This window comes from Lissotriton helveticus, chromosome 3_1 (assembly GCF_964261635.1).
Source record: "Lissotriton helveticus chromosome 3_1, aLisHel1.1, whole genome shotgun sequence".
NCBI classification, from domain to species: Eukaryota; Metazoa; Chordata; class Amphibia; order Caudata; family Salamandridae; genus Lissotriton; species Lissotriton helveticus.
In genome coordinates, this window is record NC_136061.1 from 1,272,873,961 (window position 1) to 1,272,946,049 (window position 72,089).

A 72,089-nucleotide genomic window follows, 5' to 3' on the forward strand; every position below is an offset into this window, starting at 1 on the left:
GCTTCAGAAAGGTGAAAAATTGTCCGCTTTCAAATGTTTTATTTTTGAACGTCAGTTCACATTTGTAGGTAGATCATCAGTTTTAGAGCTAAAATTAGCATGTTTAAAGTGATTTTCATGCTCCCAGGGGCCCTAAACACAACATTTGTGTAATGGTTAAAAGTGTATGAAATGGCCAATTTACTCACTCTGAGGTCTCAAAAAGTGTTTCTTCACACCGGGAAGTGAATTAAATACCATTTGGAGGCATTTAATGTTCAAGCAAAAAGGGCTGATTTTTGACAAAAGAGATAACACCCCCCCATTACGTCTTGCTTCAGAAAGGTGAAAAATGGTCCATTTTTAAATGTTTTATTTTTGAATGTCAGTTCACATTTGTAGGTAGATCATCAGTTTTAGAGCTAAAATTAGCATGTTTAAAGTGATTTTCATGCTTCCAGGGGCCCGTGAAGTGAATTAAAAACGATTTGGAGGCATTTAATGTTCAAGCAAAAACAGCAGGTTTTTGACAAAAGAGATAACACCCCCCCATTACGTCATGCTTCAGAAAGGTGCAATATGGTCCGTTTTCAAATGTTTTATTTTTGAACGTCAGTTCACATTTGTAGGTGGATCATCAGTTTTAGAGCTAAAATTAGCATGTTTAAAGTGATTTTCATGCTTCCAGGGGCCCTAAACACATTTGTTGAATGGTTAAAAGAGTATGAAAATCGCCAATTTACTCACTCTGAGGTCTCAAAAAGTGTTTCTTCACCCCGGGAAGTAAATTAAATACCATTTGGAGGCATTTAATGTTCAAGCAAAAACGGCTGATTTTTGACAAAAGAGATAACACCCCCCCATTACATCATGCTTCAGAAAGGTAAAAAATGGTCCGCTTTCAAATGTTTTATTTTTCAACTTCAGTTCACATTTGTAGGTAGATCATCAGTTTTAGAGCTAAAATTAGCATGTTTAAAGTGATTTTCATGCTTCCAACGGCCCGTGAAGTGAATTAAAAACCATTTGGAGGCATTTAATGTTCAAGCAAAAACAGCAGATTTTTGACAAAAGAGATAACAACCCCCCCCCCCATTACGTCATGCTTCAGCAAGGTGCAAAATGGTCCAGTTTCAAATGTTTTATTTTTGAACGTCAGTTCACATTTGTAGGTGGATCATCAGTTTTGAGCTAAAATTAGCATGTTTAAAGTGATTTTGATGCTTTCAGGGGCCCGGAAAGTGAATTAAAAACCATTTGGAGGCATTTAATGTTCAAGCAAACACAGCTGATTTTTGTTAAAAGAGATAACACCCCCCATTACGTCTTGCTTCAGAAAGGTGAAAAATGGTCCGTTTTCAAATGTTTTATTTTTGAACCTCAGTTCACATTTGTAGGTGGATCATCAGTTTTAGAGCTAAAATTACATTTTTAAAGTGAATTTCATGCTTCTAGGGGCCCTAAACACTACATTTGTGGAACGGTTAAAAGTGCATGAAAATGGCCAATTTACTCACTCTGGGGTCTCAAAAAGTGTTTCTTCACTCCGGGAAGTATATTAAATACCATTTGGAGGCATTTAATGTTCAAGCAAAAACTGCAGATTTTTGACAAAAGAGATAACACCCCCCCATTACGTCATGCTTCAGAAAGGTGAAAAATTGACCGCTTTCAAATGTTTTATTTTTGAACGTCAGTTCACATTTGTAGGTAGATCATCAGTTTTAGAGCTAAAATTAGCATGTTTAAAGTGATTTTCATGCTTCCAGGGGCCCTAAACACAACATTTGTGTAATGGTTAAAAGTGCATGAAAATGGCCAATTTACTCACTCTGAGGTCTCAAAAAGTGTTTCTTCCCACCGGGAAGTGGATTAAATACCATTTGGAGGCATTTAATGTTCAAGCAAAAACAGCAGATTTTTGACAAAAGAGATAACACCCCCCCCCCTTACGTCATGCTTCAGAAAGGTGAAAAATGGTCCGCTTTCAAATGTTTTATTTTTGAACGTCAGTTCACATTTGTAGGTGGATCATCAGTTTTAGAGCTAAAATTAGCATGTTTAAAGTGAATTTCATGCTTCTAGGGGCCCTAAACACAACATTTGTGGAATGGTTAAAAGTGCATGAAAATGGCCAATTTACTCACTCTGAGGTCTCAAAAAGTGTTTCTTCACCCCGGGAAGTATATTAAATACCATTTGGAGGCATTTAATGTTCAAGCAAAAACGGCTGATTTTTGACAAAAGAGATAACACCCCCCCATTACGTCATGCTTCAGAAAGGTGAAAAATTGTCCGCTTTCAAATGTTTTATTTTTGAACGTCAGTTCACATTTGTAGGTAGATCATCAGTTTTAGAGCTAAAATTAGCATGTTTAAAGTGATTTTCATGCTCCCAGGGGCCCTAAACACAACATTTGTGGAATGGTTAAAAGTGCATGAAAATGGCCAATTTACTCACTCTGAGGTCTCAAAAAGTGTTTCTTCACCCCGGGAAGTAAATTAAATACCATTTGAAAGCATTTAATGTTCAAGCAAAAACGGCTGATTTTTGACAAAAGAGATAACACCCCCCATTACGTCATGCTTCAGAAAGGTGAAAAATTGTCCGCTTTCAAATGTTTTATTTTTGAACGTCAGTTCACATTTGTATGTAGATCATCAGTTTTAGAGCTAAAATTAGCATGTTTAAAGTGATTTTCATGCTTCCAGGGGCCCATGAAGTGAATTAAAAACCATTTGGAGGCATTTAATGTTCAAGCAAAAACAGCAGATTTTTGACAAAAGAGATAACACCCCCCCATTACGTCATGCTTCAGAAAGGTTCAAAATGGTCCAGTTTCAAATGTTTTATTTTTGAACGTCAGTTCACATTTGTAGGTGGATCGTCAGTTTTGAGCTAAAATTAGCATGTTTAAAGTGATTTTCATGCTTCCAGGGGCCCGTGAAATGAATTAAAAACCATTTGGAGGCATTTAATGTTCAAGCAAAAACAGCAGATTTTTGACAAAAGAGATAACACCCCCCCATTACGTCATGCTTCAGAAAGGTGCAATATGGTCCGTTTTCAAATGTTTTATTTTTGAACGTCAGTTCACATTTGTAGGTGGATCATCAGTTTTAGAGCTAAAATTAGCATGTTTAAAGTGATTTTCATGCTTCCAGGGGCCCTAAACACAACATTTGTTGAATGGTTAAAAGTGCATGAAAATGGCCAATTTACTCACTCTGATGTCTCAAAAAGTGTTTCTTCACCCCGGGAAGTAAATTAAATACCATTTGGAGGCATTTAATGTTCAAGCAAAAACGGCTGATTTTTGACAAAAGAGATAACACCCCCCCATTACGTCATGCTTCAGAAAGGTGAAAAATTGTCCGCTTTCAAATGTTTTATTTTTGAACGTCAGTTCACATTTGTAGGTAGATCATCAGTTTTAGAGCTAAAATTAGCATGTTTAAAGTGATTTTCATGCTTCCAGGGATACTAAACACAACATTTGTGTAATGGTTAAAAGTGCATGAAAATGGCCAATTTACTCACTCTGAGGTCTCAAAAAGTGTTTCTTCACCCCGGGAAGTGAATTAAATACCATTTGGAGGCATTTAATGTTCAAGCAAAAACGGCTGATTTTTGACAAAAGAGATAACACCCCCCCATTACATCATGCTTCAGAAAGGTGAAAAATGGTCCGCTATCAAATGTTTTATTTTTGAACGTCAGTTCACATTTGTAGGTAGATCATCAGTTTTAGAGCTAAAATTAGCATGTTTAAAGTGATTTTCATGCTTCCAACGGCCCGTGAAGTGAATTAAAAACCATTTGGAGGCATTTAATGTTCAAGCAAAAACGGCTGATTTTTGACAAAAGAGATAACACCCCCCCATTACATCATGCTTCAGAAAGGTGAAAAATGGTCCGCTATCAAATGTTTTATTTTTGAACGTCAGTTCACATTTGTAGGTAGATCATCAGTTTTAGAGCTAAAATTAGCATGTTTAAAGTGATTTTCATGCTTCCAACGGCCCGTGAAGTGAATTAAAAACCATTTGGAGGCATTTAATGTTCAAGCAAAAACAGCAGATTTTTGACAAAAGAGATAACACCCCCCCCCATTACGTCATGCTTCAGAAAGGTGCAAAATGGTCCGTTTTCAAATGTTTTATTTTTGAACGTCAGTTCACATTTGTAGGTGGATCATCAGTTTTAGAGCTAAAATTAGCATGTTTAAAGTGAATTTCATGCTTCTAGGGGCCCTAAACACAACATTTGTGGAATAGTTAAAAGTGCATGAAAATGGCCAATTTACTCACTCTGAGGTCTCAAAAAGTGTTTCTTCACCCCGGGAAGTATATTAAATACAATTTGGAGGCATTTAATGTTCAAGCAAAAACGGCTGATTTTTGACAAAAGAGATAACACCCCCCCATTACGTCATGCTTCAGAAAGGTGAAAAATTGTCCGCTTTCAAATGTTTTATTTTTGAACGTCAGTTCACATTTGTAGGTAGATCATCAGTTTTAGAGCTAAAATTAGCATGTTTAAAGTGATTTTCATGCTCCCAGGGGCCCTAAACACAACATTTGTGTAATGGTTAAAAGTGCATGAAAATGGCCAATTTACTCACTCAGAGGTCTCAAAAAGTGTTTCTTCACACCTTGAAGTGAATTGAATACCATTTGGAGGCATTTAATGTTCAAGCAAAAACGGCTGATTTTTGACAAAAGAGATAACACCCCCCCATTACGTCTTGCTTCAGAAAGGTGAAAAAAGGTCCATTTTTAAATGTTTTATTTTTGATTGTCAGTTCACATTTGTAGGTAGATCATCAGTTTTATAGCTAAAATTAGCATGTTTAAAGTGATTTTCATGCTTCCAGAGGCCCGTGAAGTGAATTAAAAACCATTTGGAGGCATTTAATGTTCAAGCAAAAACAGCAGATTTTTGACAAAAGAGATAACACCCCCCCATTACGTCATGCTTCAGAAAGGTGCAAAATGGTCCAGTTTCAAATGTTTTATTTTTGAACGTCAGTTCACATTTGTAGGTGGATCATCAGTTTTGAGCTAAAATTAGCATGTGTAAAGTAATTGTCATGCTTTCAGGGGCCCGGAAAGTGAATTAAAAACCATATGGAGGCATTTAATGTTCAAGCAAAACCAGCTGATTTTTGTTAAAAGAGATAACACCCCCCCATTACGTCATGCTTCAGAAAGGTGCAATATGGTCCGTTTTCAAATGTTTTATTTTTGAACGTCAGTTCACATTTGTAGGTGGATCATCAGTTTTAGAGCTAAAATTAGCATGTTTAAAGTGATTTTCATGCTTCCAGGGGCCCTAAACACAACATTTGTTGAATTGTTAAAAGTGCATGAAAATGGCAAATTTACTCACTCTGAGGTCTCAAAAAGTGTTTCTTCACCCCGGGAAGTAAATTAAATACCATTTGGAGGCATTTAATGTTCAAGCAAAAACGGCTGATTTTTGACAAAAGAGATAACACCCCCCCATTACGTCATGCTTCAGAAAGGTGAAAAATGGTCCGTTTTCAAATGTTTTATTTTTGAACCTCAGTTCACATTTGTAGGTGGATCATCAGTTTTAGAGCTAAAATTAGCATGTTTAAAGTGAATTTCATGCTTCTAGGGGCCCTAAACACAACATTCGTGGAATGGTAAAAAGTGCATGAAAATGGCCAATTTACTCACTCTGAGGTCTCAAAAAGTGTTTCTTCACCCCGGGAAGTAAATTAAATACCATTTGGAGGCATTTAATGTTCAAGCAAAAACGGCTGATTTTTGACAAAAGAGATAACATCCCCCCATTACGTCATGCTTCAGAAAGGTGAAAAATTGTCCGCTTTCAAATGTTTTATTTTTGAACGTCAGTTCACATTTGTAGGTAGATCATCAGTTTTAGAGCTAAAATTAGCATGTTTAAAGTGATTTTCATGCTTCCAGGGGCCCTAAACACAACATTTGTGTAATGGTTAAAAGTGCATGAAAATGGCCAATTTACTCACTCTGAGGTCTCAAAAAGTGTTTCTTCCCACCGGGAAGTGGATTAAATATCATTTGGAGGCATTTAATGTTCAAGCAAAAACGGCTGATTTTTGACAAAAGAGATAACACCCCCCCATTACGTCTTGCTTCAGAAAGATGAAAAATGGTCCATTTTTAAATGTTTTAAATTTGAATGTCAGTTCACATTTGTAGGTAGATCATCAGTTTTAGAGCTAAAATTAGCATGTTTAAAGTGATTTTCATGCTTCCAGGGGCCCTAAACACAACATTTGTGTAATGGTTAAAAGTGCATGAAAATGGCCAATTTACTCACTCTGAGGTCTCAAAAAGTGTTTCTTCCCACCGGGAAGTGGATTAAATACCATTTGGAGGCATTTAATGTTCAAGCAAAAACAGCAGATTTTTGACAAAAGAGATAACACCCCCCCCCTTACGTCATGCTTCAGAAAGGTGAAAAATGGTCCGCTTTCAAATGTTTTATTTTTGAACGTCAGTTCACATTTGTAGGTGGATCATCAGTTTTAGAGCTAAAATTAGCATGTTTAAAGTGAATTTCATGCTTCTAGGGGCCCTAAACACAACATTTGTGGAATGGTTAAAAGTGCATGAAAATGGCCAATTTACTCACTCTGAGGTCTCAAAAAGTGTTTCTTCACCCCGGGAAGTATATTAAATACCATTTGGAGGCATTTAATGTTCAAGCAAAAACGGCTGATTTTTGACAAAAGAGATAACACCCCCCCATTACGTCATGCTTCAGAAAGGTGAAAAATTGTCCGCTTTCAAATGTTTTATTTTTGAACGTCAGTTCACATTTGTAGGTAGATCATCAGTTTTAGAGCTAAAATTAGCATGTTTAAAGTGATTTTCATGCTCCCAGGGGCCCTAAACACAACATTTGTGTAATGGTTAAAAGTGTATGAAATGGCCAATTTACTCACTCTGAGGTCTCAAAAAGTGTTTCTTCACACCGGGAAGTGAATTAAATACCATTTGGAGGCATTTAATGTTCAAGCAAAAAGGGCTGATTTTTGACAAAAGAGATAACACCCCCCCATTACGTCTTGCTTCAGAAAGGTGAAAAATGGTCCATTTTTAAATGTTTTATTTTTGAATGTCAGTTCACATTTGTAGGTAGATCATCAGTTTTAGAGCTAAAATTAGCATGTTTAAAGTGATTTTCATGCTTCCAGGGGCCCGTGAAGTGAATTAAAAACGATTTGGAGGCATTTAATGTTCAAGCAAAAACAGCAGGTTTTTGACAAAAGAGATAACACCCCCCCATTACGTCATGCTTCAGAAAGGTGCAATATGGTCCGTTTTCAAATGTTTTATTTTTGAACGTCAGTTCACATTTGTAGGTGGATCATCAGTTTTAGAGCTAAAATTAGCATGTTTAAAGTGATTTTCATGCTTCCAGGGGCCCTAAACACATTTGTTGAATGGTTAAAAGAGTATGAAAATGGCCAATTTACTCCCTCTGAGGTCTCAAAAAGTGTTTCTTCACCCCGGGAAGTAAATTAAATACCATTTGGAGGCATTTAATGTTCAAGCAAAAACGGCTGATTTTTGACAAAAGAGATAACACCCCCCCATTACATCATGCTTCAGAAAGGTAAAAAATGGTCCGCTTTCAAATGTTTTATTTTTGAACGTCAGTTCACATTTGTAGGTAGATCATCAGTTTTAGAGCTAAAATTAGCATGTTTAAAGTGATTTTCATGCTTCCAACGGCCCGTGAAGTGAATTAAAAACCATTTGGAGGCATTTAATGTTCAAGCAAAAACAGCAGATTTTTGACAAAAGAGATAACAACCCCCCCCCATTACGTCATGCTTCAGCAAGGTGCAAAATGGTCCAGTTTCAAATGTTTTATTTTTGAACGTCAGTTCACATTTGTAGGTGGATCATCAGTTTTGAGCTAAAATTAGCATGTTTAAAGTGATTTTGATGCTTTCAGGGGCCCGGAAAGTGAATTAAAAACCATTTGGAGGCATTTAATGTTCAAGCAAACACAGCTGATTTTTGTTAAAAGAGATAACACCCCCCATTACGTCTTGCTTCAGAAAGGTGAAAAATGGTCCGTTTTCAAATGTTTTATTTTTGAACCTCAGTTCACATTTGTAGGTGGATCATCAGTTTTAGAGCTAAAATTACATTTTTAAAGTGAATTTCATGCTTCTAGGGGCCCTAAACACAACATTTGTGGAACGGTTAAAAGTGCATGAAAATGGCCAATTTACTCACTCTGGGGTCTCAAAAAGTGTTTCTTCACTCCGGGAAGTATATTAAATACCATTTGGAGGCATTTAATGTTCAAGCAAAAACTGCAGATTTTTGACAAAAGAGATAACACCCCCCATTACGTCATGCTTCAGAAAGGTGAAAAATTGACCGCTTTCAAATGTTTTATTTTTGAACGTCAGTTCACATTTGTAGGTAGATCATCAGTTTTAGAGCTAAAATTAGCATGTTTAAAGTGATTTTCATGCTTCCAGGGGCCCTAAACACAACATTTGTGTAATGGTTAAAAGTGCATGAAAATGGCCAATTTACTCACTCTGAGGTCTCAAAAAGTGTTTCTTCCCACCGGGAAGTGGATTAAATACCATTTGGAGGCATTTAATGTTCAAGCAAAAACAGCAGATTTTTGACAAAAGAGATAACACCCCCCCCCCTTACGTCATGCTTCAGAAAGGTGAAAAATGGTCCGCTTTCAAATGTTTTATTTTTGAACGTCAGTTCACATTTGTAGGTGGATCATCAGTTTTAGAGCTAAAATTAGCATGTTTAAAGTGAATTTCATGCTTCTAGGGGCCCTAAACACAACATTTGTGGAATGGTTAAAAGTGCATGAAAATGGCCAATTTACTCACTCTGAGGTCTCAAAAAGTGTTTCTTCACCCCGGGAAGTATATTAAATACCATTTGGAGGCATTTAATGTTCAAGCAAAAACGGCTGATTTTTGACAAAAGAGATAACACCCCCCCATTACGTCATGCTTCAGAAAGGTGAAAAATTGTCCGCTTTCAAATGTTTTATTTTTGAACGTCAGTTCACATTTGTAGGTAGATCATCAGTTTTAGAGCTAAAATTAGCATGTTTAAAGTGATTTTCATGCTCCCAGGGGCCCTAAACACAACATTTGTGTAATGGTTAAAAGTGTATGAAAATGGCCAATTTACTCACTCTGAGGTCTCAAAAAGTGTTTCTTCACACCGGGAAGTGAATTAAATACCATTTGGAGGCATTTAATGTTCAAGCAAAAACGGCTGATTTTTGACAAAAGAGATAACACCCCCCCATTACGTCTTGCTTCAGAAAGGTGAAAAATGGTCCATTTTTAAATGTTTTATTTTTGAATGTCAGTTCACATTTGTAGGTAGATCATCAGTTTTAGAGCTAAAATTAGCATGTTTAAAGTGATTTTCATGCTTCCAGGGGCCCGTGAAGTGAATTAAAAACGATTTGGAGGCATTTAATGTTCAAGCAAAAACAGCAGGTTTTTGACAAAAGAGATAACACCCCCCCATTACGTCATGCTTCAGAAAGGTGCAATATGGTCCGTTTTCAAATGTTTTATTTTTGAACGTCAGTTCACATTTGTAGGTGGATCATCAGTTTTAGAGCTAAAATTAGCATGTTTAAAGTGATTTTCATGCTTCCAGGGGCCCTAAACACATTTGTTGAATGGTTAAAAGAGTATGAAAATGGCCAATTTACTCCCTCTGAGGTCTCAAAAAGTTTTTCTTCACCCCGGGAAGTAAATTAAATACCATTTGGAGGCATTTAATGTTCAAGCAAAAACGGCTGATTTTTGACAAAAGAGATAACACCCCCCCATTACATCATGCTTCAGAAAGGTAAAAAATGGTCCGCTTTCAAATGTTTTATTTTTGAACGTCAGTTCACATTTGTAGGTAGATCATCAGTTTTAGAGCTAAAATTAGCATGTTTAAAGTGATTTTCATGCTTCCAACGGCCCGTGAAGTGAATTAAAAACCATTTGGAGGCATTTAATGTTCAAGCAAAAACAGCAGATTTTTGACAAAAGAGATAACAACCCCCCCCCCATTACGTCATGCTTCAGCAAGGTGCAAAATGGTCCAGTTTCAAATGTTTTATTTTTGAACGTCAGTTCACATTTGTAGGTGGATCATCAGTTTTGAGCTAAAATTAGCATGTTTAAAGTGATTTTGATGCTTTCAGGGGCCCGGAAAGTGAATTAAAAACCATTTGGAGGCATTTAATGTTCAAGCAAAAACAGCTGATTTTTGTTAAAAGAGATAACACCCCCCATTACGTCTTGCTTCAGAAAGGTGAAAAATGGTCCGTTTTCAAATGTTTTATTTTTGAACCTCAGTTCACATTTGTAGGTGGATCATCAGTTTTAGAGCTAAAATTACATGTTTAAAGTGAATTTCATGCTTCTAGGGGCCCTAAACACAACATTTGTGGAACGGTTAAAAGTGCATGAAAATGGCCAATTTACTCACTCTGGGGTCTCAAAAAGTGTTTCTTCACTCCGGGAAGTATATTAAATACCATTTGGAGGCATTTAATGTTCAAGCAAAAACGGCAGATTTTTGACAAAAGAGATAACACCCCCCCATTACGTCATGCTTCAGAAAGGTGAAAAATTGACCGCTTTCAAATGTTTTATTTTTGAACGTCAGTTCACATTTGTAGGTAGATCATCAGTTTTAGAGCTAAAATTAGCATGTTTAAAGTGATTTTCATGCTTCCAGGGGCCCTAAACACAACATTTGTGTAATGGTTAAAAGTGCATGAAAATGGCCAATTTACTCACTCTGAGGTCTCAAAAAGTGTTTCTTCCCACCGGGAAGTGGATTAAATACCATTTGGAGGCATTTAATGTTCAAGCAAAAACGGCTGATTTTTGACAAAAGAGATAACACCCCCCCATTACGTCATGCTTCAGAAAGGTGAAAAATTGTCCGCTTTCAAATGTTTTATTTTTGAACGTCAGTTCACATTTGTAGGTAGATCATCAGTTTTAGAGCTAAAATTAGCATGTTTAAAGTGATTTTCATGCTCCCAGGGGCCCTAAACACAACAATTGTGTAATGGTTAAAAGTGTATGAAAATGGCCAATTTACTCACTCTGAGGTCTCAAAAAGTGTTTCTTCACACCGGGAAGTGAATTAAATACCATTTGGAGGCATTTAATGTTCAAGCAAAAACGGCTGATTTTTGACAAAAGAGATAACACCCCCCCATTACGTCTTGCTTCAGAAAGGTGAAAAATGGTCCATTTTTAAATGTTTTATTTTTGAATGTCAGTTCACATTTGTAGGTAGATCATCAGTTTTAGAGCTAAAATTAGCATGTTTAAAGTGATTTTCATGCTTCCAGGGGCCCGTGAAGTGAATTAAAAACCATTTGGAGGCATTTAATGTTCAAGCAAAAACAGCAGGTTTTTGACAAAAGAGATAACACCCCCCCATTACGTCATGCTTCAGAAAGGTGCAATATGGTCCGTTTTCAAATGTTTTATTTTTGAACGTCAGTTCACATTTGTAGGTGGATCATCAGTTTTAGAGCTAAAATTAGCATGTTTAAAGTGATTTTCATGCTTCCAGGGGCCCTAAACACAACATTTGTGTAATGGTTAAAAGTGCATGAAAATGGCCAATTTACTCACTCTGAGGTCTCAAAAAGTGTTTCTTCACACCGGGAAGTGAATTAAATACCATTTGGAGGCATTTAATGTTCAAGCAAAAACGGCTGATTTTTGACAAAAGAGATAACACCCCCACATTACGTCTTGCTTCAGAAAGGTGAAAAATGGTCCATTTTTAAAAGTTTTATTTTTGAATGTCAGTTCTCATTTGTAGGTAGATCATCAGTTTTAGAGTTAAAATTAGCATGTTTAAAGTGATTTTCATGCTTCTAGGGGCCCTAAACACAACATTTGTGGAATGGTAAAAAGTGCATGAAAATGGCCAATTTACTCACTCTGAGGTCTCAAAAAGTGTTTCTTCACCCCGGGAAGTAAATTAAATACCATTTGGAGGCATTTAATGTTCAAGCAAAAACGGCTGATTTTTGACAAAAGAGATAACATCCCCCTATTACGTCATGCTTCAGAAAGGTGAAAAATTGTCCGCTTTCAAATGTTTTATTTTTGAACGTCAGTTCACATTTGAAGGTAGATCATCAGTTTTAGAGCTAAAATTAGCATGTTTAAAGTGATTTTCATGCTTCCAGGGGCCCTAAACACAACATTTGTGGAATGGTTAAAAGTGCATGAAAATGGCCAATTTACTCACTCTGAGGTCTCAAAAAGTGTTTCTTCACCCTGGGAAGTGAATTAAATACCATTTGGAGGCATTTAATGTTCAAGCAAAAACGGCAGATTTTTGACAAAAGAGATAACACCCCCCCATTACGTCATGCTTCAGAAAGGTGAAAAATGGTCCGCTTTCAAATGTTTGATTTTTGAACGTCAGTTCACATTTGTAGGTAGATCATCAGTTTTAGAGCTAAAATTAGCATGTTTAAAGTGATTTTCATGCTTCCAACGGCCCGTGAAGTGAATTAAAAACCATTTGGAGGCATTTAATGTTCAAGCAAAAACAGCAGATTTTTGACAAAAGCGATAACACCCCCCCATTACGTTTTGCTTCAGAAAGGTGAAAAATGGTCCATTTTTAAATGTTTTATTTTTGAATGTCAGTTCACATTTGTAGGTAGATCATCAGTTTTGAGCTAAAATTAGCATGTTTAAAGTGATTGTCATGCTTTCAGGGGCCCGGAAAGTGAATTAAAAACCATATGGAGGCATTTAATGTTCAAGCAAAAACAGCTGATTTTTGTTAAAAAAGATAACACCCCCCTATTACGTCATGCTTCAGAAAGGTGAAAAATGGTCCGTTTTCAAATGTTTTATTTTTGAACCTCAGTTCACATTTGTAGGTGGATCATCAGTTTTAGAGCTAAAATTAGCATGTTTAAAGTGAATTTCATGCTTCTAGGGGCCCCAAACACAACATTTGTGGAATGGTTAAAAGTGCATGAAAATGGCCAATTTACTCACTCTGAGGTCTCAAAAAGTGTTTCTTCACCCCGGGAAGTGAATTAAATACCATTTGGAGGCATTTAATGTTCAAGCAAAAACGGCTGATTTTTGACAAAAGAGATAACACCCCCCCATTACGTCATGCTTCAGAAAGGTGAAAAATGGTCCGCTTTCAAATGTTTTATTTTTGAACATCAGTTCACATTTGTAGGTAGATCATAAGTTTTGAGCTAAAATTAGCATGTTTAAAGAGATTGTCATGCTTTCAGGGGCCCGGAAAGTGAATTAAAAACCATTTGGAGGCATTTAATGTTCAAGCAAAAACAGCAGATTTTTGTTAAAAGAGATAACACCCCCCCATTACGTCATGCTTCAGAAAGGTGCAAAATGGTCCGTTTTCAAATGTTTTATTTTTTAACCTCAGTTCACATTTGTAGGTAGATCATCAGTTTTAGAGCTAAAATTAGCATGTTTAAAGTGATTTTCATGCTCCCAGGGGCCCTAAACACAACATTTGTGTAATGGTTAAAAGTGCATGAAAATGGCCAATTTACTCCCTCTGAGGTCTCAAAAAGTGTTTCTTCACACCGGAAAGTGAATTAAATACCATTTGGAGGCATTTAATGTTCAAGCAAAAACGGCTGATTTTTGACAAAAGAGATAACACCCCCCATTACGTCATGCTTCAGAAAGGTGAAAAATTGTCCGCTTTCAAATGTTTTATTTTTGAACGTCAGTTCACATTTGTATGTAGATCATCAGTTTTAGAGCTAAAATTAGCATGTTTAAAGTGATTTTCATGCTTCCAGGGGCCCATGAAGTGAATTAAAAACCATTTGGAGGCATTTAATGTTCAAGCAAAAACAGCAGATTTTTGACAAAAGAGATAACACCCCCCCATTACGTCATGCTTCAGAAAGGTTCAAAATAGTCCAGTTTCAAATGTTTTATTTTTGAACGTCAGTTCACATTTGTAGGTGGATCATCAGTTTTGAGCTAAAATTAGCATGTTTAAAGTGATTTTAATGCTTCCAGGGGCCCGTGAAATGAATTAAAAACCATTTGGAGGCAATTAATGTTCAAGCAAAAACAGCAGATTTTTGACAAAAGAGATAACACCCCCCCATTACGTCATGCTTCAGAAAGGTGCAATATGGTCCGTTTTCAAATGTTTTATTTTTGAACGTCAGTTCACATTTGTAGGTGGATCATCAGTTTTAGAGCTAAAATTAGCATGTTTAAAGTGATTTTCATGCTTCCAGGGGTACTAAACACAACATTTGTGTAATGGTTAAAAGTGCATGAAAATGGCCAATTTACTCACTCTGAGGTCTCAAAAAGTGTTTCTTCACCCCGGGAAGTGAATTAAATACCATTTGGAGGCATTTAATGTTCAAGCAAAAACGGCTGATTTTTGACAAAAGAGATAACACCCCCCATTACATCATGCTTCAGAAAGGTGAAAAATGGTCCGCTATCAAATGTTTTATTTTTGAACGTCAGTTCACATTTGTAGGTAGATCATCAGTTTTAGAGCTAAAATTAGCATGTTTAAAGTGATTTTCATGCTTCCAACGGCCCGTGAAGTGAATTAAAAACCATTTGGAGGCATTTAATGTTCAAGCAAAAACAGCAGATTTTTGACAAAAGAGATAACACCCCCCCATTACGTCATGCTTCAGAAAGGTGCAAAATGGTCCGTTTTCAAATGTTTTATTTTTGAACGTCAGTTCACATTTGTAGGTGGATCATCAGTTTTAGAGCTAAAATTAGCATGTTTAAAGTGAATTTCATGCTTCTAGGGGCCCTAAACACAACATTTGTGGAATAGTTAAAAGTGCATGAAAATGGCCAATTTACTCACTCTGAGGTCTCAAAAAGTGTTTCTTCACCCCGGGAAGTATATTAAATACAATTTGGAGGCATTTAATGTTCAAGCAAAAACGGCTGATTTTTGACAAAAGAGATAACACCCCCCCATTACGTCATGCTTCAGAAAGGTGAAACATTGTCCGCTTTCAAATGTTTTATTTTTGAACGTCAGTTCACATTTGTAGGTAGATCATCAGTTTTAGAGCTAAAATTAGCATGTTTAAAGTGATTTTCATGCTCCCAGGGGCCCTAAACACAACATTTGTGTAATGGTTAAAAGTGCATGAAAATGGCCAATTTACTCACTCTGAGGTCTCAAAAAGTGTTTCTTCACACCGGGAAGTGAATTCAATACCATTTGGAGGCATTTAATGTTCAAGCAAAAACGGCTGATTTTTAACAAAAGAGATAACACCCCCCCCATTACGTCTTGCTTCAGAAAGGTGAAAAATGGTCCATTTTTAAATGTTTTATTTTTGATTGTTAGTTCACATTTGTAGGTAGATCATCAGTTTTAGAGCTAAAATTAGCATGTTTAAAGTGATTTTCATGCTTCCAGAGGCCCGTGAAGTGAATTAAAAACCATTTGGAGGCATTTAATGTTCAAGCAAAAACAGCAGATTGTTGACAAAAGAGATAACACCCCCCCATTACGTCATGCTTCAGAAAGGTGCAAAATGGTCCAGTTTCAAATGTTTTATTTTTGAACGTCAGTTCACATTTGTAGGTGGATCATCAGTTTTGAGCTAAAATTAGCATGTGTAAAGTGATTGTCATGCTTTCAGGGGCCCGGAAAGTGAATTAAAAACCATATGGAGGCATTTAATGTTCAAGCAAAAACAGCTGATTTTTGTTAAAAGAGATAACACCCCCCCATTACGTCATGCTTCAGAAAGGTGCAAAATGGTCCAGTTTCAAATGTTTTATTTTTGAACGTCAGTTCACATTTTTAGGTGGATCATAAGTTTTTAGCTAAAATTAGCATGTTTAAAGTGATTTTCATGCTTTCAGGGGCCCGGAAAGTGAATTAAAAACCATTTGGAGGCATTTAATGTTCAAGCAAAAACAGCAGATTTTTGACAAAAGAGATAACCCCCCCCCATTACGTCATGCTTCATAAAGGTGCAAAATGGTCCCTTTTGAAATGTTTTATTTTTGAACGTCAGTTCACATTTGTAGGTGGATCATCAGTTTTAGAGCTAAAATTAGCATGTTTAAAGTGATTTTCATGCTTCCAGGGGCCCTAAACACAACATTTGTTGAATTGTTAAAAGTGCATGAAAATGGCAAATTTACTCACTCTGAGGTCTCAAAAAGTGTTTCTTCACCCCGGGAAGTAAATTAAATACCATTTGGAGGCATTTAATGTTCAAGCAAAAACGGCTGATTTTTGACAAAAGAGATAACACCCCCCCATTACGTCATGCTTCAGAAAGGTGAAAAATTGTCCGCTTTCAAATGTTTTATTTTTGAACGTCAGTTCACATTTGTAGTTTTAGAGCTAAATTTAGCATGTTTAAAGTGATTTTCATGCTCCCAGGGGCCCTAAACACAACATTTGTGTAATGGTTAAAAGTGCATGAAAATGGCCAATTTACTCACTCAGAGGTCTCAAAAAGTGTTTCTTCACACCGGGAAGTGAATTGAATACCATTTGGAGGCATTTAATGTTCAAGCAAAAACGGCTGATTTTTGTTAAAAGAGATAACACCCCCCCATTACGTCATGCTTCAGAAAGGTGCAAAATGGTCCAGTTTCAAATGTTTTATTTTTGAACGTCAGTTCACATTTTTAGGTGGATCATAAGTTTTTAGCTAAAATTAGCATGTTTAAAGTGATTTTCATGCTTTCAGGGCCTGGAAAGTGAATTAAAAACCATTTGGAGGCATTTAATGTTCAAGCAAAAACAGCAGATTTTTGACAAAAGAGATAACCCCCCCCCCATTACGTCATGCTTCATAAAGGTGCAAAATGGTCCCTTTTGAAATGTTTTATTTTTGAACGTCAGTTCACATTTGTAGGTGGATCATCAGTTTTAGAGCTAAAATTAGCATGTTTAAAGTGATTTTCATGCTTCCAGGGGCCCTAAACACAACATTTGTTGAATTGTTAAAAGTGCATGAAAATGGCAAATTTACTCACTCTGAGGTCTCAAAAAGTGTTTCTTCACCCCGGGAAGTAAATTAAATACCATTTGGAGGCATTTAATGTTCAAGCAAAAACGGCTGATTTTTGACAAAAGAGATAACACCCCCCCATTACGTCATGCTTCAGAAAGGTGAAAAATTGTCCGCTTTCAAATGTTTTATTTTTGAACGTCAGTTCACATTTGTAGTTTTAGAGCTAAATTTAGCATGTTTAAAGTGATTTTCATGCTCCCAGGGGCCCTAAACACAACATTTGTGTAATGGTTAAAAGTGCATGAAAATGGCCAATTTACTCACTCAGAGGTCTCAAAAAGTGTTTCTTCACACCGGGAAGTGAATTGAATACCATTTGGAGGCATTTAATGTTCAAGCAAAAACGGCTGATTTTTGTTAAAAGAGATAACACCCCCCCCATTACGTCATGCTTCAGAAAGGTGCAAAATGGTCCAGTTTCAAATGTTTTATTTTTGAACGTCAGTTCACATTTTTAGGTGGATCATAAGTTTTTAGCTAAAATTAGCATGTTTAAAGTGATTTTCATGCTTTCAGGGCCTGGAAAGTGAATTAAAAACCATTTGGAGGCATTTAATGTTCAAGCAAAAACAGCAGATTTTTTACAAAAGAGATAACACCCCCCCATTACGTCATGCTTCATAAAGGTGCAAAATGGTCCGTTTTGAAATGTTTTATTTTTGAACGTCAGTTCACATTTGTAGGTGGATCATCAGTTTTAGAGCTAAAATTAGCATGTTTAAAGTGATTTTCATGCTTCCAGGGGCCCTAAACACAACATTTGTTGAATTGTTAAAAGTGCATGAAAATGGCAAATTTACTCACTCTGAGGTCTCAAAAAGTGTTTCTTCACCCAGGGAAGTAAATTAAATACCATTTGGAGGCATTTAATGTTCAAGCAAAAACGGCTGATTTTTGACAAAAGAGATAACACCCCCCCATTACGTCATGCTTCAGAAAGGTGAAAAATTGTCCGCTTTCAAATGTTTTATTTTTGAACGTCAGTTCACATTTGTAGTTTTAGAGCTAAATTTAGCATGTTTAAAGTGATTTTCATGCTCCCAGGGGCCCTAAACACAACATTTGTGTAATGGTTAAAAGTGCATGAAAATGGCCAATTTACTCACTCAGAGGTCTCAAAAAGTGTTTCTTCACACCGGGAAGTGAATTGAATACCATTTGGAGGCATTTAATGTTCAAGCAAAAACGGCTGATTTTTGACAAAAGAGATAACACCCCCCCATTACGTCTTGCTTCAGAAAGGTGAAAAAAGGTCCATTTTTAAATGTTTTATTTTTGATTGTCAGTTCACATTTGTAGGTAGATCATCAGTTTTATAGCTAAAATTAGCATGTTTAAAGTGATTTTCATGCTTCCAGAGGCCCGTGAAGTGAATTAAAAACCATTTGGAGGCATTTAATGTTCAAGCAAAAACAGCAGATTTTTGACAAAAGAGATAACACCCCCCCCATTACGTCATGCTTCAGAAAGGTGCAAAATGGTCCAGTTTCAAATGTTTTATTTTTGAACATCAGTTCACATTTGTAGGTGGATCATCAGTTTTGAGCTAAAATTAGCATGTGTAAAGTAATTGTCATGCTTTCAGGGGCCCGGAAAGTGAATTAAAAACCATATGGAGGCATTTAATGTTCAAGCAAAAACAGCTGATTTTTGTTAAAAGAGATAACACCCCCCCATTACGTCATGCTTCAGAAAGGTGCAATAGGGTCCGTTTTCAAATGTTTTATTTTTGAACGTCAGTTCACATTTGTAGGTGGATCATCAGTTTTAGAGCTAAAATTAGCATGTTTAAAGTGATTTTCATGCTTCCAGGGGCCCTAAACACAACATTTGTTGAATTGTTAAAAGTGCATGAAAATGGCAAATTTACTCACTCTGAGGTCTCAAAAAGTGTTTCTTCACCCCGGGAAGTAAATTAAATACCATTTGGAGGCATTTAATGTTCAAGCAAAAACGGCTGATTTTTGACAAAAGAGATAACACCCCCCCATTACGTCATGCTTCAGAAAGGTGAAAAATTGTCCGCTTTCAAATGTTTTATTTTTGAACGTCAGTTCACATTTGTAGGTAGATCATCAGTTTTAGAGCTAAAATTAGCATGTTTAAAGTGATTTTCATGCTTCCAGGGGCCCTAAACACAACATTTGTGTAATGGTTAAAAGTGCATGAAAATGGCCAATTTACTCACTCTGAGGTCTCAAAAAGTGTTTCTTCACCCCGGGAAGTGAATTAAATACCATTTGGAGGCATTTAATGTTCAAGCAAAAACGGCTGATTTTTGACAAAAGAGATAACACCCCCCCCTTACGTCATGCTTCAGAAAGGTGAAAAATGGTCCGCTTTCAAATGTTTTATTTTTGAACGTCAGTTCACATTTGTAAGTAGATCATTAGTTTTAGAGCTAAAATTAGCATGTTTAAAGTGATTTTCATGCTTCCAGGTGCCCGTGAAGTGAATTAAAAACCATTTGGAGGCATTTAATGTTCAAGCAAAAACAGCAGATTTTTGACAAAAGAGATAACACCCCCCCATTACGTCATGCTTCAGAAAGGTGCAAAATGGTCCGTTTTCAAATGTTTTATTTTTGAACCTCAGTTCACATTTGTAGGTAGATCATCAGTTTTAGAGCTAAAATTAGCATGTTTAAAGTGATTTTCATGCTTCCAACGGCCCATGAAGTGAATTAAAAACCATTTGGAGGCATTTAATGTTCAAGCAAAAACAGCAGATTTTTGACAAAAGAGATAACACCCCCCCATTACGTCATGCTTCAGAAAGGTGCAAAATGGTCCGTTTTCAAATGTTTTATTTTTTAACGTCAGTTCACATTTGTAGGTGGATCATCAGTTTTAGAGCTAAAATTAGCATGTTTAAAGTGAATTTCATGCTTCTAGGGGCCCTAAACACAACATTTGTGGAATAGTTAAAAGTGCATGAAAATGGCCAATTTACTCACTCTGAGGTCTCAAAAAGTGTTTCTTCACCCCGGGAAGTATATTAAATACAATTTGGAGGCATTTAATGTTCAAGCAAAAACGGCAGATTTTTGACAAAAGAGATAACACCCCCCCATTACGTCATGCTTCAGAAAGGTGAAACATTGTCCGCTTTCAAATGTTTTATTTTTGAACGTCAGTTCACATTTGTAGGTAGATCATCAGTTTTAGAGCTAAAATTAGCATGTTTAAAGTGATTTTCATGCTCCCAGGGGCCCTAAACACAACATTTGTGTAATGGTTAAAAGTGCATGAAAATGGCCAATTTACTCACTCTGAGGTCTCAAAAAGTGTTTCTTCACCCCGGGAAGTGAATTAAATACCATTTGGAGGCATTTAATGTTCAAGCAAAAACGGCTGATTTTTGACAAAAGAGATAACACCCCCCATTACGTCTTGCTTCAGAAAGGTGAAAAATGGTCCATTTTTAAATGTTTTATTTTTGATTGTCAGTTCACATTTGTAGGTAGATCATCAGTTTTAGAGCTAAAATTAGCATGTCTAAAGTGATTTTCATGCTTCCAGAGGCCCGTGAAGTGAATTAAAAACCATTTGGAGGCATTTAATGTTCAAGCAAAAACAGCAGATTTTTGACAAAAAAGATAACACCCCCCCCATTACGTCATGCTTCAGAAAGGTGCAAAATGGTCCAGTTTCAAATGTTTTATTTTTGAACGTCAGTTCACATTTGTAGGTGGATCATCAGTTTTGAGCTAAAATTAGCATGTTTAAAGTGATTGTCATGCTTTCAGGGGCCCGGAAAGTGAATTAAAAACCATATGAAGGCATTTAATGTTCAAGCAAAAACAGCTGATTTTTGTTAAAAGAGATAACACCCCCCCATTACGTCATGCTTCAGAAAGGTGCAATATGGTCCGTTTTCAAATGTTTTATTTTTGAACGTCAGTTCACATTTGTAGGTGGATCATCAGTTTTAGAGCTAAAATTAGCATGTTTAAAGTGATTTTCATGCTTCCAGGGGCCCTAAACACAACATTTGTTGAATTGTTAAAAGTGCATGAAAATGGCAAATTTACTCACTCTGAGGTCTCAAAAAGTGTTTCTTCACCCGGGAAGTAAATTAAATACCATTTGGAGGCATTTAATGTTCAAGCAAAAACGGCTGATTTTTGACAAAAGAGATAACACCCCCCCATTACGTCATGCTTCAGAAAGGTGAAAAATTGTCCGCTTTCAAATGTTTTATTTTTGAACGTCAGTTCACATTTGTAGGTAGATCATCAGTTTTAGAGCTAAAATTAGCATGTTTAAAGTGATTTTCATGCTTCCAGGGGCCCTAAACACAACATTTGTGTAATGGTTAAAAGTGCATGAAAATGGCCAATTTACTCACTCTGAGGTCTCAAAAAGTGTTTCTTCACCCCGGGAAGTGAATTAAATACCATTTGGAGGCATTTAATGTTCAAGCAAAAACGGCTGATTTTTGACAAAAGAGATAACACCCCCCCCTTACGTCATGCTTCAGAAAGGTGAAAAATGGTCCGCTTTCAAATGTTTTATTTTTGAACGTCAGTTCACATTTGTAAGTAGATCATCAGTTTTAGAGCTAAAATTAGCATGTTTAAAGTGATTTTCATGCTTCCAACGGCCCGTGAAGTGAATTAAGAACGATTTGGAGGCATTTAATGTTCAAGCAAAAACAGCAGATTTTTGACAAAAGCGATAACACCCCCCCCATTACGTCATGCTTCAGAAAGGTGCAAAATGGTCCAGTTTCAAATGTTTTATTTTTAAACGTCAGTTCACATTTGTAGGTGGATCATCAGTTTTGAGCTAAAATTAGCATGTTTAAAGTGATTTTCATGCTTTCAGGGGCCCGGAAAGTGAATTAAAAACCATTTGGAGGCATTTAATGTTCAAGCAAAAACAGCTGATTTTTGTTAAAAGAGATAACACCCCCCATTACGTCATGCTTCAGAAAGGTGCAAAATGGTCTGTTTTCAAATGTTTTATTTTTGAACCTCAGTTCACATTTGTAGGTAGATCATCAGTTTTAGAGCTAAAATTAGCATGTTTAAAGTGATTTTCATGCTCCCAGGGGCCCTAAACACAACATTTGTGTAATGGTTAAAAGTGCATGAAAATGGCCAATTTACTCACTCTGAGGTCTCAAAAGGTGTTTCTTCACACCGGGAAGTGAATTAAATACCATTTGGAGGCATTCAATGTTCAAGCAAAAACAACTGATTTTTGTTACAAGAGATAACACCCCCCCATTACGTCTTGCTTCAGAAAGGTGAAAAATGGTCCATTCTTAAATGTTTTATTTTTGAATGTCAGTTCACATTTGTAGGTAGATCATCAGTTTTAGAGCTAAAATTAGCATGTTTAAAGTGATTTTCATGCTTCCAGGTGCCCGTGAAGTGAATTAAAAACCATTTGGAGGCATTTAATGTTCAAGCAAAAACAGCAGATTTTTGACAAAAGAGATAACACCCACCCATTACGTCATGCTTCAGAAAGGTGCAAAATGGTCCGTTTTCAAATGTTTTATTTTTGAACCTCAGTTCACATTTGTAGGTAGATCATCAGTTTTAGAGCTAAAATTAGCATGTTTAAAGTGATTTTCATGCTTCCAACGGCCCGTGAAGTGAATTAAAAACCATTTGGAGGCATTTAATGTTCAAGCAAAAACAGCAGATTTTTGACAAAAGAGATAACACCCCCCCATTACGTCATGCTTCAGAAAGGTGCAAAATGGTCCGTTTTCAAATGTTTTATTTTTTAACGTCAGTTCACATTTGTAGGTGGATCATCAGTTTTAGAGCTAAAATTAGCATGTTTAAAGTGAATTTCATGCTTCTAGGGGCCCTAAACACAACATTTGTGGAATAGTTAAAAGTGCATGAAAATGGCCAATTTACTCACTCTGAGGTCTCAAAAAGTGTTTCTTCACCCCGGGAAGTATATTAAATACAATTTGGAGGCATTTAATGTTCAAGCAAAAACGGCAGATTTTTGACAAAAGAGATAACACCCCCCCATTACGTCATGCTTCAGAAAGGTGAAACATTGTCCGCTTTCAAATGTTTTATTTTTGAACGTCAGTTCACATTTGTAGGTAGATCATCAGTTTTAGAGCTAAAATTAGCATGTTTAAAGTGATTTTCATGCTCCCAGGGGCCCTAAACACAACATTTGTGTAATGGTTAAAAGTGCATGAAAATGGCCAATTTACTCACTCTGAGGTCTCAAAAAGTGTTTCTTCACCCCGGGAAGTGAATTAAATACCATTTGGAGGCATTTAATGTTCAAGCAAAAACGGCTGATTTTTGACAAAAGAGATAACACCCCCCCATTACGTCTTGCTTCAGAAAGGTGAAAAATGGTCCATTTTTCAATGTTTTATTTTTGATTGTCAGTTCACATTTGTAGGTAGATCATCAGTTTTAGAGCTAAAATTAGCATGTCTAAAGTGATTTTCATGCTTCCAGAGGCCCGTGAAGTGAATTAAAAACCATTTGGAGGCATTTAATGTTCAAGCAAAAACAGCAGATTTTTGACAAAAGAGATAACACCCCCCCCATTACGTCATGCTTCAGAAAGGTGCAAAATGGTCCAGTTTCAAATGTTTTATTTTTGAACGTCAGTTCACATTTGTAGGTGGATCATCAGTTTTGAGCTAAAATTAGCATGTTTAAAGTCATTGTCATGCTTTCAGGGGCCCGGAAAGTGAATTAAAAACCATATGAAGGCATTTAATGTTCAAGCAAAAACAGCTGATTTTTGTTAAAAGAGATAACACCCCCCCATTACGTCATGCTTCAGAAAGGTGCAATATGGTCCGTTTTCAAATGTTTTATTTTTGAACGTCAGTTCACATTTGTAGGTGGATCATCAGTTTTAGAGCTAAAATTAGCATGTTTAAAGTGATTTTCATGCTTCCAGGGGCCCTAAACACAACATTTGTTGAATTGTTAAAAGTGCATGAAAATGGCAAATTTACTCACTCTGAGGTCTCAAAAAGTGTTTCTTCATCCCGGGAAGTAAATTAAATACCATTTGGAGGCATTTAATGTTCAAGCAAAAACGGCTGATTTTTGACAAAAGAGATAACACCCCCCCATTACGTCATGCTTCAGAAAGGTGAAAAATTGTCCGCTTTCAAATGTTTTATTTTTGAACGTCAGTTCACATTTGTAGGTAGATCATCAGTTTTAGAGCTAAAATTAGCATGTTTAAAGTGATTTTCATGCTTCCAGGGGCCCTAAACACAACATTTGTGTAATGGTTAAAAGTGCATGAAAATGGCCAATTTACTCACTCTGAGGTCTCAAAAAGTGTTTCTTCACCCCGGGAAGTGAATTAAATACCATTTGGAGGCATTTAATGTTCAAGCAAAAACGGCTGATTTTTGACAAAAGAGATAACACCCCCCCATTACGTCATGCTTCAGAAAGGTGAAAAATGGTCCGCTTTCAAATGTTTTATTTTTGAACGTCAGTTCACATTTGTAAGTAGATCATCAGTTTTAGAGCTAAAATTAGCATGTTTAAAGTGATTTTCATGCTTCCAATGGCCCGTGAAGTGAATTAAAAACCATTTGGAGGCATTTAATGTTCAAGCAAAAACAGCAGATTTTTGACAAAAGCGATAACACCCCCCCATTACGTCATGCTTCAGAAAGGTGCAAAATGGTCCAGTTTCAAATGTTTTATTTTTAAACGTCAGTTCACATTTGTAGGTGGATCATCAGTTTTGAGCTAAAATTAGCATGTTTAAAGTGATTTTCATGCTTCCAGGTGCCCGTGAAGTGAATTAAAAACCATTTGGAGGCATTTAATGTTCAAGCAAAAACAGCAGATTTTTGACAAAATAGATAACACCCCCCCATTACGTCATGCTTCAGAAAGGTGCAAAATGGTCCGTTTTCAAATGTTTTATTTTTGAACCTCAGTTCACATTTGTAGGTAGATTATCAGTTTTAGAGCTAAAATTAGCATGTTTAAAGTGATTTTCATGCTTCTAACGGCCCGTGAAGTGAATTAAAAACCATTTGGAGGCATTTAATGTTCAAGCAAAAACAGCAGATTTTTGACAAAAGAGATAACACCCCCCCATTACGTCATGCTTCAGAAAGGGGAAAAATGGTCCGTTTTCAAATGTTTTATTTTTGAACCTCAGTTCACATTTGTAGGTGGATCATCAGTTTTAGAGCTAAAATTAGCATGTTTAAAGTGAATTTCATGCTTCTAGGGGCCCTAAACACAACATTTGTGTAATGGTTAAAAGTGCATGAAAATGGCCAATTTACTCACTCTGAGGTCTCAAAAAGTGTTTCTTCACCCCGGGAAGTAAATTAAATACCATTTGGAGGCATTTAATGTTCAAGCAAAAACGGCTGATTTTTGATAAAAGAGATAACATCCCCCCATTACGTCATGCTTCAGAAAGGTGAAAAATTGTCCGCTTTCAAATGTTTTATTTTTGAATGTCAGTTCACATTTGTAGGTAGATCATGAGTTTTAGAGCTAAAATTAGCATGTTTAAAGTGATTTTCATGCTTCCAGGGGCCCATGAAGTGAATTAAAAACCATTTGGAGGCATTTAATGTTCAAGCAAAAACAGCAGATTTTTGACAAAAGAGATAACACCCCCCCCCATTACGTCATGCTTCAGAAAGGTTCAAAATGGTCCAGTTTCAAATGTTTTATTTTTGAACGTCAGTTCACATTTGTAGGTGGATCATCAGTTTTGAGCTAAAATGAGCATGTTTAAAGTGATTGTCATGCTTTCAGGGGCCCGGAAAGTGAATTAAAAACCATTTGGAGGCATTTAATGTTCAAGCAAAAACAGCAGATTTTTGTTAAAAGAGATAACACACCCCCATTACGTCTTGCTTCAGAAAGGTGAAAAATGGTCCATTTTTAAATGTTTTATTTTTGAATGTCAGTTCACATTTGTAGGTAGATCATCAGTTTTAGAGCTAAAATGAGCATGTTTAAAGTGATTTTCATGCTTCCAGGGGCCCTAAACACAACATTTATTGAATGGTTAAAAGTGCATGAAAATGGCCAATTTACTCACTCTGAGGTCTCAAAAAGTGTTTCTTCATCCCGGGAAGTAAATTAAATACCATTTGGAGGCATTTAATGTTCAAGCAAAAACGGCTGATTTTTGACAAAAGAGATAACACCCCCCCATTACGTCATGCTTCAGAAAGGTGAAAAATTGTCCGCTTTCAAATGTTTTATTTTTGAACGTCAGTTCACATTTGTAGGTAGATCATCAGTTTTAGAGCTAAAATTAGCATGTTTAAAGTGATTTTCATGCTTCCAGGGGCCCTAAACACAACATTTGTGTAATGGTTAAAAGTGCATGAAAATGGCCAATTTACTCACTCTGAGGTCTCAAAAAGTGTTTCTTCACCCCGGGAAGTGAATTAAATACCATTTGGAGGCATTTAATGTTCAAGCAAAAACGGCTGATTTTTGACAAAAGAGATAACACCCCCCCATTACGTCATGCTTCAGAAAGGTGAAAAATGGTCCGCTTTCAAATGTTTTATTTTTGAACGTCAGTTCACATTTGTAAGTAGATCATCAGTTTTAGAGCTAAAATTAGCATGTTTAAAGTGATTTTCATGCTTCCAATGGCCCGTGAAGTGAATTAAAAACCATTTGGAGGCATTTAATGTTCAAGCAAAAACAGCAGATTTTTGACAAAAGCGATAACACCCCCCCATTACGTCATGCTTCAGAAAGGTGCAAAATGGTCCAGTTTCAAATGTTTTATTTTTAAACGTCAGTTCACATTTGTAGGTGGATCATCAGTTTTGAGCTAAAATTAGCATGTTTAAAGTGATTTTCATGCTTCCAGGTGCCCGTGAAGTGAATTAAAAACCATTTGGAGGCATTTAATGTTCAAGCAAAAACAGCAGATTTTTGACAAAATAGATAACACCCCCCCATTACGTCATGCTTCAGAAAGGTGCAAAATGGTCCGTTTTCAAATGTTTTATTTTTGAACCTCAGTTCACATTTGTAGGTAGATTATCAGTTTTAGAGCTAAAATTAGCATGTTTAAAGTGATTTTCATGCTTCTAACGGCCCGTGAAGTGAATTAAAAACCATTTGGAGGCATTTAATGTTCAAGCAAAAACAGCAGATTTTTGACAAAAGAGATAACACCCCCCCATTACGTCATGCTTCAGAAAGGTGAAAAATGGTCCGTTTTCAAATGTTTTATTTTTGAACCTCAGTTCACATTTGTAGGTGGATCATCAGTTTTAGAGCTAAAATTAGCATGTTTAAAGTGAATTTCATGCTTCTAGGGGCCCTAAACACAACATTTGTGTAATGGTTAAAAGTGCATGAAAATGGCCAATTTACTCACTCTGAGGTCTCAAAAAGTGTTTCTTCACCCCGGGAAGTAAATTAAATACCATTTGGAGGCATTTAATGTTCAAGCAAAAACGGCTGATTTTTGATAAAAGAGATAACATCCCCCCATTACGTCATGCTTCAGAAAGGTGAAAAATTGTCCGCTTTCAAATGTTTTATTTTTGAATGTCAGTTCACATTTGTAGGTAGATCATGAGTTTTAGAGCTAAAATTAGCATGTTTAAAGTGATTTTCATGCTTCCAGGGGCCCATGAAGTGAATTAAAAACCATTTGGAGGCATTTAATGTTCAAGCAAAAACAGCAGATTTTTGACAAAAGAGATAACACCCCCCCCATTACGTCATGCTTCAGAAAGGTTCAAAATGGTCCAGTTTCAAATGTTTTATTTTTGAACGTCAGTTCACATTTGTAGGTGGATCATCAGTTTTGAGCTAAAATGAGCATGTTTAAAGTGATTGTCATGCTTTCAGGGGCCCGGAAAGTGAATTAAAAACCATTTGGAGGCATTTAATGTTCAAGCAAAAACAGCAGATTTTTGTTAAAAGAGATAACACACCCCCATTACGTCTTGCTTCAGAAAGGTGAAAAATGGTCCATTTTTAAATGTTTTATTTTTGAATGTCAGTTCACATTTGTAGGTAGATCATCAGTTTTAGAGCTAAAATGAGCATGTTTAAAGTGATTTTCATGCTTCCAGGGGCCCTAAACACAACATTTATTGAATGGTTAAAAGTGCATAAAAATGGCCAATTTACTCACTCTGAGGTCTCAAAAAGTGTTTCTTCACCCTGGGAAGTAAATTAAATACCATTTGGAGGCATTTAATGTTCAAGTAAAAACGGCTGATTTTTGACAAAAGAGATAACACCCCCCATTACGTCATGCTTCAGAAAGGTGAAAAATTGTCCGCTTTCAAATGTTTTATTTTTGAACGTCAGTTCACATTTGTAGGTAGATCATCAGTTTTAGAGCTAAAATTAGCATGTTTAAAGTGATTTTCATGCTTCCAGGGGCCCTAAACACAACATTTGTGTAATGGTTAAAAGTGCATGAAAATGGCCAATTTACTCACTCTGAGGTCTCAAAATTTGTTTCTTCACTCCGGGAAGTGAATTAAATACCATTTGGAGGCATTTAATGTTCAAGCAAAAACGGCTGATTTTTGACAAAAGAGATAACACCCCCCCATTACATCATGCTTCAGAAAGGTGAAAAATGGTCCGCTTTCAAATGTTTTATTTTTGAACGTCAGTTCACATTTGTAGGTAGATCATCAGTTTTAGAGCTAAAATTAGCATGTTTAAAGTGATTTTCATGCTTCCAACGGCCCGTGAAGTGAATTAAAAACCATTTGGAGGCATTTAATGTTCAAGCAAAAACAGCAGATTTTTGACAAAAGCGATAACACCCCCCCATTACGTCATGCTTCAGAAAGGTGCAAAATGGTCCAGTTTCAAATGTTTTATTTTTAAACGTCAGTTCACATTTGTAGGTGGATCATCAGTTTTGAGCTAAAATTAGCATGTTTAAAGTGATTTTCATGCTTTCAGGGGCCCGGAAAGTGAATTAAAAAACATTTGGAGGCATTTAATGTTCAAGCAAAAACAGCTGATTTTTGACAAAAGAGATAACCCCCCCCATCACGTCATGCTTCAGAAAGGTGAAAAATGGTCCTTTTTCAAATGTTTTAGTTTTTGAACGTCAGTTCACATTTGTAGGTGGATCATCAGTTCTAGAGACGATATTAGCATGTTTAAAGTGATTTTCATGCTTCCAGGGGCCCTAAACACAACATTTGTGGAATGGTTAAAAGTGCATGAAAATGACCAATTTACTCACTCTGAGGTCTCAAAAAGTGTTTCTTCACCCCGAGAAGTAAATTAAATACCATTTAGAGGCATTTAATGTTCAAGCAAAAACGGCTGATTTTTGACAAAAGAGATACCACCCCCCCATTACGTCATGCTTCAGAAAGGTGAAAAATGGTCCGTTTTCAAATGTTTTGTTTTTGAACGTCAGTTCACATTTGTAGGTAGATAATCAGTTTTAGAGCTAAAATTAGCATGTTTAAAGTGATTTTCATGCTTCCAGGGGCCCGGGAAGTGAATAAAAAACCATTTGAAGGCATTTAATGTTCAAGCAAAAACAGCTGATTTTTGACAAAAGAGATAACACCCCCCCATTACGTCATGCTTCAGAAAGGTGAAAAATGGTCCTTTTTCAAATGTTTTATTTTTGAACGTCAGTTCACATTTGTAGGAGGATCATCAGGTTTAGAGCTAAAATTAGCATGTTTAAAGTGATTTTCATGCTTCCGGTGGCCCTAAACACAACATTTGTGGAATGGTTAAAAGTGCATGAAAATGGCCAATTTACTCACTCTGAGGTCTCAAAACGTGTTTCTTCACACCAGGAAGTGAATTAAATACCATTTGGAGGCATTTAATGTTCAAGCAAAAACGGCAGATTTTTGACAAAAGAGATAACACCCCCCATTACGTCATGCTTCAGAAAGGTGAAAAATGGTCCGTTTTCAAATGTTTTATTTTTTAACGTCAGTTCACATTTGTAGGTAGATCATCAGTTTTAGAGCTTAAATTAGTATGTTTAAAGTGATTTTCATGCTTCCAGGGGCCCAGGAAGTGAATTAAAAACCATGTTGAGGCATTTAATGTTCATTTAAAAACAGCTGATTTTTTACAAAAGAGATAACACCCCCCATTACGTCATGCTTCAGAAAGGTGAAAAGTAGTCCGTTTTCAAATGTTTTATTTTTGAACGTCAGTTCACATTTGTAGGTAGATCATCAGTTTTAGAGCTAAAATTAGCATGTTTAAAGTGATTTTCATGCTTCCAGGGGCCTGGGAAGTGAATTAAAAAACATTTGGAGGCATTTAATGTTCAAGCAAAAACAGCTGATTTTTGACAAAAGAGATAACCCCCCCCCCCATTACGTCATGCTTCAGAAAGGTAAAAAAAATGGTCCGTTTTCAAATGTTTTATTTTTGAACGTCAGTTCACATTTGTAGGTGGATCATCAGTTTTAGAGCTAAAATTAGCATGTTTAAAGTAATTTTCATGCTTCCAGGGGCCCTAAACACAACATTTGTGGAATGGTAAAAAGTGCATGAAAATGACCAATTTACTCACTCTGAGGTCTCAAAAAGTGTTTCTTCACCCCGAGAAGTGAATTAAATACCATTTAGAGGCATTTAATGTTCAAGCAAAAACGGCTGATTTTTGACAAAAGAGATAACACCCCCCATTACGTCATGCTTCAGAAAGGTGAAAAATGGTCCGTTTTCAAATGTTTTATTTTTGAACGTCAGTTCACATTTGTAGGTGGATCATCAGTTTTAGAGCAAAAATTAGCATGTTTAAAGTGATTTTCATGCTTCCGGGGGCCCTAAACACAACATTTGTGGAATGGTTAAAAGTGCATGAAAATGGCCAATTTACTCACTCTGAGGTCTCAAAACGTGTTTCTTCACACCAGGAAGTGAATTAAATACCATTTGGAGGCATTTAATGTTCAAGCAAAAACGGCTGATTTTTGACAAAAGAGATAACACCCCCCCCATTACGTCATGCTTCAGAAAAGTGAAAAATGGTCCGTTTTCAAATGTTTTATTTTTGAACGTCAGTTCACATTTGTAGGTGGATCATCAGTTTTAGAGCTAAAATTAGCATGTTTAAAGTGATTTTCATGCTTCCGGGGGCCCTAAACACAACTTTTGTGGAATGGTTAAAAGTGCATGAAAATGGCCAATTTACTCACTCTGAGGTCTCAAAAAGTGTTTCTTCACACCAGGAAGTGAATTAAATACCATTTGGAGGCATTTAATGTTCAAGCAAAAACAGCAGATTTTTGACAAAAGAGATAACACCCCCATTACATCATGCTTCAGAAAGGTGAAAAATGGTCCGTTTTCAAATGTTTTATTTTTTAACGTCAGTTCACATTTGTAGGTAGATCATCAGTTTTAGAGTTTAAATTAGTATGTTTAAAGTGATTTTCATGCTTCCAGGGGCCCGGGAAGTGAATTAAAAACCATTTGGAGGCATTTAATGTTCATTTAAAAACAGCTGATTTTTTACAAAAGAGATAACACCCCCCATTACGTCATGCTTCAGAAAGGTAAAAAATAGTCCGTTTTCAAATGTTTTATTTTAGATTGTCAGTTCACATTTGTAGGTGGATCATCAGTTTTAGAGCTAAAATTAGCATTTTTAAAGTGATTTTCATGCTTCCAGGGGCCCTAAACACAACATTTGTGGAATGGTTAAAAGTGCATGAAAATGACCAATTTACTCACTCTGAGGTCTCAAAACGTGTTTCTTCACACCAGGAAGTGAATTAAATACCATTTGGAGGCATTTCATGTTCAAGCAAAAACGGCTGATTTTTGACAAAAGCGATAACACCCCCCCATTATGTCATGCTTCAGAAAGGTGAAAAATGGTCCGTTTTCAAATGTTTCATTTTTTAACATCAGTTCACATTTGTAGGTAGATCATCAGTTTTAGAGCTAAAATTAGCATGTTTAAAGTGATTTTCATGGTTCCAGGAGCCCGGAAAGTGAATTAAAAACCATTTGGAGGCATTTAATGTTCAAGCAAAAACAGCTGATTTTTGTTAAAAGAGATAACACCCCCCCCCCCATTACGTAATGCTTCAGAAAGGTGAAAAATGGTCCTTTTTCAAATGTTTTATTTTTGAACGTCAGTTCACATTTGTAGGTGGATCATCAGTTTTAGAGCTAAAATTAGCATGTTTAAAGTGATTTTCATGCTTCCAGGGGCACTAAACACAACATTTGTGAAATGGTTAAAAGTGCATGAAAATGGCCAATTTACTCACTCTGAGGTCTCAAAAAGTGTTTCTTCACCCCGGGAAGTGAATTAAATACCATTTGGAGGCATTTAATGTTCAAGCAAAAACAACTGATTTTTGACAAAAGAGATAACACCCCCCATTACGTCATGCTTCAGAAAGGTGAAAAATGGTCCGTTTTCAAATGTTTTATTTTTTAAGGTCATTTCAAATTTGTAGGTAGATCATCAGTTTTAGAGCTTAAATTAGTATGTTTAAAGTGATTTTCATGCTTCCAGGGGCCCGGGAAGTGAATTAAAAACCATTTGGAGGCATTTAATGTTCATTTAAAAACAGCTGATTTTTTACAAAAGAGATAACACCACCCATTACGTCATGCTTCAGAAAGGTGAAAAGTAGTCCGTTTTCAAATGTTTTATTTTTGAACGTCAGTTCACATTTGTAGGTAGATCATCAGTTTTAGAGCTAAAATTAGCATGTTTAAAGTGATTTTCATGCTTCCAGGGGCCCGGCAAGTGAATTAAAAACCATTTGGAGGCATTTAATGTACAAGCAAAAAAAGCTGATTTTTGACAAAAGAGATAACCCCCCCCATTACGTCATGCTTCAGAAAGGTGAAAAATGGTCCGTTTTCAAATGTTTTAGTTTTTGAACGTCAGTTCACATTTGTAGGTGGATCATCAGTTCTAGAGATGAAATTGGCATGTTTAAAGTGATTTTCATGCTTCCAGGGGCCCTAAACACAACATTTGTGGAATGGTTAAAAGTGCATGAAAATGACCAATTTACTCACTCTGAGGTCTCAAAAAGTGTTTCTTCACCCCGAGAAGTGAATTAAATACCATTTGGAGGCATTAAATGTTCAAGCAAAAACAGCAGATTTTTCACAAAAGAGATAACACCCCCATTACATCATGCTTCAGAAAGGTGAAAAATGGTCCGTTTACAAATGTTTTATTTTTGATCGTCAGTTTACATTTGTAGGTAGATCATCAGTTTTAGAGCTAAAATTAGCATGTTTAAATTGATTTTCATGCTTCCAGGGGCCCGAGAAGTGAATTAAAAAACATTTGGAGGCATTTAATGTTCAAGCAAAAACAGCTGATTTTTGACAAAAGAGATAAACCCCTCCCCCCATTACATCATGCTTCAGAAAGGTGAAAAATGGTCTGTTTTCAAATGTTTTATTTTTGAACGTCAGTTCACATTTGTAGGTGGATCATCAGTTCTAGAGATGAAATTAGCATGTTTAAAGTGATTTTCATGCTTCCAGGGGCCCTAAACACATCATTTGTGGAATGGTTAAAAGTGCATGAAAATGACCAATTTACTCACTCTGAGGTCTCAAAAAGTGTTTCTTCACCCCGAGAAGTGAATTAAATACCATTTGGAGGCATTTAATGTACAAGCAAAAACAGCTGATTTTTGACAAAAGAGATAACACCCCCCATTACGTCATGCTTCAGAAAGGTGAAAAATGGTCCATTTTCAAATGTTTTATTTTTGATCGTCAGTTCACATTTGTAGGTAGATCATCAGTTTTAGAGCTAAAATTAGCATGTTTAAAGTGATTTTCATGCTTCCAGGGGCCCGGGAAGTGAATTAAAAAACATTTGGAGGCATTTAATGTTCAAGCAAAAACAGCTGATTTTTGACAAAAGAGATAACCCCCCCCCCCATTACGTCATGCTTCAGAAAGGTGAAAAATGGTCCGTTTTCAAATGTTTTAGTTTTTGAACGTCAGTTCACATTTGTAGGTGGATCATTAGTTCTAGAGATGAAATTAGCATGTTTAAAGTGATTTTCATGCTTCCAGGGGCCCTAAACACAACATTTGTGGAATGGTTAAAAGTGCATGAAAATGACCAATTTACTCACTCTGAGGTCTCAAAAAGTGTTTCTTCACCCCGAGAAGTGAATTAAATACCATTTGGAGGCATTTAATGTTCAAGCAAAAACGGCTGATTTTTTACAAAAGAGATAACACCCCCCATTACGTCATGCTTCAGAAAGGTAAAAAATGGTCCGTTTTCAAAAGGTATATTTTTGATTGTCAGTTCACATTTGTAGGTAGATCATCAGTTTTAGAGCTAAAATTAGCATGTTTAAAGTGATTTTCATGCTTCCAGGGGCCCGGGAAGTGAATTAAAAAACATTTGGAGGCATTTAATGTTCAAGCAAAAACAGCTGATTTTTGACAAAAGAGATAACACCCCCCCCATTACGTCATGCTTCAGAAAAGTGAAAAATGGTCCGTTTTCAAATGTTTTATTTTTGAACGTCAGTTCACATTTGTAGGTGGATCATCAATTTTAGAGCTAAAATTAGCATGTTTAAAGTGATTTTCATGCTTCCAGGGGCACTAAACACAACATTTGTGAAATGGTTAAAAGTGCATGAAAATGGCCAATTTACTCACTCTGAGGTCTCAAAAAGTGTTTCTTCACCCCGGGAAGTGAATTAAATACCATTTGGAGGCATTTAATGTTCAAGCAAAAACAACTGGTTTTTGACAAAAGAGATAACACCCCCCATTACGTCATGCTTCAGAAAGGTGAAAAATGGTCTGTTTTCAAATGTTTTATTTTTTAAGGTCATTTCACATTTGTAGGTAGATCATCGGTTTTAGAGCTTAAATTAGTATGTTTAAAGTGATTTTCATGCTTCCAGGGGCCCGGGAAGTGAATTAAAAACCATTTGGAGGCATTTAATGTTCATTTAAAAACAGCTGATTTTTTACAAAAGAGATAACACCACCCATTACGTCATGCTTCAGAAAGGTGAAAAGTAGTCAGTTTTCAAATGTTTTATTTTTGAACGTCAGTTCACATTTGTAGGTGGATCATCAGTTTTAGAGTTAAAATTAGCATGTTTAAAGTGATTTTCATGCTTCCAGGGGCCCTAAACACAACATTTGTGGAATGGTTAAAAGTGCATGGAAATGGCCAATTTACTCACTCTTAGGTCTCAAAAAGTGTTTCTTCACCCCGGGAAGTGAATTAAATACCAGTTGGAGGCATTTAATGTTCAAGCAAAAACGGCAGATTTTTTACAAAAGAGATAACACCCCCCCATTACGTCATGCTTCAGAAAGGTGAAAAATGGTCCGTTTTCAAATGTTTTATTTTGTAAGGTCATTTCACATTTGTAGGTAGATCATCAGTTTTAGAGCTAAAATTAGCATGTTTAAAGTGATTTTCATGCTTCCAGGAGCCCGGGAAGTGAATTAAAAACCATTTGGAGGCATTTAATGTTCAAGCAAAAAAAGCTGATTTTTGACAAAAGAGATAACCCCCCCCCATTACGTCATGCTTCAGAAAGGTGAAAAATGGTCCGTTTTCAAATGTTTTAGTTTTTGAACGTCAGTTCACATTTGTAGGTGGATCATTAGTTCTAGAGATGAAATTAGCATGTTTAAAGTGATTTTCATGCTTCCAGGGGCCCTAAACACATCATTTGTGGAATGGTTAAAAGTGCATGAAAATGACCAATTTACTCACTCTGAGGTCTCAAAAAGTGTTTCTTCACCCCGAGAAGTGAATTAAATACCATTTGGAGGCATTTAATGTTCAAGCAAAAACAGCTGATTTTTGATAAAAGAGATAACACCCCCCATTACGTCATGCTTCAGAAAGGTGAAAAATGGTCCGTTTTCAAATGTTTTATTTTTGATCGTCAGTTCACCTTTGTAGGTAGATCATCAGTTTTAGAGCTAAAATTAGCATGTTTAAAGTGATTTTCATGCTTCCAGGGGCCCAGGAAGTGAATTAAAAAACATTTGGAGGCATTTAATGTTCAAGCAAAAACAGCTGATTTTTGACAAAAGAGATAACCCCCCCCCATTACGTCATGCTTCAGAAAGGTTAAAAATGGTCCGTTTTCAAATGTTTTAGTTTTTGAACGTCAGTTCACATTTGTAGGTGGATCATTAGTTCTAGAGATGAAATTAGCATGTTTAAAGTGATTTTCATGGTTCCAGGGGCCCTAAACACAACATTTGTGGAATGGTTAAAAGTGCATGAAAATGACCAATTTACTCACTCTGAGGTCTCAAAAAGTGTTTCTTCACCCCGAGAAGTGAATTAAATACCATTTGGAGGCATTTAATGTTCAAGCAAAAACGGCTGATTTTTTACAAAAGAGATAACACCCCCCATTACGTCATGCTTCAGAAAGGTAAAAAATGGTCCGTTTTCAAAAGGTATATTTTTGATTGTCAGTTCACATTTGTAGGTAGATCATCAGTTTTAGAGCTAAAATTAGCATGTTTAAAGTGATTTTCATGCTTCCAGGGGCCCAGGAAGTGAATTAAAAAACATTTGGAGGCATTTAATGTTCAAGCAAAAACAGCTGATTTTTGACAAAAGAGATAACCCCCCCCATTACGTCATGCTTCAGAAAGGTGAAAAATGGTCCGTTTTCAAATGTTTTAGTTTTTGAACGTCAGTTCACATTTGTAGGTGGATCATTAGTTCTAGAGATGACATTAGCATGTTTAAAGTGATTTTCATGCTTCCAGGGGCCCTAAACACAACATTTGTGGAATGGTTAAAAGTGCATGAAAATGACCAATTTACTCACTCTGAGGTCTCAAAAAGTGTTTCTTCACCCCGAGAAGTGAATTAAATACCATTTGGAGGCATTTAATGTTCAAGCAAAAACGGCTGATTTTTTACAAAAGAGATAACACCCCCCATTACGTCATGCTTCAGAAAGGTAAAAAATGGTCCGTTTTCAAAAGGTATATTTTTGATTGTCAGTTCACATTTGTAGGTAGATCATCAGTTTTAGAGCTAAAATTAGCATGTTTAAAGTGATTTTCATGCTTCCAGGGGCCCGGGAAGTGAATTAAAAAACATTTGGAGGCATTTAATGTTCAAGCAAAAACAGCTGATTTTTGACAAAAGAGATAACACCGCCCCCCCCATTACGTCATGCTTCAGAAAAGTGAAAAATGGTCCGTTTTCAAATGTTTTATTTTTGAACGTCAGTTCACATTTGTAGGTGGATCATCAATTTTAGAGCTAAAATTAGCATGTTTAAAGTGATTTTCATGCTTCCAGGGGCACTAAACACAACATTTGTGAAATGGTTAAAAGTGCATGAAAATGGCCAATTTACTCACTCTGAGGTCTCAAAAAGTGTTTCTTCACCCCGGGAAGTGAATTAAATACCATTTGGAGGCATTTGATGTTCAAGCAAAAACAACTGATTTTTGACAAAAGAGATAACACCCCCCATTACGTCATGCTTCAGAAAGGTGAAAAATGGTCCGTTTTCAAATGTTTTATTTTTTAAGGTCATTTCACATTTGTAGGTAGATCATCAGTTTTAGAGCTTAAATTAGTATGTTTAAAGTGATTTTCATGCTTCCAGGGGCCCGGGAAGTGAATTAAAAACCATTTGGAGGCATTTAATGTTCATTTAAAAACAGCTGATTTTTTACAAAAGAGATAACACCACCCATTACGTCATGCTTCAGAAAGGTGAAAAGTAGTCCGTTTTCAAATGTTTTATTTTTGAACGTCAGTTCACATTTGTAGGTGGATCATCAGTTTTAGAGTTAAAATTAGCATGTTTAAAGTGATTTTCATGCTTCCGGTGGCCCGAAACACAACATTTGTGGAATGGTTAAAAGTGCATGAAAATGGCCAATTTACTCACTCTGAGGTCTCAAAACGTGTTTCTTCACACCAGGAAGTGAATTAAATACCATTTGGAGGCATTTAATGTTCAAGCAAAAACGGCAGATTTTTGACAAAAGAGATAACACCCCCCATTACGTCATGCTTCAGAAAGGTGAAAAATGGTCCGTTTTCAAATGTTTTACTTTTTTAACGTCAGTTCACATTTGTAGGTAGATCATCAGTTTTAGAGCTAAAATTAGCATGTTTAAAGTGATTTTCATGCTTCCAGGGGCCTGGGAAGTGAATTAAAAAACATTTGGAGGCATTTAATGTTCAAGCAAAAACAGCTGATTTTTGACAAAAGAGATAACCCCCCCCCCCCCATTACGTCATGCTTCAGAAAGGTAAAAAAATGGTCCGTTTTCAAATGTTTTATTTTTGAACGTCAGTTCACATTTGTAGGTGGATCATCAGTTTTAGAGCTAAAATTAGCATGTTTAAAGTAATTTTCATGCTTCCAGGGGCCCTAAACATAACATTTGTGGAATGGTAAAAAGTGCATGAAAATGACCAATTTACTCACTCTGAGGTCTCAAAAAGTGTTTCTTCACCCCGAGAAGTGAATTAAATACCATTTAGAGGCATTTAATGTTCAAGCAAAAACGGCTGATTTTTGACAAAAGAGATAACACCCCCCATTATGTCATGCTTCAGAAAGGTGAAAAATGGTCCGTTTTCAAATGTTTTGTTTTTGAACGTCAGTCCACATTTGTAGGTAGATAATCAGTTTTAGAGCAAAAATTAGCATGTTTAAAGTGATTTTCATGCTTCCAGGGGCCCGGGAAGTGAATTAAAAACCATTTGGAGGCATTTAATGTTCAAGCAAAAACAGCTGATTTTTGACAAAAGAGATAACACCCCCCCATTACGTCATGCTTCAGAAAGGTGAAAAATGGTCCGTTTTCAAATGTTTTATTTTTGAACGTCAGTTCACATTTGTAGGTGGATCATCAGTTTTAGAGCTAAAATTAGCATGTTTAAAGTGATTTTCATGCTTCCGGGGGCCCTAAACACAACATTTGTGGAATGGTTAAAAGTGCATGAAAATGGCCAATTTACTCACTCTGAGGTCTCAAAACGTGTTTCTTCACACCAGGAAGTGAATTAAATACCATTTGGAGGCATTTAATGTTCAAGCAAAAACGGCTGATTTTTGACAAAAGAGATAACACCCCCCCCCCATTACGTCATGCTTCAGAAAAGTGAAAAATGGTCCGTTTTCAAATGTTTTATTTTTGAACGTCAGTTCACATTTGTAGGTGGATCATCAGTTTTAGAGCTAAAATTAGCATGTTTAAAGTGATTTTCATGCTTCCGGGGGCCCTAAACACAACTTTTGTGGAATGGTTAAAAGTGCATAAAAATGGCCAATTTACTCACTCTGAGGTCTCAAAAAGTGTTTCTTCACACCAGGAAGTGAATTAAATACCATTTGGAGGCATTTAATGTTCAAGCAAAAACAGCAGATTTTTGACAAAAGAGATAACACCCCCATTACATCATGCTTCAGAAAGGTGAAAAATGGTCCGTTTTCAAATGTTTTATTTTTTAACGTCAGTTCACATTTGTAGGTAGATCATCAGTTTTAGAGTTTAAATTAGTATGTTTAAAGTGATTTGCATGCTTCCAGGGGCCCGGGAAGTGAATTAAAAACCATTTGGAGGCATTTAATGTTCATTTAAAAACAGCTGATTTTTTACAAAAGAGATAACACCCCCCATTACGTCATGCTTCAGAAAGGTAAAAAATAGTCCGTTTTCAAATGTTTTATTTTAGAACGTCAGTTCACATTTGTAGGTGGATCATCAGTTTTAGAGCTAAAATTAGCATTTTTAAAGTGATTTTCATGCTTCCAGGGGCCCTAAACACAACATTTGTGGAATGGTTAAAAGTGCATGGAAATGGCCAATTTACTCACTCTTAGGTCTCAAAAAGTGTTTCTTCACCCCGGGAAGTGAATTAAATACCAGTTGGAGGCATTTAATGTTCAAGCAAAAACGGCAGATTTTTGACCAAAGAGATAACACCCCCCCATTACGTCATGCTTCAGAAAGGTGAAAAATGGTCCATTTTCAAATGTTTTATTTTGTAAGGTCATTTCACATTTGTAGGTAGATCATCAGTTTTAGAGCTAAAATTAGCATGTTTAAAGTGATTTTCATGCTTCCAGGGGCCCGGGAAGTGAATTAAAAACCATTTGGAGGCATTTAATGTACAAGCAAAAAAAGCTGATTTTTGACAAAAGAGATAACCCCCCCCCATTACGTCATGCTTCAGAAAGGTGAAAAATGGTCCGTTTTCAAATGTTTTAGTTTTTGAACGTCAGTTCACATTTGTAGGTGGATCATCAGTTCTAGAGATGAAATTGGCATGTTTAAAGTGATTTTCATGCTTCCAGGGGCCCTAAACACAACATTTGTGGAATGGTTAAAAGTGCATGAAAATGACCAATTTACTCACTCTGAGGTCTCAAAAAGTGTTTCTTCACCCCGAGAAGTGAATTAAATACCATTTGGAGGCATTAAATGTTCAAGCAAAAACGGCAGATTTTTCACAAAAGAGATAACACCCCCATTACATCATGCTTCAGAAAGGTGAAAAATGGTCCGTTTACAAATGTTTTATTTTTGATCGTCAGTTTACATTTGTAGGTAGATCATCAGTTTTAGAGCTAAAATTAGCATGTTTAAAGTGATTTTCATGCTTCCAGGGGCCCGGGAAGTGAATTAAAAAACATTTGGAGGCATTTAATGTTCAAGCAAAAACAGCTGATTTTTGACAAAAGAGATAAACCCCTCCCCCCATTACATCATGCTTCAGAAAGGTGAAAAATGGTCCGTTTTCAAATGTTTTATTTTTGAACGTCAGTTCACATTTGTAGGTGGATCATCAGTTCTAGAGATGAAATTAGCATGTTTAAAGTGATTTTCATGCTTCCAGGGGCCCTAAACACATCATTTGTGGAATGGTTAAAAGTGCATGAAAATGACCAATTTACTCACTCTGAGGTCTCAAAAAGTGTTTCTTCACCCCGAGAAGTGAATTAAATACCATTTGGAGGCATTTAATGTACAAGCAAAAACAGCTGATTTTTGACAAAAGAGATAACACCCCCCATTACGTCATGCTTCAGAAAGGTGAAAAATGGTCCATTTTCAAATGTTTTATTTTTGATCGTCAGTTCACATTTGTAGGTAGATCATCAGTTTTAGAGCTAAAATTAGCATGTTTAAAGTGATTTTCATGCTTCCAGGGGCCCGGGAAGTGAATTAAAAAACATTTGGAGGCATTTAATGTTCAAGCAAAAACAGCTGATTTTTGACAAAAGAGATAACCCCCCCCCCCATTACGTCATGCTTCAGAAAGGTGAAAAATGGTCCGTTTTCAAATGTTTTAGTTTTTGAACGTCAGTTCACATTTGTAGGTGGATCATTAGTTCTAGAGATGAAATTAGCATGTTTAAAGTGATTTTCATGCTTCCAGGGGCCCTAAACACAACATTTGTGGAATGGTTAAAAGTGCATGAAAATGACCAATTTACTCACTCTGAGGTCTCAAAAAGTGTTTCTTCACCCCGAGAAGTGAATTAAATACCATTTGGAGGCATTTAATGTTCAAGCAAAAACGGCTGATTTTTTACAAAAGAGATAACACCCCCCATTACGTCATGCTTCAGAAAGGTAAAAAATGGTCCGTTTTCAAAAGGTATATTTTTGATTGTCAGTTCACATTTGTAGGTAGATCATCAGTTTTAGAGCTAAAATTAGCATGTTTAAAGTGATTTTCATGCTTCCAGGGGCCCGGGAAGTGAATTAAAAAACATTTGGAGGCATTTAATGTTCAAGCAAAAACAGCTGATTTTTGACAAAAGAGATAACACCCCCCCCATTACGTCATGCTTCAGAAAAGTGAAAAATGGTCCGTTTTCAAATGTTTTATTTTTGAACGTCAGTTCACATTTGTAGGTGGATCATCAATTTTAGAGCTAAAATTAGCATGTTTAAAGTGATTTTCATGCTTCCAGGGGCACTAAACACAACATTTGTGAAATGGTTAAAAGTGCATGAAAATGGCCAATTTACTCACTCTGAGGTCTCAAAAAGTGTTTCTTCACCCCGGGAAGTGAATTAAATACCATTTGGAGGCATTTAATGTTCAAGCAAAAACAACTGATTTTTGACAAAAGAGATAACACCCCCCATTACGTCATGCTTCAGAAAGGTGAAAAATGGTCTGTTTTCAAATGTTTTATTTTTTAAGGTCATTTCACATTTGTAGGTAGATCATCAGTTTTAGAGCTTAAATTAGTATGTTTAACCACTTGGCTGCTAAGGCACCTGAGGCTCTTCCATTGACTTTCCATTGAAATCAATGGAAACTCCATGACGAGTTACCCTTGTCATTAGCACTGAAGGGGTTAAAGTGATTTTCATGCTTCCAGGGGCCCGGGAAGTGAATTAAAAACCATTTGGAGGCATTTAATGTTCATTTAAAAACAGCTGATTTTTTACAAAAGAGATAACACCACCCATTACGTCATGCTTCAGAAAGGTGAAAAGTAGTCAGTTTTCAAATGTTTTATTTTTGAACGTCAGTTCACATTTGTAGGTGGATCATCAGTTTTAGAGTTAAAATTAGCATGTTTAAAGTGATTTTCATGCTTCCAGGGGCCCTAAACACAACATTTGTGGAATGGTTAAAAGTTCATGGAAATGGCCAATTTACTCACTCTTAGGTCTCAAAAAGTGATTCTTCACCCCGGGAAGTGAATTAAATACCAGTTGGAGGCATTTAATGTTCAAGCAAAAACGGCAGATTTTTGACCAAAGAGATAACACCCCCCCATTACGTCATGCTTCAGAAAGGTGAAAAATGGTCCGTTTTCAAATGTTTTATTTTGTAAGGTCATTTCACATTTGTAGGTAGATCATCAGTTTTAGAGCTAAAATTAGCATGTTTAAAGTGATTTTCATGCTTCCAGGAGCCCGGGAAGTGAATTAAAAACCATTTGGAGGCATTTAATGTTCAAGCAAAAAAAGCTGATTTTTGACAAAAGAGATAACCCCCCCCCATTACGTCATGCTTCAGAAAGGTGAAAAATGGTCCGTTTTCAAATGTTTTAGTTTTTGAACGTCAGTTCACATTTGTAGGTGGATCATTAGTTCTAGAGATGAAATTAGCATGTTTAAAGTGATTTTCATGCTTCCAGGGGCCCTAAACACATCATTTGTGGAATGGTTAAAAGTGCATGAAAATGACCAATTTACTCACTCTGAGGTCTCAAAAAGTGTTTCTTCACCCCGAGAAGTGAATTAAATACCATTTGGAGGCATTTAATGTTCAAGCAAAAACAGCTGATTTTTGATAAAAGAGATAACACCCCCCATTACGTCATGCTTCAGAAAGGTGAAAAATGGTCCGTTTTCAAATGTTTTATTTTGTAAGGTCATTTCACATTTGTAGGTAGATCATCAGTTTTAGAGCTAAAATTAGCATGTTTAAAGTGATTTTCATGCTTCCAGGGGCCCAGGAAGTGAATTAAAAAACATTTGGAGGCATTTAATGTTCAAGCAAAAACAGCTGATTTTTGACAAAAGAGATAACCCCCCCCATTACGTCATGCTTCAGAAAGGTGAAAAATGGTCCGTTTTCAAATGTTTTAGTTTTTGAACGTCAGTTCACATTTGTAGGTGGATCATTAGTTCTAGAGATGAAATTAGCATGTTTAAAGTGATTTTCATGGTTCCAGGGGCCCTAAACACAACATTTGTGGAATGGTTAAAAGTGCATGAAAATGACCAATTTACTCACTCTGAGGTCTCAAAAAGTGTTTCTTCACCCCGAGAAGTGAATTAAATACCATTTGGAGGCATTTAATGTTCAAGCAAAAACGGCTGATTTTTTACAAAAGAGATAACACCCCCCATTACGTCATGCTTCAGAAAGGTAAAAAATGGTCCGTTTTCAAAAGGTATATTTTTGATTGTCAGTTCACATTTGTAGGTAGATCATCAGTTTTAGAGCTAAAATTAGCATGTTTAAAGTGATTTTCATGCTTCCAGGGGCCCGGGAAGTGAATTAAAAAACATTTGGAGGCATTTAATGTTCAAGCAAAAACAGCTGATTTTTGACAAAAGAGATAACCCCCCCCCATTACGTCATGCTTCAGAAAGGTGAAAAATGGTCCGTTTTCAAATGTTTTAGTTTTTGAACGTCAGTTCACATTTGTAGGTGGATCATTAGTTCTAGAGATGACATTAGCATGTTTAAAGTGATTTTCATGCTTCCAGGGGCCCTAAACACAACATTTGTGGAATGGTTAAAAGTGCATGAAAATGACCAATTTACTCACTCTGAGGTCTCAAAAAGTGTTTCTTCACCCCGAGAAGTGAATTAAATACCATTTGGAGGCATTTAATGTTCAAGCAAAAACGGCTGATTTTTTACAAAAGAGATAACACCCCCCATTACGTCATGCTTCAGAAAGGTAAAAAATGGTCCGTTTTCAAAAGGTATATTTTTGATTGTCAGTTCACATTTGTAGGTAGATCATCAGTTTTAGAGCTTAAATTAGCATGTTTAAAGTGATTTTCATGCTTCCAGGGGCCCGGGAAGTGAATTAAAAAACATTTGGAGGCATTTAATGTTCAAGCAAAAACAGCTGATTTTTGACAAAAGAGATAACACCGCCCCCCCATTACGTCATGCTTCAGAAAAGTGAAAAATGGTCCGTTTTCAAATGTTTTATTTTTGAACGTCAGATCACATTTGTAGGTGGATCATCAATTTTAGAGCTAAAATTAGCATGTTTAAAGTGATTTTCATGCTTCCAGGGGCACTAAACACAACATTTGTGAAATGGTTAAAAGTGCATGAAAATGGCCAATTTACTCACTCTGAGGTCTCAAAAAGTGTTTCTTCACCCCGGGAAGTGAATTAAATACCATTTGGAGGCATTTGATGTTCAAGCAAAAACAACTGATTTTTGACAAAAGAGATAACACCCCCCATTACGTCATGCTTCAGAAAGGTGAAAAATGGTCCGTTTTCAAATGTTTTATTTTTTAAGGTCATTTCACATTTGTAGGTAGATCATCAGTTTTAGAGCTTAAATTAGTATGTTTAAAGTGATTTTCATGCTTCCAGGGGCCCGGGAAGTGAATTAAAAACCATTTGGAGGCATTTAATGTTCATTTAAAAACAGCTGATTTTTTACAAAAGAGATAACACCACCCATTACGTCATGCTTCAGAAAGGTGAAAAGTAGTCCGTTTTCAAATGTTTTATTTTTGAACGTCAGTTCACATTTGTAGGTGGATCATCAGTTTTAGAGTTAAAATTAGCATGTTTAAAGTGATTTTCATGCTTCCGGTGGCCCGAAACACAACATTTGTGGAATGGTTAAAAGTGCATGAAAATGGCCAATTTACTCACTCTGAGGTCTCAAAACGTGTTTCTTCACACCAGGAAGTGAATTAAATACCATTTGGAGGCATTTAATGTTCAAGCAAAAACGGCAGATTTTTGACAAAAGAGATAACACCCCCCATTACGTCATGCTTCAGAAAGGTGAAAAATGGTCCGTTTTCAAATGTTTTATTTTTTAACGTCAGTTCACATTTGTAGGTAGATCATCAGTTTAGAGCTTAAATTAGTATGTTTAAAGTGATTTTCATGCTTCCAGGGGCCCGGGAAGTGAATTAAAAACCATGTTGAGGCATTTAATGTTCATTTAAAAACAGCTGATTTTTTACAAAAGAGATAACACCCCCCATTACGTCATGCTTCAGAAAGGTGAAAAGTAGTCCGTTTTCAAATGTTTTATTTTTGAACGTCAGTTCACATTTGTAGGTAGATCATCAGTTTTAGAGCTAAAATTAGCATGTTTAAAGTGATTTTCATGCTTCCAGGGGCCTGGGAAGTGAATTAAAAAACATTTGGAGGCATTTAATGTTCAAGCAAAAACAGCTGATTTTTGACAAAAGAGATAACCCCCCCCCCCCATTACGTCATGCTTCAGAAAGGTAACAAAAATGGTCCGTTTTCAAATGTTTTATTTTTGAACGTCAGTTCACATTTGTAGGTGGATCATCAGTTTTAGAGCTAAAATTAGCATGTTTAAAGTAATTTTCATGCTTCCAGGGGCCCTAAACACAACATTTGTGGAATGGTAAAAAGTGCATGAAAATGACCAATTTACTCACTCTGAGGTCTCAAAAAGTGTTTCTTCACCCCGAGAAGTGAATTAAATACCATTTAGAGGCATTTAATGTTCAAGCAAAAACGGCTGATTTTTTACAAAAGAGATAACACCCCCCATTATGTCATGCTTCAGAAAGGTGAAAAATGGTCCGTTTTCAAATGTTTTGTTTTTGAACGTCAGTTCACATTTGTAGGTAGATAATCAGTTTTAGAGCTAAAATTAGCATGTTTAAAGTGATTTTCATGCTTCCAGGGGCCCGGGAAGTGAATTAAAAACCATTTGGAGGCATTTAATGTTCAAGCAAAAACAGCTGATTTTTGACAAAAGAGATAACACCCCCCCATTACGTCATGCTTCAGAAAGGTGAAAAATGGTCCGTTTTCAAATGTTTTATTTTTGAACGTCAGTTCACATTTGTAGGTGGATCATCAGTTTTAGAGCTAAAATTAGCATGTTTAAAGTGATTTTCATGCTTCCGGGGGCCCTAAACACAACATTTGTGGAATGGTTAAAAGTGCATGAAAATGGCCAATTTACTCACTCTGAGGTCTCAAAACGTGTTTCTTCACACCAGGAAGTGAATTAAATACCATTTGGAGGCATTTAATGTTCAAGCAAAAACGGCTGATTTTTGACAAAAGAGATAACACCCCCCCCATTACGTCATGCTTCAGAAAAGTGAAAAATGGTCCGTTTTCAAATGTTTTATTTTTGAACGTCAGTTCACATTTGTAGGTGGATCATCAGTTTTAGAGCTAAAATTAGCATGTTTAAAGTGATTTTCATGCTTCCGGGGGCCCTAAACACAACTTTTGTGGGATGGTTAAAAGTGCATGAAAATGGCCAATTTACTCACTCTGAGGTCTCAAAAAGTGTTTCTTCACACCGGGAAGTGAATTAAATACCATTTGGAGGCATTTAATGTTCAAGCAAAAACGGCAGATTTTTGACAAAAGAGATAACACCCCCATTACATCATGCTTCAGAAAGGTGAAAAATGGTCCGTTTTCAAATGTTTTATTTTTTAACGTCAGTTCACATTTGTAGGTAGATCATCAGTTTTAGAGTTTAAATTAGTATGTTTAAAGTGATTTTCATGCTTCCAGGGGCCCGGGAAGTGAATTAAAAACCATTTGGAGGCATTTAATGTTCATTTAAAAACAGCTGATTTTTTACAAAAGAGATAACACCCCCCATTACGTCATGCTTCAGAAAGGTAAAAAATAGTCCGTTTTCAAATGTTTTATTTTAGAACGTCAGTTCACATTTGTAGGTGGATCATCAGTTTTAGAGCTAAAATTAGCATTTTTAAAGTGATTTTCATGCTTCCAGGGGCCCTAAACACAACATTTGTGGAATGGTTAAAAGTGCATGAAAATGACCAATTTACTCACTCTGAGGTCTCAAAATGTGTTTCTTCACACCAGGAAGTGAATTAAATACCATTTGGAGGCATTTCATGTTCAAGCAAAAACGGCTGATTTTTTACAAAAGCGATAACACCCCCCCATTACGTAATGCTTCAGAAAGGTGAAAAATGGTCCGTTTTCAAATGTTTTATTTTTGAACGTCAGTTCACATTTGTAGGTGGATCATCAGTTTTAGAGCTAAAATTAGCACGTTTAAAGTGATTTTCATGCTTCCAGGGGCACTAAACACAACATTTGTGAAATGGTTAAAAGTGCATGAAAATGGCCAATTTACTCACTCTGAGGTCTCAAAAAGTGTTTCTTCACCCCGGGAAGTGAATTAAATACCATTTGGAGGCATTTAATGTTCAAGCAAAAACAACTGATTTTTGACAAAAGAGATAACACCCCCCATTACGTCATGCTTCAGAAAGGTGAAAAATGGTCCGTTTTCAAATGTTTTATTTTTTAAGGTCATTTCACATTTGTAGGTGGATCATCAGTTTTAGAGTTAAAATTAGCATGTTTAAAGTGATTTTCATGCTTCCAGGGGCCCTAAACACAACATTTGTGGAATGGTTAAAAGTGCATGGAAATGGCCAATTTACTCACTCTTAGGTCTCAAAAAGTGTTTCTTCACCCCGGGAAGTGAATTAAATACCAGTTGGAGGCATTTAATGTTCAAGCAAAAACGGCAGATTTTTGACCAAAGAGATAACACCCCCCCCATTACGTCATGCTTCAGAAAGGTGAAAAATGGTCCGTTTTCAAATGTTTTAGTTTTTGAACGTCAGTTCACATTTGTAGGTGGATCATCAGTTCTAGAGATGAAATTGGCATGTTTAAAGAGATTTTCATGCTTCCAGGGGCCCTAAACACAACATTTGTGGAATGGTTAAAAGTGCATGAAAATGACCAATTTACTCACTCAGAGGTCTCAAAAAGTGTTTCTTCACCCCGAGAAGTGAATTAAATACCATTTGGAGGCATTAAATGTTCAAGCAAAAACGGCTGATTTTTGACAAAAGAGATAACACCCCCATTACATCATGCTTCAGAAAGGTGAAAAATGGTCCGTTTACAAATGTTTAATTTTTGATCGTCAGTTTACATTTGTAGGTAGATCATCAGTTTTAGAGCTAAAATTAGCATGTTTAAAGTGATTTTCATGCTTCCAGGGGCCCGGGAAGTGAATTAAAAAACATTTGGAGGCATTTAATGTTCAAGCAAAAACAGCTGATTTTTGACAAAAGAGATAAACCCCTCCCCCCATTACATCATGCTTCAGAAAGGTGAAAAATGGTCCGTTTTCAAATGTTTTATTTTTGAACGTCAGTTCACATTTGTAGGTGGATCATCAGTTCTAGAGATGAAATTAGCATGTTTAAAGTGATTTTCATGCTTCCAGGGGCCCTAAACACATCATTTGTGGAATGGTTAAAAGTGCATGAAAATGACCAATTTACTCACTCTGAGGTCTCAAAAAGTGTTTCTTCACCCCGAGAAGTGAATTAAATACCATTTGGAGGCATTTAATGTACAAGCAAAAACAGCTGATTTTTGACAAAAGAGATAACCCCCCCCCCATTACATCATGCTTCAGAAAGGTGAAAAATGGTCCGTTTTCAAATGTTTTATTTTTGAACGTCAGTTCACATTTGTAGGTGGATCATCAGTTCTAGAGATGAAATTAGCATGTTTAAAGTGATTTTCATGCTTCCAGGGGCCCGGGAAGTGAATTAAAAAACATTTGGAGGCATTTAATGTTCAAGCAAAAACAGCTGATTTTTGACAAAAGAGATAACCCCCCCCCCCATTACGTCATGCTTCAGAAAGGTGAAAAATGGTCCGTTTTCAAATGTTTTATTTTTGAACGTCAGTTCACATTTGTAGGTGGATCATCAGTTCTAGAGATGAAATTAGCATGTTTAAAGTGATTTTCATGCTTCCAGGGGCCCTAAACACATCATTTGTGGAATGGTTAAAAGTGCATGAAAATGACCAATTTACTCACTCTGAGGTCTCAAAAAGTGTTTCTTCACCCCGAGAAGTGAATTAAATACCATTTGGAGGCATTTAATGTTCAAGCAAAAACGGCTGATTTTTTACAAAAGAGATAACACCCCCCATTACGTCATGCTTCAGAAAGGTAAAAAATGGTCCGTTTTCAAAAGGTATATTTTTGATTGTCAGTTCACATTTGTAGGTAGATCATCAGTTTTAGAGCTAAAATTAGCATGTTTAAAGTGATTTTCATGCTTCCAGGGGCCCGGGAAGTGAATTAAAAAACATTTGGAGGCATTTAATGTTCAAGCAAAAACAGCTGATTTTTGACAAAAGAGATAACACCCCCCCCATTACGTCATGCTTCAGAAAAGTGAAAAATGATCCGTTTTCAAATGTTTTATTTTTGAACGTCAGTTCACATTTGTAGGTGGAGCATCAATTTTAGAGCTAAAATTAGCATGTTTAAAGTGATTTTCATGCTTCCAGGGGCACTAAACACAACATTTGTGAAATGGTTAAAAGTGCATGAAAATAGCCAATTTACTCACTCTGAGGTCTCAAAAAGTGTTTCTTCACCCCGGGAAGTGAATTAAATACCATTTGGAGGCATTTAATGTTCAAGCAAAAACAACTGATTTTTGACAAAAGAGATAACACCCCCATTACGTCATGCTTCAGAAAGGTGAAAAATGGTCCGTTTTCAAATGTTTTATTTTTTAAGGTCATTTCACATTTGTAGGTAGATCATCAGTTTTAGAGCTTAAATTAGTATGTTTAAAGTGATTTTCATGCTTCCAGGGGCCCGGGAAGTGAATTAAAAACCATTTGGTGGCATTTAATGTTCATTTAAAAACAGCTGATTTTTTACAAAAGAGATAACACCACCCATTACGTCATGCTTCAGAAAGGTGAAAAGTAGTCCGCTTTCAAATGTTTTATTTTTGAACGTCAGTTCACATTTGTAGGTGGATCATCAGTTTTAGAGTTAAAATTAGCATGTTTAAAGTGATTTTCATGCTTCCAGGGGCCCTAAACACAACATTTGTGGAATGGTTAAAAGTGCATGGAAATGGCCAATTTACTCACTCTTAGGTCTCAAAAAGTGTTTCTTCACCCCGGGAAGTGAATTAAATACCAGTTGGAGGCATTTAATGTTCAAGCAAAAACGGCAGATTTTTGACCAAAGAGATAACACCCCCCCATTACGTCATGCTTCAGAAAGGTGAAAAATGGTCCGTTTTCAAATGTTTTATTTTGTAAGGTCATTTCACATTTGTAGGTAGATCATCAGTTTTAGAGCTAAAATTAGCATGTTTAAAGTGATTTTCATGCTTCCAGGAGCCCGGGAAGTGAATTAAAAACCATTTGGAGGCATTTAATGTTCAAGCAAAAAAAGCTGATTTTTGACAAAAGAGATAACACCCCCCCCCCCCATTACGTCATGCTTCAGAAAGGTGAAAAATGGTCCGTTTTCAAATGTTTTATTTTTGAACGTCAGTTCACATTTGTAGGTGGATCATCAGTTCTAGAGATGAAATTAGCATGTTTAAAGTGATTTTCATGCTTCCAGGGGCCCTAAACACATCATTTGTGGAATGGTTAAAAGTGCATGAAAATGACCAATTTACTCACTCTGAGGTCTCAAAAAGTGTTTCTTCACCCCGAGAAGTGAATTAAATACCATTTGGAGGCATTTAATGTTCAAGCAAAAACAGCTGATTTTTGATAAAAGAGATAACACCCCCCATTACGTCATGCTTCAGAAAGGTGAAAAATGGTCCGTTTTCAAATGTTTTATTTTTGATCGTCAGTTCACCTTTGTAGGTAGATCATCAGTTTTAGAGCTAAAATTAGCATGTTTAAAGTGATTTTCATGCTTCCAGGGGCCCAGGAAGTGAATTAAAAAACATTTGGAGGCATTTAATGTTCAAGCAAAAACAGCTGATTTTTGACAAAAGAGATAACCCCCCCCCCATTACGTCATGCTTCAGAAAGGTGAAAAATGGTCAGTTTTCAAATGTTTTAGTTTTTGAACGTCAGTTCACATTTGTAGGTGGATCATTAGTTCTAGAGATGAAATTAGCATGTTTAAAGTGATTTTCATGGTTCCAGGGGCCCTAAACACAACATTTGTGGAATGGTTAAAAGTGCATGAAAATGACCAATTTACTCACTCTGAGGTCTCAAAAAGTGTTTCTTCACCCCGAGAAGTGAATTAAATACCATTTGTAGGCATTTAATGTTCAAGCAAAAACTGCTGATTTTTTACAAAAGAGATAACACCCCCCATTACGTCATGCTTCAGAAAGGTGAAAAATGGTCCGTTTTCAAATGTTTTATTTTTTAAGGTCATTTCACATTTGTAGGTAGATCATCAGTTTTAGAGCTTAAATTAGTATGTTTAAAGTGATTTTCATGCTTCCAGGGGCCCGGGAAGTGAATTAAAAACCATTTGGAGGCATTTAATTTTCATTTAAAAACAGCTGATTTTTTACAAAAGAGATAACACCACCCATTACGTCATGCTTCAGAAAGGTGAAAAGTAGTCCGTTTTCAAATGTTTTATTTTTGAACGTCAGTTCACATTTGTAGGTGGATCATCAGTTTTAGAGTTAAAATTAGCATGTTTAAAGTGATTTTCATGCTTCCAGGGGCCCTAAACACAACATTTGTGGAATGGTTAAAAGTGCATGGAAATGGCCAATTTACTCACTCTTAGGTCTCAAAAAGTGTTTCTTCACCCCGGGAAGTGAATTAAATACCAGTTGGAGGCATTTAATGTTCAAGCAAAAACGGCAGATTTTTGACCAAAGAGATAACACCCCCCCATTACATCATGCTTCAGAAAGGTGAAAAATGGTCCGTTTTCAAATGTTTTATTTTGTAAGGTCATTTCACATTTGTAGGTAGATCATCAGTTTTAGAGCTAAAATTAGCATGTTTAAAGTGATTTTCATGCTTCCAGGAGCCCGGGAAGTGAATTAAAAACCATTTGGAGGCATTTAATGTTCAAGCAAAAAAAGCTGATTTTTGACAAAAGAGATAACACCCCCCCCCCCATTACGTCATGCTTCAGAAAGGTGAAAAATGGTCCGTTTTCAAATGTTTTATTTTTGAACGTCAGTTCACATTTGTAGGTGGATCATCAGTTCTAGAGATGAAATTAGCATGTTTAAAGTGATTTTCATGCTTCCAGGGGCCCTAAACACATCATTTGTGGAATGGTTAAAAGTGCATGAAAATGACCAATTTACTCACTCTGAGGTCTCAAAAAGTGTTTCTTCACCCCGGGAAGTGAATTAAATACCATTTGGAGGCATTTAATGTTCAAGCAAAAACAGCTGATTTTTGATAAAAGAGATAACACCCCCCATTACGTCATGCTTCAGAAAGGTGAAAAATGGTCCGTTTTCAAATGTTTTATTTTTGATCGTCAGTTCACCTTTGTAGGTAGATCATCAGTTTTAGAGCTTCAATTAGCATGTTTAAAGTGATTTTCATGCTTCCAGGGGCCCAGGAAGTGAATTAAAAAACATTTGGAGGCATTTAATGTTCAAGCAAAAACAGCTGATTTTTGACAAAAGAGATAACCCCCCCCATTACGTCATGCTTCAGAAAGGTGAAAAATGGTCCGTTTTCAAATGTTTTAGTTTTTGAACGTCAGTTCACATTTGTAGGTGGATCATTAGTTCTAGAGATGAAATTAGCATGTTTAAAGTGATTTTCATGGTTCCAGGGGCCCTAAACACAACATTTGTGGAATGGTTAAAAGTGCATGAAAATGACCAATTTACTCACTCTGAGGTCTCAAAAAGTGTTTCTTCACCCCGAGAAGTGAATTAAATACCATTTGGAGGCATTTAATGTTCAAGCAAAAACGGCTGATTTTTTACAAAAGAGATAACACCCCCCATTACGTCATGCTTCAGAAAGGTAAAAAATGGTCCGTTTTCAAAAGGTATATTTTTGATTGTCAGTTCACATTTGTAGGTAGATCATCAGTTTTAGAGCAAAAATTAGCATGTTTAAAGTGATTTTCATGCTTCCAGGGGCCCGGGAAGTGAATTAAAAAACATTTGGAGGCATTTAATGTTCAAGCAAAAACAGCTGATTTTTGACAAAAGAGATAACCCCCCCCCCATTACGTCATGCTTCAGAAAAGTGAAAAATGGTCCGTTTTCAAATGTTTTATTTTTGAACGTCAGTTCACATTTGTAGGTGGATCATCAATTTTAGAGCTAAAATTAGCATGTTTAAAGTGATTTTCATGCTTCCAGGGGCACTAAACACAACATTTGTGAAATGGTTAAAAGTGCATGAAAATGGCCAATTTGCTCACTCTGAGGTCTCAAAAAGTGTTTCTTCACCCCGGGAAGTGAATTAAATACCATTTGGAGGCATTTGATGTTCAAGCAAAAACAACTGATTTTTGACAAAAGAGATAACACCCCCCATTACGTCATGCTTCAGAAAGGTGAAAAATGGTCCGTTTTCAAATGTTTTATTTTTTAAGGTCATTTCACATTTGTAGGTAGATCATCTGTTTTAGAGCTTAAATTAGTATGTTTAAAGTGATTTTCATGCTTCCAGGGGCCCGGGAAGTGAATTAAAAACCATTTGGAGGCATTTAATGTTCATTTAAAAACAGCTGATTTTTTACAAAAGAGATAACACCACCCATTACGTCAAGCTTCAGAAAGGTGAAAAGTAGTCCGTTTTCAAATGTTTTATTTTTGAACGTCAGTTCACATTTGTAGGTGGATCATCAGTTTTAGAGTTAAAATTAGCATGTTTAAAGTGATTTTCATGCTTCCAGGGGCCCTAAACACAACATTTGTGGAATGGTTAAAAGTGCATGGAAATGGCCAATTTACTCACTCTTAGGTCTCAAAAAGTGTTTCTTCACCCCGGGAAGTGAATTAAATACCAGTTGGAGGCATTTAATGTTCAAGCAAAAACGGCAGATTTTTGACCAAAGAGATAACACCCCCCCATTACGTCATGCTTCAGAAAGGTGAAAAATGGTCAGTTTTCAAATGTTTTATTTTGTAAGGTCATTTCACATTTGTAGGTAGATCATCAGTTTTAGAGCTAAAATTAGCATGTTTAAAGTGATTTTCATGCTTCCAGGGGCCCGGGAAGTGAATTAAAAACCATTTGGAGGCATTTAATGTACAAGCAAAAAAAGCTGATTTTTGACAAAAGAGATAACACCCCCCCCCCCCCAATTACGTCATGCTTCAGAAAGGTGAAAAATGGTCTGTTTTCAAATGTTTTAGTTTTTGAATGTCAGTTCACATTTGTAGGTGGATCATCAGTTCTAGAGATGAAATTGGCATGTTTAAAGTGATTTTCATGCTTCCAGGGGCCCTAAACACAACATTTGTGGAATGGTTAAAAGTGCATGAAAATGACCAATTTACTCACTCTGAGGTCTCAAAAAGTGTTTCTTCACCCCGAGAAGTGAATTAAATACCATTTGGAGGCATTAAATGTTCAAGCAAAAACGGCTGATTTTTTACAAAAGAGATAACACCCCCCATTACGTCATGCTTCAGAAAGGTGAAAAATGGTCCGTTTTCAAATGTTTTATTTTTGATCGTCAGTTCACATTTGTAGGTAGATCATCAGTTTTAGAGCTAAAATTAGCATGTTTAAAGTGATTTTCATGCTTCCAGGGGCCCGGGAAGTGAATTAAAAAACATTTGGAGGCATTTAATGTTCAAGCAAAAACAGCTGATTTTTGACAAAAGAGATAAACCCCTCCCCCCATTACGTCATGCTTCAGAAAGGTGAAAAATGGTCCGTTTTCAAATGTTTTATTTTTGAGCGTCAGTTCACATTTGTAGGTGGATCATCAGTTCTAGAGATGAAATTAGCATGTTTAAAGTGATTTTCATGCTTCCAGGGGCCCTAAACACATCATTTGTGGAATGGTTAAAAGTGCATGAAAATTACCAATTTACTCACTCTGAGGTCTCAAAAAGTGTTTCTTCACCCCGAGAAGTGAATTAAATACCATTTGGAGGCATTTAATGTTCAAGCAAAAACGGCTGATTTTTTACAAAAGAGATAACACCCCCCATTACGTCATGCTTCAGAAAGGTAAAAAATGGTCCGTTTTCAAAAGGTATATTTTTGATTGTCAGTTCACATTTGTAGGTAGATCATCAGTTTTAGAGCTAAAATTAGCATGTTTAAAGTGATTTTCATGCTTCCAGGGGCCCGGGAAGTGAATTAAAAAACATTTGGAGGCATTTAATGTTCAAGCAAAAACAGCTGATTTTTTACAAAAGAGATAACACCACCCATTACGTCATGCTTCAGAAAGGTGAAAAGTAGTCCGTTTTCAAATGTTTTATTTTTGAACGTCAGTTCACATTTGTAGGTGGATCATCAGTTTTAGAGTTAAAATTAGCATGTTTAAAGTGATTTTCATGCTTCCAGGGGCCCTAAACACAACATTTGTGGAATGGTTAAAAGTGTATGGAAATGGCCAATTTACTCACTCTTAGGTCTCAAAAAGTGTTTCTTCACCCCGGGAAGTGAATTAAATACCAGTTGGAGGCATTTAATGTTCAAGCAAAAACAGCTGATTTTTGACAAAAGAGATAACCCCCCCCCCATTACGTCATGCTTCAGAAAAGTGAAAAATGGTCCGTTTTCAAATGTTTTATTTTTGAACGTCAGTTCACATTTGTAGGTGGATCATCAATTTTAGAGCTAAAATTAGCATGTTTAAAGTGATTTTCATGCTTCCAGGGGCACTAAACACAACATTTGTGAAATGGTTAAAAGTGCATGAAAATGGCCAATTTGCTCACTCTGAGGTCTCAAAAAGTGTTTCTTCACCCCGGGAAGTGAATTAAATACCATTTGGAGGCATTTGATGTTCAAGCAAAAACAACTGATTTTTGACAAAAGAGATAACACCCCCCATTACGTCATGCTTCAGAAAGGTGAAAAATGGTCCGTTTTCAAATGTTTTATTTTTTAAGGTCATTTCACATTTGTAGGTAGATCATCTGTTTTAGAGCTTAAATTAGTATGTTTAAAGTGATTTTCATGCTTCCAGGGGCCCGGGAAGTGAATTAAAAACCATTTGGAGGCATTTAATGTTCATTTAAAAACAGCTGATTTTTTACAAAAGAGATAACACCACCCATTACGTCAAGCTTCAGAAAGGTGAAAAGTAGTCCGTTTTCAAATGTTTTATTTTTGAACGTCAGTTCACATTTGTAGGTGGATCATCAGTTTTAGAGTTAAAATTAGCATGTTTAAAGTGATTTTCATGCTTCCAGGGGCCCTAAACACAACATTTGTGGAATGGTTAAAAGTGCATGGAAATGGCCAATTTACTCACTCTTAGGTCTCAAAAAGTGTTTCTTCACCCCGGGAAGTGAATTAAATACCAGTTGGAGGCATTTAATGTTCAAGCAAAAACGGCAGATTTTTGACCAAAGAGATAACACCCCCCCATTACGTCATGCTTCAGAAAGGTGAAAAATGGTCCGTTTTCAAATGTTTTATTTTGTAAGGTCATTTCACATTTGTAGGTAGATCATCAGTTTTAGAGCTAAAATTAGCATGTTTAAAGTGATTTTCATGCTTCCAGGGGCCCGGGAAGTGAATTAAAAACCATTTGGAGGCATTTAATGTACAAGCAAAAAAAGCTGATTTTTGACAAAAGAGATAACACCCCCCCCCCCAATTACGTCATGCTTCAGAAAGGTGAAAAATGGTCTGTTTTCAAATGTTTTAGTTTTTGAATGTCAGTTCACATTTGTAGGTGGATCATCAGTTCTAGAGATGAAATTGGCATGTTTAAAGTGATTTTCATGCTTCCAGGGGCCCTAAACACAACATTTGTGGAATGGTTAAAAGTGCATGAAAATGACCAATTTACTCACTCTGAGGTCTCAAAAAGTGTTTCTTCACCCCGAGAAGTGAATTAAATACCATTTGGAGGCATTAAATGTTCAAGCAAAAACGGCTGATTTTTTACAAAAGAGATAACACCCCCCATTACGTCATGCTTCAGAAAGGTGAAAAATGGTCCGTTTTCAAATGTTTTATTTTTGATCGTCAGTTCACATTTGTAGGTAGATCATCAGTTTTAGAGCTAAAATTAGCATGTTTAAAGTGATTTTCATGCTTCCAGGGGCCCGGGAAGTGAATTAAAAAACATTTGGAGGCATTTAATGTTCAAGCAAAAACAGCTGATTTTTGACAAAAGAGATAAACCCCTCCCCCCATTACGTCATGCTTCAGAAAGGTGAAAAATGGTCCGTTTTCAAATGTTTTATTTTTGAGCGTCAGTTCACATTTGTAGGTGGATCATCAGTTCTAGAGATGAAATTAGCATGTTTAAAGTGATTTTCATGCTTCCAGGGGCCCTAAACACATCATTTGTGGAATGGTTAAAAGTGCATGAAAATTACCAATTTACTCACTCTGAGGTCTCAAAAAGTGTTTCTTCACCCCGAGAAGTGAATTAAATACCATTTGGAGGCATTTAATGTTCAAGCAAAAACGGCTGATTTTTTACAAAAGAGATAACACCCCCCATTACGTCATGCTTCAGAAAGGTAAAAAATGGTCCGTTTTCAAAAGGTATATTTTTGATTGTCAGTTCACATTTGTAGGTAGATCATCAGTTTTAGAGCTAAAATTAGCATGTTTAAAGTGATTTTCATGCTTCCAGGGGCCCGGGAAGTGAATTAAAAAACATTTGGAGGCATTTAATGTTCAAGCAAAAACAGCTGATTTTTTACAAAAGAGATAACACCACCCATTACGTCATGCTTCAGAAAGGTGAAAAGTAGTCCGTTTTCAAATGTTTTATTTTTGAACGTCAGTTCACATTTGTAGGTGGATCATCAGTTTTAGAGTTAAAATTAGCATGTTTAAAGTGATTTTCATGCTTCCAGGGGCCCTAAACACAACATTTGTGGAATGGTTAAAAGTGTATGGAAATGGCCAATTTACTCACTCTTAGGTCTCAAAAAGTGTTTCTTCACCCCGGGAAGTGAATTAAATACCAGTTGGAGGCATTTAATGTTCAAGCAAAAACAGCTGATTTTTGACAAAAGAGATAACCCCCCCCCCATTACGTCATGCTTCAGAAAAGTGAAAAATGGTCCGTTTTCAAATGTTTTATTTTTGAACGTCAGTTCACATTTGTAGGTGGATCATCAATTTTAGAGCTAAAATTAGCATGTTTAAAGTGATTTTCATGCTTCCAGGGGCACTAAACACAACATTTGTGAAATGGTTAAAAGTGCATGAAAATGGCCAATTTGCTCACTCTGAGGTCTCAAAAAGTGTTTCTTCACCCCGGGAAGTGAATTAAATACCATTTGGAGGCATTTGATGTTCAAGCAAAAACAACTGATTTTTGACAAAAGAGATAACACCCCCCATTACGTCATGCTTCAGAAAGGTGAAAAATGGTCCGTTTTCAAATGTTTTATTTTTTAAGGTCATTTCACATTTGTAGGTAGATCATCTGTTTTAGAGCTTAAATTAGTATGTTTAAAGTGATTTTCATGCTTCCAGGGGCCCGGGAAGTGAATTAAAAACCATTTGGAGGCATTTAATGTTCATTTAAAAACAGCTGATTTTTTACAAAAGAGATAACACCACCCATTACGTCAAGCTTCAGAAAGGTGAAAAGTAGTCCGTTTTCAAATGTTTTATTTTTGAACGTCAGTTCACATTTGTAGGTGGATCATCAGTTTTAGAGTTAAAATTAGCATGTTTAAAGTGATTTTCATGCTTCCAGGGGCCCTAAACACAACATTTGTGGAATGGTTAAAAGTGCATGGAAATGGCCAATTTACTCACTCTTAGGTCTCAAAAAGTGTTTCTTCACCCCGGGAAGTGAATTAAATACCAGTTGGAGGCATTTAATGTTCAAGCAAAAACGGCAGATTTTTGACCAAAGAGATAACACCCCCCCATTACGTCATGCTTCAGAAAGGTGAAAAATGGTCCGTTTTCAAATGTTTTATTTTGTAAGGTCATTTCACATTTGTAGGTAGATCATCAGTTTTAGAGCTAAAATTAGCATGTTTAAAGTGATTTTCATGCTTCCAGGGGCCCGGGAAGTGAATTAAAAACCATTTGGAGGCATTTAATGTACAAGCAAAAAAAGCTGATTTTTGACAAAAGAGATAACACCCCCCCCCCCAATTACGTCATGCTTCAGAAAGGTGAAAAATGGTCTGTTTTCAAATGTTTTAGTTTTTGAATGTCAGTTCACATTTGTAGGTGGATCATCAGTTCTAGAGATGAAATTGGCATGTTTAAAGTGATTTTCATGCTTCCAGGGGCCCTAAACACAACATTTGTGGAATGGTTAAAAGTGCATGAAAATGACCAATTTACTCACTCTGAGGTCTCAAAAAGTGTTTCTTCACCCCGAGAAGTGAATTAAATACCATTTGGAGGCATTAAATGTTCAAGCAAAAACGGCTGATTTTTTACAAAAGAGATAACACCCCCCATTACGTCATGCTTCAGAAAGGTGAAAAATGGTCCGTTTTCAAATGTTTTATTTTTGATCGTCAGTTCACATTTGTAGGTAGATCATCAGTTTTAGAGCTAAAATTAGCATGTTTAAAGTGATTTTCATGCTTCCAGGGGCCCGGGAAGTGAATTAAAAAACATTTGGAGGCATTTAATGTTCAAGCAAAAACAGCTGATTTTTGACAAAAGAGATAAACCCCTCCCCCCATTACGTCATGCTTCAGAAAGGTGAAAAATGGTCCGTTTTCAAATGTTTTATTTTTGAGCGTCAGTTCACATTTGTAGGTGGATCATCAGTTCTAGAGATGAAATTAGCATGTTTAAAGTGATTTTCATGCTTCCAGGGGCCCTAAACACATCATTTGTGGAATGGTTAAAAGTGCATGAAAATTACCAATTTACTCACTCTGAGGTCTCAAAAAGTGTTTCTTCACCCCGAGAAGTGAATTAAATACCATTTGGAGGCATTTAATGTTCAAGCAAAAACGGCTGATTTTTTACAAAAGAGATAACACCCCCCATTACGTCATGCTTCAGAAAGGTAAAAAATGGTCCGTTTTCAAAAGGTATATTTTTGATTGTCAGTTCACATTTGTAGGTAGATCATCAGTTTTAGAGCTAAAATTAGCATGTTTAAAGTGATTTTCATGCTTCCAGGGGCCCGGGAAGTGAATTAAAAAACATTTGGAGGCATTTAATGTTCAAGCAAAAACAGCTGATTTTTTACAAAAGAGATAACACCACCCATTACGTCATGCTTCAGAAAGGTGAAAAGTAGTCCGTTTTCAAATGTTTTATTTTTGAACGTCAGTTCACATTTGTAGGTGGATCATCAGTTTTAGAGTTAAAATTAGCATGTTTAAAGTGATTTTCATGCTTCCAGGGGCCCTAAACACAACATTTGTGGAATGGTTAAAAGTGTATGGAAATGGCCAATTTACTCACTCTTAGGTCTCAAAAAGTGTTTCTTCACCCCGGGAAGTGAATTAAATACCAGTTGGAGGCATTTAATGTTCAAGCAAAAACGGCAGATTTTTGACCAAAGAGATAACACCCCCCCATTACGTCATGCTTCAAAAAGGTGAAAAATGGTCCGTTTTCAAATGTTTTATTTTGTAAGGTCATTTCACATTTGTAGGTAGATCATCAGTTTTAGAGCTAGAATTAGCATGTTTAAAGTGATTTTCATGCTTCCAGGGGCCCGGGAAGTTAATTAAAAACCATTTGGAGGCATTTAATGTTCAAGCAAAAAAAGCTGATTTTTGACAAAAGAGATAACCCCCCCCCCCCCCCATTACGTCATGCTTCAGAAAGGTGAAAAATGGTCCGTTTTCAAATGTTTTATTTTTGAACGTCAGTTCACATTTGTAGGTGGATCATCAGTTCTAGAGATGAAATTAGCATGTTTAAAGTGATTTTCATGCTTCCAGGGGCCCTAAACACATCATTTGTGGAATGGTTAAAAGTGCATTAAAATGACCAATTTACTCACTCTGAGGTCTCAAAAAGTGTTTCTTCACCCCGAGAAGTGAATTAAATACCATTTGGAGGCATTTAATGTTCAAGCAAAAACAGCTGATTTTTGATAAAAGAGATAACACCCCCCATTACGTCATGCTTCAGAAAGGTGAAAAATGGTCCGTTTTCAAATGTTTTATTTTTGATCGTCAGTTCACCTTTGTAGGTAGATCATCAGTTTTAGAGCTAAAATTAGCATGTTTAAAGTGATTTTCATGCTTCCAGGGGCCCAGGAAGTGAATTAAAAAACATTTGGAGGCATTTAATGTTCAAGCAAAAACAGCTGATTTTTGACAAAAGAGATAACCCCCCCCCCCCATTACGTCATGCTTCAGAAAGGTGAAAAATGGTCCGTTTTCAAATGTTTTAGTTTTTGAACATCAGTTCACATTTGTAGGTGGATCATTAGTTCTAGAGATGAAATTAGCATGTTTAAAGTGATTTTCATGGTTCCAGGGGCCCTAAACACAATATTTGTGGAATGGTTAAAAGTGCATGAAAATGACCAATTTACTCACTCTGAGGTCTCAAAAAGTGTTTCTTCACCCCGAGAAGTGAATTAAATACCATTTGGAGGCATTTAATGTTCAAGCAAAAACGGCTGATTTTTTACAAAAGAGATAACACCCCCCATTACGTCATGCTTCAGAAAGGTAAAAAATGGTCAGTTTTCAAAAGGTATATTTTTGATTGTCAGTTCACATTGGTAGGTAGATCATCAGTTTTAGAGCTAAAATTAGCATGTTTAAAGTGATTTTCATGCTTCCAGGGGCCCGGGAAGTGAATTAAAAAACATTTGGAGGCATTTAATGTTCAAGCAAAAACAGCTGATTTTTGACAAAAGAGATAACACCCCCCCCCCATTACGTCATGCTTCAGAAAAGTGAAAAATGGTCCGTTTTCAAATGTTTTATTTTTGAACGTCAGTTCACATTTGTAGGTGGATCATCAATTTTAGAGCTAAAATTAGCATGTTTAAAGTGACTTTCATGCTTCCAGGGGCACTAAACACAACATTTGTGAAATGGTTAAAAGTGCATGAAAATGGCCAATTTACTCACTCTGAGGTCTCAAAAAGTGTTTCTTCACCCCGGGAAGTGAATTAAATACCATTTGGAGGCATTTAATGTTCAAGCAAAAACAACTGATTTTTGACGAAAGAGATAACACCCCCCATTACGTCATGCTTCAGAAAGGTGAAAAATGGTCCGTTTTCAAATGTTTTATTTTGTAAGGTCATTTCACATTTGTAGGTGGATCATCAGTTTTAGAGTTAAAATTAGCATGTTTAAAGTGATTTTCATGCTTCCAGGGGCCCTAAACACAACATTTGTGGAATGGTTAAAAGTGCATGGAAATGGCCAATTTACTCACTCTTAGGTCTCAAAAAGTGTTTCTTCACCCCGGGAAGTGAATTAAATACCAGTTGGAGGCATTTAATGTTCAAGCAAAAACGGCAGATTTTTGACCAAAGAGATAACACCCCCCCATTACGTCATGCTTCAGAAAGGTGAAAAATGGTCCGTTTTCAAATGTTTTATTTTGTAAGGTCATTTCACATTTGTAGGTAGATCATCAGTTTTAGAGCTAAAATTAGCATGTTTAAAGTGATTTTCATGCTTCCAGGGGCCCGGGAAGTGAATTAAAAACCATTTGGAGGCATTTAATGTACAAGCAAAAAAAGCTGATTTTTGACAAAAGAGATAACACCCCCCCCCCCAATTACGTCATGCTTCAGAAAGGTGAAAAATGGTCTGTTTTCAAATGTTTTAGTTTTTGAATGTCAGTTCACATTTGTAGGTGGATCATCAGTTCTAGAGATGAAATTGGCATGTTTAAAGTGATTTTCATGCTTCCAGGGGCCCTAAACACAACATTTGTGGAATGGTTAAAAGTGCATGAAAATGACCAATTTACTCACTCTGAGGTCTCAAAAAGTGTTTCTTCACCCCGAGAAGTGAATTAAATACCATTTGGAGGCATTAAATGTTCAAGCAAAAACGGCTGATTTTTTACAAAAGAGATAACACCCCCCATTACGTCATGCTTCAGAAAGGTGAAAAATGGTCCGTTTTCAAATGTTTTATTTTTGATCGTCAGTTCACATTTGTAGGTAGATCATCAGTTTTAGAGCTAAAATTAGCATGTTTAAAGTGATTTTCATGCTTCCAGGGGCCCGGGAAGTGAATTAAAAAACATTTGGAGGCATTTAATGTTCAAGCAAAAACAGCTGATTTTTGACAAAAGAGATAAACCCCTCCCCCCATTACGTCATGCTTCAGAAAGGTGAAAAATGGTCCGTTTTCAAATGTTTTATTTTTGAGCGTCAGTTCACATTTGTAGGTGGATCATCAGTTCTAGAGATGAAATTAGCATGTTTAAAGTGATTTTCATGCTTCCAGGGGCCCTAAACACATCATTTGTGGAATGGTTAAAAGTGCATGAAAATTACCAATTTACTCACTCTGAGGTCTCAAAAAGTGTTTCTTCACCCCGAGAAGTGAATTAAATACCATTTGGAGGCATTTAATGTTCAAGCAAAAACGGCTGATTTTTTACAAAAGAGATAACACCCCCCATTACGTCATGCTTCAGAAAGGTAAAAAATGGTCCGTTTTCAAAAGGTATATTTTTGATTGTCAGTTCACATTTGTAGGTAGATCATCAGTTTTAGAGCTAAAATTAGCATGTTTAAAGTGATTTTCATGCTTCCAGGGGCCCGGGAAGTGAATTAAAAAACATTTGGAGGCATTTAATGTTCAAGCAAAAACAGCTGATTTTTTACAAAAGAGATAACACCACCCATTACGTCATGCTTCAGAAAGGTGAAAAGTAGTCCGTTTTCAAATGTTTTATTTTTGAACGTCAGTTCACATTTGTAGGTGGATCATCAGTTTTAGAGTTAAAATTAGCATGTTTAAAGTGATTTTCATGCTTCCAGGGGCCCTAAACACAACATTTGTGGAATGGTTAAAAGTGTATGGAAATGGCCAATTTACTCACTCTTAGGTCTCAAAAAGTGTTTCTTCACCCCGGGAAGTGAATTAAATACCAGTTGGAGGCATTTAATGTTCAAGCAAAAACAGCTGATTTTTGACAAAAGAGATAACCCCCCCCCCCATTACGTCATGCTTCAGAAAAGTGAAAAATGGTCCGTTTTCAAATGTTTTATTTTTGAACGTCAGTTCACATTTGTAGGTGGATCATCAATTTTAGAGCTAAAATTAGCATGTTTAAAGTGATTTTCATGCTTCCAGGGGCACTAAACACAACATTTGTGAAATGGTTAAAAGTGCATGAAAATGGCCAATTTGCTCACTCTGAGGTCTCAAAAAGTGTTTCTTCACCCCGGGAAGTGAATTAAATACCATTTGGAGGCATTTGATGTTCAAGCAAAAACAACTGATTTTTGACAAAAGAGATAACACCCCCCATTACGTCATGCTTCAGAAAGGTGAAAAATGGTCCGTTTTCAAATGTTTTATTTTTTAAGGTCATTTCACATTTGTAGGTAGATCATCTGTTTTAGAGCTTAAATTAGTATGTTTAAAGTGATTTTCATGCTTCCAGGGGCCCGGGAAGTGAATTAAAAACCATTTGGAGGCATTTAATGTTCATTTAAAAACAGCTGATTTTTTACAAAAGAGATAACACCACCCATTACGTCAAGCTTCAGAAAGGTGAAAAGTAGTCCGTTTTCAAATGTTTTATTTTTGAACGTCAGTTCACATTTGTAGGTGGATCATCAGTTTTAGAGTTAAAATTAGCATGTTTAAAGTGATTTTCATGCTTCCAGGGGCCCTAAACACAACATTTGTGGAATGGTTAAAAGTGCATGGAAATGGCCAATTTACTCACTCTTAGGTCTCAAAAAGTGTTTCTTCACCCCGGGAAGTGAATTAAATACCAGTTGGAGGCATTTAATGTTCAAGCAAAAACGGCAGATTTTTGACCAAAGAGATAACACCCCCCCATTACGTCATGCTTCAGAAAGGTGAAAAATGGTCCGTTTTCAAATGTTTTATTTTGTAAGGTCATTTCACATTTGTAGGTAGATCATCAGTTTTAGAGCTAAAATTAGCATGTTTAAAGTGATTTTCATGCTTCCAGGGGCCCGGGAAGTGAATTAAAAACCATTTGGAGGCATTTAATGTACAAGCAAAAAAAGCTGATTTTTGACAAAAGAGATAACACCCCCCCCCCAATTACGTCATGCTTCAGAAAGGTGAAAAATGGTCTGTTTTCAAATGTTTTAGTTTTTGAATGTCAGTTCACATTTGTAGGTGGATCATCAGTTCTAGAGATGAAATTGGCATGTTTAAAGTGATTTTCATGCTTCCAGGGGCCCTAAACACAACATTTGTGGAATGGTTAAAAGTGCATGAAAATGACCAATTTACTCACTCTGAGGTCTCAAAAAGTGTTTCTTCACCCCGAGAAGTGAATTAAATACCATTTGGAGGCATTAAATGTTCAAGCAAAAACGGCTGATTTTTTACAAAAGAGATAACACCCCCCATTACGTCATGCTTCAGAAAGGTGAAAAATGGTCCGTTTTCAAATGTTTTATTTTTGATCGTCAGTTCACATTTGTAGGTAGATCATCAGTTTTAGAGCTAAAATTAGCATGTTTAAAGTGATTTTCATGCTTCCAGGGGCCCGGGAAGTGAATTAAAAAACATTTGGAGGCATTTAATGTTCAAGCAAAAACAGCTGATTTTTGACAAAAGAGATAAACCCCTCCCCCCATTACGTCATGCTTCAGAAAGGTGAAAAATGGTCCGTTTTCAAATGTTTTATTTTTGAGCGTCAGTTCACATTTGTAGGTGGATCATCAGTTCTAGAGATGAAATTAGCATGTTTAAAGTGATTTTCATGCTTCCAGGGGCCCTAAACACATCATTTGTGGAATGGTTAAAAGTGCATGAAAATTACCAATTTACTCACTCTGAGGTCTCAAAAAGTGTTTCTTCACCCCGAGAAGTGAATTAAATACCATTTGGAGGCATTTAATGTTCAAGCAAAAACGGCTGATTTTTTACAAAAGAGATAACACCCCCCATTACGTCATGCTTCAGAAAGGTAAAAAATGGTCCGTTTTCAAAAGGTATATTTTTGATTGTCAGTTCACATTTGTAGGTAGATCATCAGTTTTAGAGCTAAAATTAGCATGTTTAAAGTGATTTTCATGCTTCCAGGGGCCCGGGAAGTGAATTAAAAAACATTTGGAGGCATTTAATGTTCAAGCAAAAACAGCTGATTTTTTACAAAAGAGATAACACCACCCATTACGTCATGCTTCAGAAAGGTGAAAAGTAGTCCGTTTTCAAATGTTTTATTTTTGAACGTCAGTTCACATTTGTAGGTGGATCATCAGTTTTAGAGTTAAAATTAGCATGTTTAAAGTGATTTTCATGCTTCCAGGGGCCCTAAACACAACATTTGTGGAATGGTTAAAAGTGTATGGAAATGGCCAATTTACTCACTCTTAGGTCTCAAAAAGTGTTTCTTCACCCCGGGAAGTGAATTAAATACCAGTTGGAGGCATTTAATGTTCAAGCAAAAACGGCAGATTTTTGACCAAAGAGATAACACCCCCCCATTACGTCATGCTTCAAAAAGGTGAAAAATGGTCCGTTTTCAAATGTTTTATTTTGTAAGGTCATTTCACATTTGTAGGTAGATCATCAGTTTTAGAGCTAGAATTAGCATGTTTAAAGTGATTTTCATGCTTCCAGGGGCCCGGGAAGTTAATTAAAAACCATTTGGAGGCATTTAATGTTCAAGCAAAAAAAGCTGATTTTTGACAAAAGAGATAACCCCCCCCCCCCCCCATTACGTCATGCTTCAGAAAGGTGAAAAATGGTCCGTTTTCAAATGTTTTATTTTTGAACGTCAGTTCACATTTGTAGGTGGATCATCAGTTCTAGAGATGAAATTAGCATGTTTAAAGTGATTTTCATGCTTCCAGGGGCCCTAAACACATCATTTGTGGAATGGTTAAAAGTGCATTAAAATGACCAATTTACTCACTCTGAGGTCTCAAAAAGTGTTTCTTCACCCCGAGAAGTGAATTAAATACCATTTGGAGGCATTTAATGTTCAAGCAAAAACAGCTGATTTTTGATAAAAGAGATAACACCCCCCATTACGTCATGCTTCAGAAAGGTGAAAAATGGTCCGTTTTCAAATGTTTTATTTTTGATCGTCAGTTCACCTTTGTAGGTAGATCATCAGTTTTAGAGCTAAAATTAGCATGTTTAAAGTGATTTTCATGCTTCCAGGGGCCCAGGAAGTGAATTAAAAAACATTTGGAGGCATTTAATGTTCAAGCAAAAACAGCTGATTTTTGACAAAAGAGATAACCCCCCCCCCCATTACGTCATGCTTCAGAAAGGTGAAAAATGGTCCGTTTTCAAATGTTTTAGTTTTTGAACGTCAGTTCACATTTGTAGGTGGATCATTAGTTCTAGAGATGAAATTAGCATGTTTAAAGTGATTTTCATGGTTCCAGGGGCCCTAAACACAATATTTGTGGAATGGTTAAAAGTGCATGAAAATGACCAATTTACTCACTCTGAGGTCTCAAAAAGTGTTTCTTCACCCCGAGAAGTGAATTAAATACCATTTGGAGGCATTTAATGTTCAAGCAAAAACGGCTGATTTTTTACAAAAGAGATAACACCCCCCATTACGTCATGCTTCAGAAAGGTAAAAAATGGTCAGTTTTCAAAAGGTATATTTTTGATTGTCAGTTCACATTGGTAGGTAGATCATCAGTTTTAGAGCTAAAATTAGCATGTTTAAAGTGATTTTCATGCTTCCAGGGGCCCGGGAAGTGAATTAAAAAACATTTGGAGGCATTTAATGTTCAAGCAAAAACAGCTGATTTTTGACAAAAGAGATAACACCCCCCCCCCATTACGTCATGCTTCAGAAAAGTGAAAAATGGTCCGTTTTCAAATGTTTTATTTTTGAACGTCAGTTCACATTTGTAGGTGGATCATCAATTTTAGAGCTAAAATTAGCATGTTTAAAGTGACTTTCATGCTTCCAGGGGCACTAAACACAACATTTGTGAAATGGTTAAAAGTGCATGAAAATGGCCAATTTACTCACTCTGAGGTCTCAAAAAGTGTTTCTTCACCCCGGGAAGTGAATTAAATACCATTTGGAGGCATTTAATGTTCAAGCAAAAACAACTGATTTTTGACGAAAGAGATAACACCCCCCATTACGTCATGCTTCAGAAAGGTGAAAAATGGTCAGTTTTCAAATGTTTATTTTTTAAGGTCATTTCACATTTGTAGGTAGATCATCAGTTTTAGAGCTTAAATTAGTATGTTTAAAGTGATTTTCATGCTTCCAGGGGCCCGGGAAGTGAATTAAAAACCATTTGGAGGCATTTAATGTTCATTTAAAAACAGCTGATTTTTTACAAAAGAGATAACACCACCCATTACGTCATGCTTCAGAAAGGTGAAAAGTAGTCCGTTTTTAAATGTTTTATTTTTGAACGTCAGTTCACATTTGTAGGTGGATCATCAGTTTTAGAGTTAAAATTAGCATGTTTAAAGTGATTTTCATGCTTCCAGGGGCCCTAAACACAACATTTGTGGAATGGTTGAAAGTGCATGGAAATGGCCAATTTACTCACTCTTAGGTCTCAAAAAGTGTTTCTTCACCCCGGGAAGTGAATTAAATACCAGTTGGAGGCATTTAATGTTCAAGCAAAAACGGCAGATTTTTGACCAAAGAGATAACACCCCCCCATTACGTCATGCTTCAGAAAGGTGAAAAATGGTCCGTTTTCAAATGTTTTATTTTTGAACGTCAGTTCACATTTGTAGGTGGATCATCAGTTCTAGAGATGAAATTAGCATGTTTAAAGTGATTTTCATGCTTCCAGGGGCCCTAAACACATCATTTGTGGAATGGTTAAAAGTGCATGAAAATGACCAATTTACTCACTCTGAGGTCTCAAAAAGTGTTTCTTCACCCCGAGAAGTGAATTAAATACCATTTGGAGGCATTTAATGTACAAGCAAAAACAGCTGATTTTTGACAGAAGAGATTACACCCCCCATTACGTCATGCTTCAGAAAGGTGAAAAATGGTCCGTTTTCAAATGTTTTATTTTTGATCGTCAGTTCACATTTGTAGGTAGATCATCAGTTTTAGAGCTAAAATTAGCATGTTTAAAGTGATTTTCATGCTTCCAGGGGCCCGGGAAGGGAATTAAAAAACATTTGGAGGCATTTAATGTTCAAGCAAAAACAGCTGATTTTTGACAAAAGAGATAACCCCCCCATTACGTCATGCTTCAGAAAGGTGAAAAATGGTCCGTTTTCAAATGTTTTAGTTTTTGAACGTCAGTTCACATTTGTAGGTGGATCATTAGTTCTAGAGATGAAATTAGCATGTTTAAAGTGATTTTCATGCTTCCAGGGGCCCTAAACACAACATTTGTGGAATGGTTAAAAGTGCATGAAAATGACCAATTTACTCACTCTGAGGTCTCAAAAAGTGTTTCTTCACCCCGAGAAGTGAATTAAATACCATTTGGAGGCATTTAATGTTCAAGCAAAAACGGCTGATTTTTTACAAAAGAGATAACACCCCCCATTACGTCATGCTTCAGAAAGGTAAAAAATGGTCCGTTTTCAAAAGGTATATTTTTGATTGTCAGTTCACATTTGTAGGTAGATCATCAGTTTTAGAGCTAAAATTAGCATGTTTAAAGTGATTTTCATGCTTCCAGGGGCCCGGGAAGTGAATTAAAAAACATTTGGAGGCATTTAATGTTCAAGCAAAAACAGCTGATTTTTGACAAAAGAGATAACACCCCCCCATTACGTCATGCTTCAGAAAAGTGAAAAATGGTCCGTTTTCAAATGTTTTATTTTTGAACGTCAGTTCACATTTGTAGGTGGATCATCAGTTTTAGAGCTAAAATTAGCATGTTTAAAGTGATTTTCATGCTTCCAGGGGCACTAAACACAACATTTGTGGAATGGTTAAAAGTGCATGAAAATGGCCAATTTACTCACTCTGAGGTCTCAAAAAGTGTTTCTTCACACCAGGAAGTGAATTAAATACCATTTGGAGGCATTTCATGATCAAGCAAAAACGGCTGATTTTTGACAAAAGTGATAACACCCCCCCATTACGTCATGCTTCAGAAAGGTGAAAAATGGTCCATTTTAAATGTTTCATTTTTAACATCAGTTCACATTTGTAGGTAGATCATCAGTTTTAGAGCTAAAATTAGCATGTTTAAGGTGATTTTCATGGTTCCAGGGGCCCGGAAAGTGAATTAAAAACCATTTGGAGGCATTTAATGTTCAAGCAAAAACGGCTGATTTTTGTTAAAAGAGATAACACCCCACATTACGTCATGCTTCAGAAAGGTGAAAAATGGTCCGTTTTCAAATGTTTTATTTTTGAACGTCAGTTCACATTTGTAGGTAGATCATCAGTTTTAGAACTAAAATTAGCATGTTTAAAGTGATTTTCATGCTTCCGGGGGCCCGGGAAGTGAATTAAAAAACATTTGGAGGCATTTAATGTTCAAGCAAAAACAGCTGATTTTTGACAAAAGAGATAACAACCCCCATTACGTCATGCTTCAGAAAGGTGAAAAATGGTCCGTTTTCAAATGTTTTATTTTTGATCGTCAGTTCACATTTGTAGGTAGATCATCAGTTTTAGAGCTAAAATTAGCATGTTTAAAGTGATTTTCATGCTTCCAGGGGCCCGGGAAGTGAAATAAAAAACATTTGGAGGCATTTAATGTTCAAGCAAAAACAGCTGATTTTTGACATAAGAGATAACCCCCCCATTACGTCATGCTTCAGAAAGGTGAAAAATGGTCCGTTTTCAAATGTTTTAGTTTTTGAACGTCAGTTCACATTTGTGGTATGGTTAAAAGTGCATGAAAATGGCCAATTTACTCACTCTGAGGTCTCAAAAGGGGTTTCTTCACACAAGGAAGTGAATTAAATATCTTTTGGAGGCATTTAATGTTCAAGCAAAAACGGCTGATTTTTTACAAAAGATATAACACCCCCCATTACGTCATGCTTCAGAAAGGTGAAAAATGGTCCGTTTTCAAATGTTTTTTTTTTTATCGTCAGTTCACAATTGTAGGTAGATCATCAGTTTTAGAGCTAAAATTAGCATGTTTAAAGTGATTTTCATGCTTCCAGGGGCCCGGGAAGTGAATTAAAAAACATTTGGAGGCATTTAATGTTCAAGCAAAAACAGCTGATTTTTGACAAAAGAGATAACCCCCCCCATTACGTCATGCTTCAGAAAGGTGAAAAATGGTCCGTTTTCAAATGTTTTATTTTTGAACGTCAGTTCACATTTGTAGGTGGATCATCAGTTCTAGAGATGAAATTAGCATGTTTAAAGTGATTTTCATGCTTCCAGGGGCCCTAAAC